General features: G+C 37.5%; 1 protein-coding gene across 1 annotated transcript; it reads right to left on the reverse strand.

Annotated features, from left to right (window-relative positions):
* Positions 1 to 36,353: 36,353 nt before the first annotated feature.
* LOC122810074 (interleukin-17C-like) lies at positions 36,354 to 48,127 on the reverse strand. Its single transcript, XM_044081565.1, has 2 exons — positions 47,794 to 48,127; positions 36,354 to 36,827 (listed from the first exon to the last, which is right to left on the reverse strand). Exons 1-2 carry the CDS (start codon positions 48,108 to 48,110, stop codon positions 36,572 to 36,574), a joined length of 573 nt encoding a protein of 190 aa, XP_043937500.1. The 5' UTR covers positions 48,111 to 48,127; the 3' UTR covers positions 36,354 to 36,571.
* Positions 48,128 to 72,089: the final 23,962 nt, after the last annotated feature.

A 72,089-nucleotide genomic window follows, 5' to 3' on the forward strand; every position in this document is an offset into this window, starting at 1 on the left:
TAGATTTAATAGTGGAAACTAGAAGCTTATCGGCTGAGCGAAGAGTTGTAAGGTTTTTGTAAGGGGTAGTCAGATTTGTGAGGATTGGGGTATTATTTGGGTGGAAAAGTATCTTTTGGGTTATAGTAAGTTGATGGCAGAGTAGTTGGTGCTGCAGTTCTAACCATCCCAATTGTTTGAGGTTGAGACAGTGGTGTGTTCTAAAAGGGTTGCCGGTAGCGAATCTGGCTATGTTATTATAGCTAGTGGCAAGTTTGTTAAGGTTGTTTTTAGAAAGGTTAGTATAAATGGCAGAAACATAAAACAGGGTAGAGATCAGATGAGTTTGGGCTATAGTGGTTCTGGCTGTAGGTGTAAGGAAGGGTTTGATTCTATACAGGGAACCTAGTTTTTTGTTGACAGATTTTATGGTAGTGTTGATGTGATCGTCATAGCTAAGGTTGTTGTCTATGGTTATGCCCAGGAGACGGGTTGTGGTATCAGGGGATATGGTGGTTCCATTACTAGAGGTTATAGTAAAATGAAATTGTGGTGATTTTAGAGTAGGAGTAAAGAGTAATCATTTTTTTTTTTGGCGTTCAGGAGGAGGCAGTGTTGCATGAACCAATTTTCAACAGTATGAAATACAGACTGGGTGAGGGTCTGGAGTGTGGCTGGGGATATAGCAGAGCAGATTAAAGTAGAATCATCAGCATATTGTATGCAAGTGGCTTGAGGAATTTTAGTATTTAGGTCATTAATAAACATTGAAAAGAGAAGTGGGCCTAGGATAGAGCCTTGAGGTACTCCAAGGATTACGGGGAGGGGAGTTGACAGCATATTGTCCCAAAGGACTGCTTGATGATGGTTGTCTAAATAGGATTTAAACCAGAGTAACGCCTGGGCATCCAGTGAATGGGCTTTTAATACCTCCATAAGCAGATTATGGTTGACCATATCAAAGGCTTTTGAAAGGTCGATAAACAAAGCTGAGGAAAGAGAGTTATTGTTATGATTTTTGTTTATACAGTCAGAAAAGGATAGCAGGGCTGTTGAGGTACTATGGAATGGTCTGAAACCATGTTGGTAGTTGGCAAGTAAATTGTTGTGGAGAAGGTGGTCAAGTAGTTGTTGGTGGATACATTTTTCCATTATTTTAGCTATAGGAGAGAGTAGGGCGATTGGTCTAAAGTTGGAAATGTCAGTTGATATCCCACCTTTATGTAAAGGAATGATGTGAGAGACCTTCCATATAAGAGGGATTTTACTTTCTGAAACAGTTCTATTAATAAGGATAGAAATAGGGTAGGCAATGACTTTAGCTGCAATTTGCAGGTATTCTGCTGGTATACAGTCAGCAGATAGGGTGCATGGCTTGAGTTTTTGAAGGAGGTTAAAAATGAGGGATGTAGGTACTGGTTGTATGCGAAAAGAAGGAATTGAATTTGTTGTGGTATTAGGTGGGAGGGAGCTAGTGGGTGGTAGAGTATTAGCTAGAGTTTGTATGGCTTCTATAAAGTAGTTGTTAAAGGAATCCACTATCAGTTTAGGGTTATTATGGGTGATTCCTGATGGGCTGGGGGACTTGGTGTGCCCTGGGTGAAGTAATTTGTTCATAGCTGACCAGAAATTTTGTGTTTTTTTGTTTGTGGGTTTGTTGGAGGTGAAGGTAATAGTTTATTTTGTCTAGTAGAATTTCTTTTTTGGTGGCATTTCTTAATTGTTGAAAGTAAAGGTGGTCAGAAGGGCTTTTAGAAGCCCTCCACTTGGCCCAGATTTTATTTCTCAGACGGATTTTTTTGTCTTGTTTGTTTTGTGAGCCATGGGGCAGTTTTGGTCTTTATTCAGGATGAGCGATAGGGGGCATGGAGGTCTAGAATTTGAAGGAATCTAGTATTAACTGCTTCATCAAGTTGAAGATGAAGCAGTGGTGACCAGTCACATGCCTTCAGTTCTGTTTGGAAGTTTTCAGGGTGAAAGTTTTTTTTTGAACGGGAGGTTTTGAAAATAGTAGGATTGGGCCTATGAAGTTTTTGTTTAATTATATAGGTAAGAACATGGTCACTGATGTCGTCTGGAAGGGTTCCTGGTTTATAAGTAGTAGGGTGACTGTTTATGAGAATCCAGTCTAGTAAGGTTTCCTTACCACTTTGTTTGTGGGTTCTAGTGGGGGATGGTTATCATTTGTGAGAAACCATAAAGATTTATGTGGTTAATGGGATTGGGGGACCTACAGGTAGTCCAGTCTATATTAAAGTCACCTAACACAATGGTTTCCTGGGGTAGGTGGATAGATAGGCCACTAAGTATATTTTCTAGAGTACTGATATTGTTACCTGGAGGAAGATAGGAACAGATTATATAGATGGATTTATGGTTATTGATTTGCAGTTTGGCTGAAAGGGTTTCTGCAGTGGAGTTTATGGGAAGTGTCACACTGAAGGTTGATACTTGGAGTTCTGATTTATAAAATATGGCTACCCCCCCCCACCTTTTTTGGTAATACGGTCTTTTCTTAGGATGTTATATCCTGGGAGGTAATCTCCTTATCTTTGGTTGAAGGTTTAAGCCAAGTTTAAGTAATACAGAGGATATCAAATTTGTGTACATCTAGGAGTGCATGAAGATGGGATATGTTATTGTTAATGCTACAGATGTTAAGGTGAGCTATCAGAAGGGAGTTAGATGGCCTTGTTGGGGTAGAGGTGGTGTGGTGTTTTTGGTTAAGTGAGTCACTGGGAAGTGTTGTATTGGGACCAGGTTTTGGATGGATATCACCATCTAAGAGGGGATGTTGTTGAGGTTTTTGTATTAGTTTTATGATTTTGAAGTAGTTGTAAGGGGATTCTTGTCATGGAAGTAAGTGATATGGGTAGATCTGTGGTACTTTGGAAGGGTATAGCTAGAAGTAGAGGATATGTTAATGTGTTTGAGGGAATTTATATGTGAGAATGTTTGGGTATGTTGGTAGTGGTGGTGCTGGTTTAGTAGAGAATAGTGTTCAAAGAAGGTTAGTGTGAATACAAAAATACTGGAAGGAAACCACTGGTACTTCAGACAATACATTACACTTCATTAAATACATGATAGTAATGAAATGCATTGATTGAACGAACACAAAGTCACCACCCTAATTGGTTACAAAAACAGTCTATTTAAAAACACCTTTTACAAACAATTAAAGAAATTATTAGTATCTAAACTACAAATATAAATATAAGTATACATTTATTATAATTCTATTTGTCTTCATAACACAGCCCTCATTCAAACCAGGCTGGTTATATGCGTTTTTAATTTTGCCAAGAAGTTCTATAACGTCAGTTTTAAAGTTTATCTGGGCCACCTCTTAGATTATTTTTGACTTGGTCTCTACAATATTTAAAAAAGAATGTCCGAAATGAATCAGTGTGCTGTTAAAAGCTATTTTTTATTTAAATTTCCTAATTTTCTATTTGTAGAGGAACTGTTGTGTTGGATTTAATTCTACAAACAAACTTCTTCGTTTGATTTTTGATTTTACTTCAAAAAAAAAGTAGGTCAATAGTTCACCCTTCACCCACCAAGCGGTATGGCTGCTAGGGCTGGTGTTTTAGGAATACGTGTTGAGAACAATAATAATATAAATATTTAAAAGACAATATATATTTTTTATACTTTATTTCTCTTTTATCTTTATCTTATATATTTTTAATATGGGTAATAGTTGGTGAAATATTTAATTTAAAATTTTTAATATTGTGTTTAAATTTATTAATATTTTTTTGATTGTCACATTATATTTGGATTGAATACTTAATAAGGACACTGTTGAATAGATTTATTTATTTCTTCAATCCATAAAAAAGATATGTATTGTAACTCTATGTTACTATGTTGCCATTATCCATCATCATCATTGCCAAATTATAAAAGGACAATTGGTCCGTGCGGCATATGGTCCGAGGTTGCTGATGGCAGCCAATGTCTCTCTTTTGTAAAATTTATCCAGAGGATATTTTTTACTAATTATTATTAACTAATTAATATATTGATTTAATATAAGCCGTTGGACAGTTACATATAAACCATTGTTTGTATGTTATTTAAATAAATTTGTTAGTCACTAGTAGTTGTTGGATCACCTAGTTTTTGTTGTGCTTCAATATTGACCTGGCCAGCTTGTAGACCAACAGTCTAGTTTAGAACTTATTTAATACTTCTTTTATAACTACCTATAATATAAACAGCAAATTTGTTTGGGTTAAAACAGGAGGAAAATGTTTTCACAAAGGTGAGTTGGAATCAAGGTAATACTAGGTAGGTAGTCCCAGTAGTGATATAATAGAGGAAGGGGAGTGTTAAAATTATGTTAATTAGATTAGAAGTTAAGTAAACCTGCAAATGCCAAGCCTGCAATTATTGCCTAACATTTATTGGTGATCTTGGAATTGAACAATTTGAGTTTTACAACTGTTTATGAAACTGAAATAAATTATAAGATGGTTGTTTAAGTTATGAATTTTTTTATGTCTTGAAAAAACAAAGCTTGCTTGCTGCTGAAAAGTGCCTTTATGCAATTAGGAACATTCAATAAACAAGCTTTAGCGAAATTAGAAAACAAATAATAAGACATTTTTAGCGAAGCACATTGATTCATTCCAAGTCAATAACAATCTAAATTCTTTAAGAATCTATAGTCAATAACAATAAGAAGAAGAGGCGCAGATTAAAAAAGGATATAAGTTAGAACTGGCTTTGAAGCGACTGGCTGTGTGTTAAGTAGTACTGAAAAACAAGTTTAAAGCGTTAAGTAATAATTAAATAAAGTAATTTTTTATATTGAGAAGTGTATTAATAATTTACTTTGTAATATATATAAATTATTTTATATTTAGTTACTAATAATTTTTTTATAATTTTATATTTATATTTGCGACATTAGTTTTTTATTTTTTTGTTTATTTTTTAAATTAAATGTTTTTATGTTTGTTTTAAATTTCTTAGACTGTGTCTGTTTTTCAATCAATGCATTTCATTTGTGGATTGGTTGGACTTTGTTGACTATCATTTATTTAAGAGAGAGTTGAAGTATTTAATATTGTCTGAAAAGTTATGATTTGTCTGAAGAAGTTCTTGATTTTTCATATGGTTTGTTCAGTTTTTTTTATAGTCTGTTTCAGTATTTTTGGTTTTTCTTCTTGGTTAGTTGGTTTTGTTTCAAGGTTAGTGTGAATGCTAGAGTTAGGGAAGCTAGAACAGTAGGTAGGAGTAGGAGGTATGTGTAAATAGAGTTATGTTTAGAGGCCATTGGGTTGAATAGGTAAGGGTGGTGTGAGGCAAAGGAAGGTATCTAGTATTGAGTAGGAGTACAGGTGACAAGTAACAGGTGAAAATAGAGGTAACAGAAGGAGGGAAAGAGAGTTGTAAGAGGTAGTGGGCTTAGAGATGAAATTTTAATAAGAGTTGTTATAGGGTTACAAATTTAAAAGTAAGTTAAGTGTAGTTGGTAAAACTAGAAAAATAGAGGTGACAGAAGGAGGGTGAAAGAGTTGTGGGAGGTAGAGTGGACTGAGGGCAAAGAGTTTAATTATTATAAAGGTTACAAATGTGAAAAGAAGTTAAGTTTAGTTGGTAAATGCAGAAGGTAATAGTAAGGTTAGGTATGGTGAGGGTGTAAAGGTTAGTAAGTTCTGTTTAGGAATTATTCTTATAGGAAATGGGGGTGTTAAGTGAAAGTAGGTTGTGATAGGAAGTTGAGGGGCAGGGGGTGTGGTTATGCAGGTATAAAGCTAACAGCGCTGGGGTGGGTGGGATTTGGGGGTAGGGTAGGGGAGCGGAGTAAGCCCGCAGGGCGAACGGAGCGGGTTAGAGCAGGTAGAGGAAGATTTTGCAGAGACTATCAGAGAGTAGCAAGTTCCAGGTACAGAGAAGGTGGCCAGAGGTAAGCATAGTTTGGTACAGTAGGTTGGAGTTAAGAAAGGATAGTGGAGCAGGCGGAAAAAAAGGAGAGGTATAATGGAGCTAGAGGGTGTGATAAGAAGGGGATAAGAGCAGCAGAACAATGCACAAAGATTCTCAGCTGGACAAGAGGACACTCTGAGAGAAGATCCAGAGAAGAAGAAACTAGGGAAAGTGGGGGAATGATTATAGCCTAAAGGTAGCTTGGAGCACCACCTAGTGGGCAGAGACTAGAATACAACAAGGTAACTGTGATAGAAATAGCAGGTAGGGGTGAAACACATTACATATTAATTGGCTTGTAGTGGTGTGGACATTGAATTCCTGTAGCTTGTGTACAGTGATCACTGAAGGTGTTTTTGTACTCTAAATCAGCCACACAGTGAACATTCAGAGTTCAGATAACAATTGTTTTATTTCTTTTGTTAGCTTAGTTAGTCAGGGAGAGCAGGCAAGCATGTCAGCAGAGGAGTATAGCAAGCTGACAAGTAGCCAGTTGGCTGAGATGTACTAGGCTAAAGGACTGGTGCATGGAAACCTGACTAAAGCAGACATGATTGCAGCTTTGGTCCCAGCTGCATCAGAAAATAGCAACCAGGAGAATGATCAGACTGGTCGTGGAGATGTAGAACACTCAGAGAATGGACAGCTCAATGTTTCTACAAAGGACTTGAAAATCTATCTGGAGCTAAAGAGACTTGAGTTGGAGGCTAGGCTTTGGAAATAGAAGCTGAGGAGAAAGAGAGGCAGAGGCAACATGGAAAGGAGATGTTGACTCTTTGCAAGAGTCATGGCGGTAACGGGGAAGGGAGTAACTGGACCCCAGAAGCACAAAAGGTCAGTAAATTTCTTCCACAGTTTACAGAGGGGGATACTTTTGATAGTTTCATTCATATGTTTGCGAGGGTATGTAAACAGTATGAGGTTGACCAAAGGCTCTGGGTACAGTTCCTGACTCCCTTACTCCATGGTCAAGCTGTAACAGTGCTGTCTAAACTTAATTGTTCAGTTATACTGCTAAGAATTGTTTGCTAGATTTTTTTAAGCTAACACCTGAAGCATATAGGAAAAGATTTTGTGAGCACAAACACAAGGCAGATGAAAGTATATGTGAATATGTTGCTGAACTAAGCACTTATTTCCATACGTGGGTGAGTGGATGTCAGGTCACCACTTTTGAAAGGCTTGCAGACCTTTTGATGAGGGAACAAGCCCTTAGCACTTTGCCTGAGGACATGGGGATCTGGTTAGCTGATAGACAACGTGCTTACTTCAAATGAGTTGCGGAAGAAGGGAGACCTAAACTTAGCAAGCAGGACATCACTGCACAGGAATGAGACTCCAAGTGCTGCTCATGGGTCTACAGAAACCCATGGTACCCATGGTGGGCAGCCCAGACTGCCCCAACAGAATCTAACAGTAGCAGGGGAAGCCACTAGTCCAGGTACATGTCCAGGATCTAGGGTTAAATGTTTTGAATGCAACCAGTGGGGCCATGTAGCATATAGATGTCCACAGAGGCAAGGTGGGGAACAAAAGGTGAGGGAACCAATAAGTGGGAAAGACAAAATGCCAACAGTAGGTTGCCTTGAGACAACAAGCATACCAAACTACCACCAGAGGTTATATCCTATTGTAGTGAATGACAAAGAGGCCATTGCTAAGAGGGACACCCTCTGACATAACCAGTGTGAAGCCTGCAATGGTTAAAGAGGAGCACTACTTGCCTGGGCAGTCTACTCCAGTCTGAACTTTACGAGGGACCCCATTCCAAATACATTTGGCTAGGGTTCACCTTGACTGGGAGGGTGGGAAAGAAAGCCAGCAAGTAGGTGTGTTTGAGGATATCCCTGCAGATGTCTTGATAGGGAATGATTTTGATAATGCAGTACCATGTGCTCATGCAGTTACATGCAGTCATGCTTGGAGACAAGCATGTGGGTCTGGTAGCCTGGGGGAGATCCAGACAGACTGCACACTTGCAGCCAGGACTGGTGAGGTGGTTACTTCAGGGAGGGAGCTACCCTGTAGCACTGAGACTGAAGGTGAGCCACAACTGCTTGTTGGCACTCATGTTCCCTTGGACAGACTGACTGCAAGGGCAGAGGTGAGTAGTAGTATCCAGGCTGACAGTGAGGCACCGCTGTCAGAGGATACCAGACTTCCTGTGGAGGGAGAGCTGGGAAGGGTTACAAAGAGAGAGTTGAGACAGGCTCAGTTCTCAGACCCTACATTACAAGGCCTGAGGCAGGTAGCTAGTGAGGCACCTGATTCTTAAGGGAAGGGGGAATCTGTATACTGGGACAAAGGTTTACTGTATAGAGAGTGGACCCCTGAGGGATGGCTAGAAGGTGAGAGGATGCAGCAGTTGGTAGTGCCCAGAGCCTGCCATCATGCACTCTTAGCCATAGCCCATAATATTCCCTTTGCAGGTCATATGGGCATAAAATGTACAAAGAGGCGTATTATGCAGAACTTTTATTGGCCTGGGATTTCCAAAGCTGTAGCAAGGTAATGCAGGACCTGGGATCAGTGCCAAAAGGTAAGCAAGGCAGGAGACAAGGTGAGAGCTCCTTTGATGCCTTTGCCTGTGATTGAGAAGCCATTTCTATGGATATTGTGGGGCCTCTGTGTACCCCAAGTTCCACAGGGAAAAAGTATATACTACTGGTAGTAGATTATGCTACAAGATACCCTGAAGCAGTAGCTTTGGCCTCCATTGAGGTGAAAAAGGTAGCAAATCCATTGTTAGAGATTTTCAGCAGGGTAGGTTTCCCCAAATAAACACTGACTGAAAGAGGTACCAATTTCATGTCAGACCTGCTGGCTTGTCTGTGGATGTACTGTGGGATGAAGCACCTAAAGACCACCCCGTACAATTCCCAGACTAATACTCTTGTTGAGAGGTTAAACTCTCCACTCAAGTCCATGCTATGGGCATTTGCAGACCAGTTTAAGAGAGATTGGAACAAATATTTGCCCCATATGGTGTTTGCTTATAGAGAGGTTCCCCAGGAATCCATGGGTTTTTTACCCTTTTAGTTGCTGTATGAGCCTAGGGTGAGAGGACCTCTAGATTTAATTTGAGATGAGTGGGATGGGGAGTGTGAATCTCATAAGGAGTCCATTGTGACATATGTCCTAAATCTCAGGACAAGGCTCAGGGAAATCATGGTCTTGGCTCAAGAGAACCTGGCAGAAGCCTTACAGCAGAACAAGGTCTGGTATGACAGGAATTCTCGAGCTAGAGAGTATACTGTAGGGCAGCAGGTAATGGTTCTCTTTCCTGTCAGACATAACAAGCTGCAAGCAGCTTGGGAGGGACCCTACGAGGTGATAAGGAAGGTCAATGATGTTAACTATGTGGTAGAAATGCTAGGCAGGAGTCAGGGGCACATATTGTACCATGTTAACATGATGAAACCTTACCATGATAGGGAGGCCCTTGTGCTGAGTATTTGAAATGGATTGCAGGAAGAGTCTGAGGGAAATCTGGTGACTGATCTCCTCAGTGAGGCTCAGACTGCCATCTCAGTGGAAGGGGTAGCAATGTCCCAGCAGCTATCTCCTACCCAGGTTCAAGAAATCCGAGCAGTGTTACAGGAGTTTGGGGACATGTTCACTGGGAAACCAGAGTGCACTCACCTGGTGCAGCACCAGGTGGATACAGGACCCCAAAGGACTATTAGGCAAGTCCCTTATAGGGTGGCCAGAGAGAATCAAACAGACTCTGAGGGAGGAGATACAGGAAATGTTGGAAATAGGGGTAATTCAGGAGTTCAACAGTCCCTGGGCCTCCCCAGTGGTGCTGGTACCAAAGAAGGATGGCAGCACCATGTTCTGTGTGGACTACAGGAAATTAAATAGTCACAAAGAGTCATATGCTTACCACATGCCTAGGATGGATGAAGCCCTAGATCAGCTGAATGGGGTTAAGTATCTTATCACCACTGATCTTACCAAGGGTTACTGGCAGGTTCCCTTGACTCCCAGTGCTAGAGACAAGTCAGCCATTGTGACTCCTTTCGGGTTTTATGAGTTCACAAAGATTCCCTTTGGGATGAAAAATACCCCAGTGACTTTCCAGAGGCTGATAGATCATATCCTAGCAGGAGCAGGAGGCTTTGCTCTTGCTTACCTAGATGATATTGCCATCTACAGCCATTCCTGGCAAGACCACCTTCAGCATGTCAGGTAGGTGCTGGGCAAACTACAGAGGGCATGGTTAATCATTAAGCCCAGCAAATGTCAGGTGGGTATGGCAGAGGTCTTCTACCTGGGACATAGAGTGGGGAGTAGTAAGACCAGGCCAGAACATGCCAAAGTGGAAGCCATTCAGGCATGGCCTGCACCTGTTACCAAAAAGCAGGTGAGGGCATTCTTAGGCACAGCTGAGTACTACAGAATGTTTGTCCCCAGTTATAGTAACGTAGCTGCTCCCCTCACAGACCTGACAAGGAAAAACAAGCCAGATAAGGTACTGTGGACCACAGCATGTGAGCAGGCATTCCAGAAGCTTAAAGAAGCTTTGGGAGGGCCCCCTGTGTTAGCCAGTCCAGATTACAGCAAATAATTTGTTGTGCAGGTGGATGCTTCGAACCATGGGGTGGGGGCTGCACTTAGCCATATTTCTTCAGTGGGAGAAGAGCACCCAGTGGTTTATCACAGTCATAGACTCCAACCAGGGAGGAATGCTATTCAGCTGTAGAAAAGGAATGTCTAGCTATAGTGTGGGCACTGCAGAAACTTCAGCCTTATCTGTATGGAAGGAAATTCACTGTAGTTACAGATCACAATCCCCTAACATGGTTACATTGAGCCAGCCACAAAATGCCAAGTTACTAAGGTGGAGCCTAGGGTTGCAAGCATATGATATGTCAGTGGAGCACCGGAGTGGGATTAGCAATGCCAACGGAGATGGGCTCTCAAGACAGGGAATGGGGTAAGGTATACTCAAATAGGCCTAACCCTCTCAAGCAGCATTTCTCAAGGGTCACTTGAAAAACTAGCTTGAGTTCTTTGGAGGGGGGGGGGTATGTGAAGGCTGCCAGCATAGCTAGATTGAATTTTCTAAATAATTCTATGTCATTGTAAATATTAATATGATTCACAGGCTTGTTTTCACAAATGTAAGAAAACTAAATTTAAGAAAACTGTGTTATATGCTGAACTTAAAAAATGTAACCACAGTGCACCCTGCTGGAAGAAAGCAAATTGAGCAAAGAATTTTATAACTGTGTTTGATCTCAAGCTCGGAGACAGGATGTTTGGGCTAAGAGTTTCTTTCTATTTTTCTTAAGACAGAGATAATTGGTTTCATATGTAAACGTGTCTTTTATTGCTGTGACTTCCTGGCAGCTGTAGAAATGTTAAATTTTAAGTTCTGTGAGCATGGAAAACCACAGCAGGGGTGACAAGAAATGTAAATTATGAGTTTCTGTTAGCCTGGGAATGAAAGGAGAAGTGATAAAAATGATGTAATCTTAGATGAGTGAGCAGTACTCTGTATTATCAATTTAAGACGTTGTCAGAGAGAAAGACAGAACATTTTGCATCTTGTCTTGGATCTAGTAAGAACATCCACTCACTAGCACTTGCTTGCTCTGTATGTAAGTAGTATTGAGAACAGTGATTTCTCTTAGAGATAGATAGAATATAGCCAGATTAGTCTAGCTGATTTCTATATTTATGTCAGACTATCCTACAGTATTGTTTTAAAGCATTTTCCTGTGATTTTTGAACTCTAAGTCATTGTGTTGACGTAATAAGTATTGTCTGGTGTTTTTATTATTTATTATTAAATATTTTTAAACCTTTCAACTGTGGCTATTTTGTGTAGAGAGAAATTAAGCTCTAGAGTGCTTGCATGTGTTTCGTGATACTGTACTAAGCCACTCCAACAGACTTGCTGTTCATCACACTTACTAATTGGATAATAATATTCTTTCAGCTTTTCCCAGTTAGGAGTCTCCACAGTGGATCACCTGTCCGCTCATGATTGGCAATGAAGTTTTATGGTGTCAAGTTGCCAGCCCAAACTTCCACAGACAGCACACACGCATGCACTCATGCCTAGAGCCAATTTAGAGTGTCCAAACCACCTACAGCATGTCTTTGGGATATGGGAGGAAACCAGAGCACCCAGAGGAAACCCACATGACCACAGGGAGGACATGCAAACTCTGCACAGAAGGCACCCCTGCTAAGGATCGATCTGGAGAACCTCTTGCTGTGAGGAGGCAACTCTAACCGCTGCGCCACCATGGTTGCCCTTAATTGGCTAATAATATTGCACAGTAAAATTGGACACTCTTTGGTAAGGGCCTTTATTAGTAGCTAATAAATAGTGGTTGGTGGCAGTGATTTCTATCTTATAGTCTGGAGATAAGGGGGCATAGCTAGAGAACCTTTGCCAGCCTTCCCCTGGAGTGTCTGTGTGTTTGTATATAGCTCATATCTCAAAGTGTGTGTGTGTTAGCTACTTGGGCAGGGACACAAAGTACTAGTTGGACAGAGAGGGTGCTGGAAGTTTTGGCTTGACCACTAGGCTGAGATCTGTACCCTATAGCTGTGCCAGTGGGGAGTCTTATTTGGGATCTGGAGAGAAAGGGAGAAACCAGCCCCAGACTGACTGGGATCTCTGTGTGCTCTTAAGGGAAATTGTACTTTACTGTGTGTCTACTTGTTATCCTCCCAATGTGGATGCCTCTCACTGGTGTTAGTGGTGAGGATACAGGCTCCTTGATTACTGGGCCAGTGCACGGGCATCACAACTGACATGAAGAAATCCACCAGTATTTGGAAATGGTAGAGGACAGGAATAATGCTGTGATCCCTATATATATCATGGCTGCACACATGACATCCATGTCAGCCAACATGGACTCAAGTAGTAAGAACTTACCAGACACATTGTGGACACAGCTGGATGTGGACTAGGGAGGGTCCACATGCATGGTGGATGAATAGGGCATACAATACATGTATTTCAAGAAAGGGTTGCATGCATTCTTGTGGATTTCCCCACAAATAAGGCAGTCATGTTAGAATTCCATAACATGTCATAGATCCACTCAGGCAAGGTCTAGGTCACAAATGCCAATGTCAAGAAATTCCACTGCATCCAGTAGATCCAGTCATTGGAACAACTGCTGTCAAACTCACATGCCTGCATTTGCTCACAGTCTCCGGGACCAGCACCCACAATATCCTACCACACTCCTACCAAATGAGAGTTACTCACACAAAAGTCACTTTGCAGACAGGTGAAGTGCTGCATTTATTCCCTGTACTTGAAAAATAGTAAACAGACTAAAAAAAGCAGCAATGACAGATTTCACTGCTGAAGAACAATTACCTTTATCTCAAAAGGTAAATTCAAACTCAGTAAAAAGCACTCACACTATAGCTCAAAACATCTATTGTACACTCCTATCAGTCTCTCATTATAACTAGAACTTGTACCACTGACAACTAAACACTGTACAAATTATGACAAGCTAACATATTCTGAAAACTTTTGTTTATGATATAAGGAAAAATGTATGATGTATGGTGTAAGTTAATCATGCACCACTCAGCATAGCCCAGAAGTCTCACTGTATGGATCAAACATTTTTTTTTGTGTGTAACTACCTACTATTTTATAGTGAATGTCATGGCCCATAGTTAAGGACAGGACATAGCCTCTTCATGTGTCTGCCAGAGGGGTTGCCATGCTACAGACATTAGATGGCCATTGTTGCTATTTTCACTACTGGGACAAATGATAGAGGGACCTGCATAGTCACTATAGGTGACTGACTATGTCATTTGTGCACCAGACAGACACATGATCATATTGTGCAGAATTTAGAAAGTGGTAAAAATTCTGCATACAATAGCAAGTTCATACTGAAGGGCTCCCCAACTTTTCTAGGAAACAGAAACCAGTTTTGAAAAGGCCAAACCCTTAGTGACTATCCATGTCTGTGACAGGGAGATGTTAAGGTGCTCCTCACAGCTCCCTGGGGGGTTACAGACTGGTGTCATTAGCCAAGGTTTGAGTGGGTGACCTGCATCACCTGGAAAATACAACATGGAGGGGACACATAACAAGGCGGGGGGGGGAGTGATTACACAACACTACTTATGTCACTCTATAGATACAGAAATAACTATGGTTTGCAATATTGTAGTACTTTGCACTTGCCATCTAGGTGACCATGAGGAATCCCCATATGCAGGAAAAACTGGACAGTGAAGTTGTGCAAAAAACATGAAAATTGTGGACACTGCTAGGATGGGCTCTCATGGTGATGCATTTCTCATATATCACATACTATATGTTAACTGATGGAATGGTAGACTTTCCTGTTCTACTGCTGTCCCTTTGGTCCAGATGGGGCCTTTATACCAGCATGTGTGCACTCTATCACACCAAGCACTTCAGAAATATGTGCCACTTCACAGGAGGCACTTATGGGATTGGCTTGGTCCTTTGGTGAAACTAAAACCTAGACATATTGTTCCACGTGTGAAGAGTATGTTGAGGAAGTGCTGAAGTATCTTCAAGGCAGAAAAGCCTGTGAGATACCCAAGTGTCTCCTGTTTGTCTCTGGAAGATCCCACTGGCAAGTATAAGTGAAGGTTATACATACTTTGGTATCTGCAGGTTTAGGAAGGAGATGCATCCCCACACTTCCTGTATAAGAGCCATGCAAACTTACCAATGCCCATATTATATCCTTGCCCAATAATTTCTTCCCGGCAAAGTTGAGGTGAGTAATCCTTTGCCTAGATCTTCTTGTAGGCTGGTGAACACTTTGTGAACCAGGTTTTGGTAGGACCAAAATGCTGACCTCACAGTGGAACATAGACTCACAGTGAAAGCAAGTGTCTTCATGGAAAGCAAAGTGGATAGAAAAGGTGCATATTCACTTACTATAACTCATCTGTGCATGGCACACTCAGGCATCAAAAAGTGATTATGAATTGTATAGAGGTCAGGAAGTGCACCTTTTCTGCATCAGATAGTTGAAGATCTTACACACTTTCCTCATTTGCATCTTATTGCCTCATTTGCATACATTTTTTCTCAAAGAGGTACTAATAGCTGCACCCAAGTGCAGTTACTGCCTCTGAATCACACCTAAGCTGCACTTGTTCACAGCCTAAGCACATACCTGCTGCACGTGATTGTAACAACCATAATACCACCCATAGTCTCATACAAACCATTGTTTGCTGAAATAACAAGGAAGATGAGGGAGGCATATTCTTGACTGCATTGTCATTTAACAGAAGTAGGAGGCTGATGGTGATGCCCCACCCCCAGTCCACATTTCTAGTGCAGTCCTCCTTCAAACATAGTGAATGTTTTTCTCTGTGGTTCCTCTTGTGTGCAGTTAACTGATTTGGTGGTTGTGTGCTACTTCATATTTCACCAAAGAGGTCTATACAGCTGAGTCTTGTGTATAGACAGAGGTTGATACTTAGTCCATTAACTAGATTGATATCTTTGCTGTACTGGTGTTCTACAGAGGACAGTGTCAAAGAACATTTGTTTACTGCCACTGTACCTCTGTGAAAACAGTCATATTTTGTGGATGATCTACGCTAGTTGGGCTGCCAGCCTTTTTAAGGATGTTTCCTCTGAACTGACTAGTTGTGTGAAACTAAACCACAGCTTGCTATATGTATTCACAGGTTTAGCACCAGAAAGAATTGCATAATGTGCTGTACTATAAAAAAATAAATTCAAATAATAAAACTACTTTCATCACCTAATAAACAAATTAAGGCATTGTTGGACTGAGCATTTTGTTTTTCCCCTGTAATGATGCTTTGAGGCTTTCCTGTACCAGTGCTATATCTTGACGACCCCCCTTGGAAATACACTGGCAAAAAGAACCTCTTAGTACAGCTGAGATGTTATCACCTTACACTATTAATAACCTCTTATTAGTGCAAATATACTGTTATTTCCATCTTATACTATTAATAACCTCTTATTAGTGCGGTTGAGCTGTTCTTCCCATCTTAATAGAATTGTTAGTCTGCCTACTAGACAGTGGTAGCTCTGAGGATGTTTGCTTTACAGGACATCCTTGTATATTGTCCTACAGGTGTCTGGGCATCACAGTGCTGGCCATTTTTTATGCAGATGTTATTTTGCTTGTGCTCAAACAAGGCAAGGCTTGGTGTCTGCGCTAAATCTGAGTTGCATTAGACTAGATTAGGTATGCAGTACCTTTTCAATTATTCTTACTGCCTGTTAATCATGGGAAGCTCAAATTTCATTTGTGGCCGTGGGACTTTGTCTTGCATTTTAACTTAACAGTACAGGCAATGTTTTCTTCCAGTCTTTTGATAAATATCTTAAAAGAATAATAGCTATTCTGGGTTTTTTTTGGCAGTTGTGTCTTTAGTGTAATAAGTCTAACCTGATGTTTTCATCCCACTTGCTGTATTAGTTTTAACTATTTAGAACTTTTTTATCTTTATTTGTACTGTGTAACCTGTGCCCCTGAAACCTGTAAGTCCTCAGTATACTTTTAAGGTTCTATTGCTGTTACAGTTTAACTTTTACTGTAGGTACCATACCATCCTCAAAGTGCTACCCGGTAGCATTCTCGGTCCACTCGTGTTTACTATCTGACCAATAGGACGCACCTTCACACAAGAAGCTTCAAGCTGCTAAATAATGCTGATGACTCCACTATGTTAAAAAGTTCCCTCAACCTAGACACACTAATCACTGAATACTCTTACCCCATGGATACAAGACTCCAAAGTAATCTTCAAAGTAAAGAAAACTAAAATCATGAACTTTAGATATAAAGACAAACATATCCTCTCTTGTCTTCTTATCAAACTAAATAACTGAACTGAGATAGACCAATACAAATATCTAGGTGTCTTTTTTTATAGCACTACAACCATATGTTCTAAGATATTCAAAACCTTGGAACTCTTTACAAAATAAAACATTGCTTGACACCCTTCTCTAAAGTGTCCATCGCTGTCTCTCTAGTCTCATGCAAATTGATTTATGCAGTTGCATTAAGCAATCTTAACCACATTATTTAAACTACAGTCCACGTTCTACAAAATAGCTAAGTTTTCTGCTCAGTCAGTATTCAGTCCACAAATTTACAATAATCTAGAATGAATGAACTTGACTCTCAAACTTCACTTTATCCACTTGACATTTAGACAAATGATTATCCACAACTGGAAATGTCCTTTGCTTTCCTTCCTACAAATCAATTACAGCACAGAGAAACATAAGATATTCTGGCAAAAACCTGTTTGTGGTGAACAAACTCATTCTAAAAGAGGTGACAAAGTCCTTAGCCATTCTTGCCACAGTTGTGGAACTTCGTATGATGGCAGCTTACAGAAATAGTACATTTCTCATCTTTCAAATCTCAGTATAGAACTTTATCACATCACTGTCATGTCCTAAATGTGGACTCATTTAAATGACTCCATTGTACCATTCCACTCCAGTCTCAGTCAGTTAATGCCTACAAATCACTTTATTTCCCCTTCTCCTTTCTACCTTCTTACTATTCCTCTACATCTCCTCTGCTTTTACTTAGATTTTCTAAGCCTTCTCAGTTACTTCTCACTTCCACACACTCCTCCTTTTACCTACCATTAGCATCACACTGTATACTTTATCTATGTCACTGTCCCCCCTCCACGTCTTTGCTTATCCTTCTCACCTGCTACTCACTCCTCTTACACACACACACACACACACACACACACACACACACACACACACACACACACACACACACACGTGCACACACACACACACACACACACACACACACACACACACACACACACACACACGCGCGCACGCGCACACATGCGCGCACACACACTCCCACTGAGTATATTCTAAAACAATGGAGAATGATTACAATGAAATATTTATCAAAAATAATCAGCAAACTTACCTTTCTAGGAACCATTATATACACAAATCACTACACAGATCAAAAAAGAAAACTGTTTCCTTTTCTAATCTGTTAAAAAAAGCGTCAGTAACTTGCAGACTTAGTTTGTCTGTATAGTGGTACTGTTAAGGAACAGGTATTTAGTATCCTGATATGTGGGGCTGGGATTAGGGTCTGAGGTGATTAAGGTTATTGTTACCACACATAAGTAAGGCTCTGCTGGATGGTGAAGCTAATCCTTTCCCAATAAAAAAATGAACAAGCACAGGAATCTGACTAGTTCCAACCTCACCACCACCAGTTGTTGTTGTTGTCTTTAGGCTTTTCCCAGTTAGGGGTAACACAGCAAAACTCCAGTTCGCTAATGGTTGGCAGTAGATTTTCACGAACGCCGAGGTGCCAGCTCGACATTCAACCTTCAACAAAGGGACATCCACTTATGTATGTCTTTTGAACGCCCACCCAACCACAGGAAGGACATGCAGACTCCACACAGAAGGCACTCCCTGCACTCCAGCTGAGAATTGAATGGGAGAACCTCTTGCTGTGAGGCAACAACGCTACCGCTGCACCACCGCAGAAGTATAACCTCACCAGGAGTGTTGAGGAAAAAATAAAAAACAGAGAAACTAGTGGTCTCCAAAACTTCGTCTATGAGCTCAGTCACAATAATTTTGAAAAATCATGAAACCCAGGTAGTGTTCCAAAGCAACAAGCCTTTATTCGTCACAGACAAGCAATTCTCAGTAACAAAAAAATCAGAAATATTTTAACATTGTTAAACATACCAGCTTTTATATATTTAGAAGTAGGTATGGAAAATATATGTATTGTTTAATTTTAAACCAGCCTGTTCATGGCAAACAATATAAACAGGGCCGTAAAACTGCATTTTAGAGCAACAACCGCCCCCCCCCCCCACCACACACACACACAAACACACACACACTACTACTACCACTGATTAGATCAAACTAAATCCTAGTTAGAGAAAACACTACCTATCTATTTGAAACCCACATTCCAAGATCAGGTATTAAGAAAAGCATAACATATACATAAAAATATATACATAAAAAGACTTTTAACTAAAATCACTTTTGGTTAACTAATGCAATAAAGCCTTCATCAGATTAGTGACAAGAATTAAAATCAAGCAAAAACACGTAGCTATCTAAAGATAAACATAACCAAACTAGAACATTATAAATATAAAACTACATCTAATAATATCTAGTAAATATCCATCCATGTATATTAGTGTGCATAACAAAGTTATTAGCAGCACAGAAAAATGTCAGTGCTTTGCAAAAAAAACTGTCATGACAGTTTTCATGTTTGCTCACTCATGCACACACCTGCACACTTTTATACATTACTAGTTTACTTCATCCAGTGTTTTCTGTATTTTTGCATTTTTTCCTACTAGTTTTCACTGTATAAACATGTTTTTGGGACTGTAAACATGCGTTTGTTGGTCCCCTCTGTCTTGTTGATAAGGTCCATGATAATTCTTTCCACAGCCTTGCAGATGAAGCTGGTTAGACTTATGGTCTGTAGTTTTCAGGGTTAGTGGATGGTCCCCCTTTGTGCATTGGGATCACTGTTGCTGTTCTCCATTCTACAGGAACATATCCAGTTCTCAAGCTATGATGAAAGAGAAAGCCAAGTGGGTCCACTAGGTCTTGTTTTAGATTGTTTAGTAAACAACCTAGGATATTATCTGGTCCTGTTGAGGCAGTGTTTTTGGCCTTGGTGAGTGCAGAGATGACCTGTTTTTTAGAGATACTAGGCTGGTGTTGGGTATGCTTTGGGATTCGATAGGTTTGGATAGGGCGGAGTGAAGTTTGTGCTGAATCTGTTAGCTAGCAGGTTGGCAATATCTTCCAGTGTAGTATGAGTGATCCCATCTACAACTAGTTCAGCACATAGCTGGGCATTCCCTTTTAGACGTTTTACGTAGTTAAAGAATGCCTTATGATTATTTTTGGCTAGGATTGTGATTTTGGTTTCGTAATTTGCTTTAGAAGACTTTACAAGATTTCTGGTTTTCTTGTTTAGGCTTTGGAGAGAACTCTTCATTCTGCAGAGTGATATCCCTCTTGCTTTTGGACAACAGTTTCTTCCTCTTGTTATATAAAATCTAAACTTGAAACTTGTTACAACAAAATTGCTAGATTTGCAGCCAACTCCCCTTATTCCACCCAACACTGCACTGCACTGCATTTTCTTAACTGGCTTGAACTACCTCATCACCTAACCTACATACAACTAGCCACTGCTCACAAGATGGTATATAAACCCTCTATTTGTCCTGCCCTCTACTCAATATTCTCCAACTATATACCATAAAGATCACTCAGATCAGAAAGCCAACAGTTCTTAGAAATTCACAAACCGCATCTTCCAGCTGGCCAGCTCCTCTACTCTTATTCAGTAGGAAGAAACTGGAACTCTCTTCTAGTACATATTAGAACTATCCAAAGCCGTGCACTCTTTAAAACATCCCTACACAACTATCTTTCATCTCTATGGATTTGCAAATGTTCATCCTCTCTTACATCCTTCCTCAAATTACTCTTAACTACCCCTACTGCATTCTGCAGCCATTCCTATTTGTTTGAATGGCTGTATATATTTTTTCTCTTTCAAGTATGTATAAATTGTAACCTTAAGTTATCTTGCCTGTACAATTGTATTTATTAGTCCATGACTGTCTTGTATTTGCAGCTCTTCTTTTAAGCAGATACATTTTATTTTTATCTTTGCTACTATATGTAAATTGTAACCCTAAAATATATTGCCTGTACAATTGTATTAAATTGTTCAAGACTGCCTTATACTTGGAGCTTTTCTCTGGGCCTCCACTGAAAATGGGCTATCTTGGCCCAGTGGACTATCCTGGTAACCAAATATCAATCAATCAATCAATCAATCAATCAATCAATCAATCAATCAATCAGTCAATCAATCAATCAATCAATAAATCTGTTTATACTTGAAGTACACCACGGTGGCTTATTTTTATGGGAAGACCTGTTTTTGATCCAGTCAGGTACAGCACAGTTTATGCAGTCACTTAAGTGTTTGTACAGGACATTTGCGTATACCTCTGCATAGTGAACATTGATGTCTGTGACTGCAGGTGGTATGAAGTGTTTTATACTAGCTCTTAGTAGGCTGTAGTTAGTTTTGGTGAAGTTTTTTTATAATTTTTGTTCCTGTGAGGGTGTCAGTTCCAGTAGTTACTTCAAAAGAGACTGATTTGTGATCTGACCTAACCAAGGAGGATATCACGCATGGTGAAGTACAGTGGTCCTCCATGTTGGTGAGTACTATGTCCAGAACATTAGAGCCCCTAGTGGGGCTGCAGACTGTCTGTTCCAGAGTATTTGTGTTAACAAAGTCCAGAAACCTCTGGGCAAGCATGTTTTTGTTTGTATATGTCCCCAGTCTATGGAAGGATAGTTGAAACCTCCCATGAGTAAGGTGTAGGGTTGTATGGAGAGGTATTCCAGTTAATTGAGGTAGGCAGTGTGCTTATTTGGGTTCATAGTGGGAGATCTATATCTAGCAATGATGTGGTATGGTACTTTCCCAATAGTTAATTGGACACAGAGTAGTTTGAGAGAGTCCTGCTGTTTGACCAGCCTCGAAGTATATTTGGTTTTAATGAAGATGGACACACCTCCACCTTTGGTTTCTTCATGTTCATTTTGAGGTCTGAACATGAGGAAGGCATTGTAGCCTTGCACAGCACGATGCTGTCAGCTGCCTTGAACCATGTCTCAGTAACTGCACAGATGTCAGCATCCTCCAAGGTGAGGAGTGCTTCCAGGGAGTGCAGTTTCATGTTTAAACTCCTAGCATTAAGCAGCATGACCCTGAGTTTGTCTAGATTAGATTTTGTTACACTGGAAAAATTGTTGTTTTGACACTGCCTAAAAAAGGCACTATGGGGGAGGCAAGGGCCTTTGCCAGTGTCTGAAAGCCTGGGAGACAGGTGCAGACCATCTCTAGCAAGGCAGTGAGGTCTGTCTACTATATCGTACCAGGCTGAGAGGTACTGGATCCCCTTGGACTGACAACAGAAGCGGAGACAGTTGTTGAAGTTAATCATTTTCATTTATATTGTGGCATTATCATGGGTGAGGGTAGACTACTGCTTAGAGCTTAGGACATACATGTTTGGGGCACATCATCAGAGAGTTCCATCATGTCTCTCTTCATATAATCCAGAGAGGTACATCTCAAGTCATTCACTCCAACATGGACTATGACAGAGTCATAACTGTACTTGTTGAATGACTTAAGTGCATGCATGATTTGTCAGATGCTAGCACCTAACAGGCAGCTAAACATGACATTCTCCTTTTCCAGTCTGATGAGGGAGACATCTGTGTGTCTCACTATGGAGTCACCCATGATCAAGACATTTGATGTGTTTTGCATTAGGGGCTTATTTATTGAGACACGGGTGTGTGTTATGTGTAATGGTTTCTTTATGCTTGGTGGTGAGTGTGGTTGGTGTGCTTTTGAAAGATCTCTGTTCTTTTGATAGGCTTTTAGTGAGTACTTCCGCATATATGGGTTTGTGTCATGACCTTATGCTGTGTGAGAGGTGAGGTTTGCATGAGAGGTGAAGCGTGTGTGCTGGCAACCTGTTTGATGTCTAGTTTGTTTTTACATGAGAGAATTGACTCCAGTTCCACAGTGTATTTGCATCTCTCACATAGGGTGTTAGTTTGCTTTAGTAGTCAATGGTTGTTAGTATACATAAAGCAATTGCTACATTGTCTTAAGATGCCCATATCAATCAAGCTGGCAGGAGAAATGATGGAAAACGGCCCATCCATTGTGGAAGGATTTTTCTGAGTATGGTATTTGTGAAGAAAGTGGGGTAGCTGGACTTAGTCACAAACAACAAAAATGAAGCAGCAATTTAATTAAAAACATTTAAAGTGCAGCACTGGTTTAAAATATACCTATTTTTCAATTTTTCAGTGGATGCATTGGAATTCAGTGCAGATGCACTACAGACCTATGACTAAAGTTGCCAAACTTTGAACAGCTCCGATAAACTAAGCACAAGTCCACACAAACACAAAGCATGTATACAAGCAAATTCAAACAGTTTTAACACAAGAAAGCCCCAGATTGAGCCTTTCTCCAGCAATTCCCAACTCATAGGGGCCCTGAGCTACAGACTTCTGCCACAAGGGTGCAGGGAGGCTCTCTTAATGTAAGATGACTGGTTTAAGAGCATAGTAATACTAAACTGTCTAGATTCAACAGGTCTGAATCTAGCCAATGCTATGCATGGCAATGAAACAATTTCAAAGTACAGAGTAAAAAGAAGTCAGAAACAGCAAATGAAGCAGTAATTCAATTAAATACATTTAATCACTACAACTTTAGTACCACTAAACAATACACAAGCGCACTTATCCCCTTCCCTAGCCCTTACTATAACTGTAACACACAGGCCCACACATACAACCCCAATTCTGAAACTTTCGTTACAAATAAAAGTTCTGACATTAGTACCCAGTCTCACTTAGCTTATGTACAATGTTCAGCACCTTGAAAATTCCAGCCCTTGGTAATATTACACTCTATATATATATATATATATATATATATATATATATATATATACATATATATATATATATATATATATATATATATATATATATATATATATATATATATATATATATATATGTGTGTGTGTGTGTATGCATATATATATATATATATATATATATATATATATATATATATATATATATGTGTGTTCACTAGATAATCTCAAAATACTGAAATGTCAAATTTCAGTATTTCGAGACTGTATAGTCGAAATTCCACATACCCGTAAACCCGCAACCACAAAGACCAAAATCGTGACCATACACACACATACACTACCACACAAACACACATACACCTACCTAACTATACTACAACAGACAAATCAACACACACAAACACAACATAACATACAAACACACCTACACTACCTATAAGCAGGGGGGCAAGCTCCCCTGCACCCCCACCCCACCTACTTATATATACTAACTTTGAGGTCACAATAAACACACAAACACACAAAAAACACCACTGCACACAGTCACACACATTAAAATCCCACACAGACACCACTTACCTGAATCCCCAGCTAAATCCACAAACTGCACCGCACATCAAGAACGTGACACCATGACAGCAGATTCAATATTTCTGCTTTTGAGGGAGTGTAGTTTCATGTAACTGCACTTTCGACTATTCAGTCTCGAAATTCTGACATTTCAGTATTTCGAGATTGTCTATGTATGTGTACACATACATAGGTATATAAGTGTGTGTGTGTGTGTGTGTGTATGTGTGTGTGTGTGTGTGTGTATGTGTGTGTGTGTGTGAGTATACGTGTCAAGAAAGGAGATGCTGCCAGCACAGCTATCTGGAATTTTGTATATAACTATATGCCATTGGTGAATATGGAAATGATTTATGTAACATGCTTGTGTTACAACTGTATTAGAGCTGTATGTTTTGAGTATATCAAACTTTTTGTACAGACGTGTGTTAAAAAGTGTTTGAAAAATGCTTGTGTTTAAAATGGATCCACAGTGTGCCCTACTGGAAAAGAACAGAAATGTGCATGCACTATTGTAACTGTAAATATGTATATTTTAACAGTGGAAACTGGGATACAGGAGGCTAACCTCAGTTTAGTAAATTTCAGAAAATTAGCTGAAATTAAATTACTTTATGGCAGCAAGGAGACACAATGTCTGTGCTGAGAAGGTTTCTGTATTTTTTGGTAGTGTTTTATTGTTTTATGATTTCCAGCATCTGCCATAGATTGAGGTCTATGTATTTTCACAGGTAGATTCTAAATACTGCCAGATTCCAGCAGTGTGGGGGGTGTCACCTTGGGATAGAGTCAGATGACAAGAAATTATGCCATTCTGCAAGCTATCCCAGCGGTAATATTTGCGATAGTAATTTAAGGAACTTCTGAGAGAGACACAGCGTTCTGAATTTTGTTTTGGACCTGACAACATCAAGATCCACTCACCACATCTGCCTTGCTCTATAAGTAAGTTAACTAGGGTACAGTCATTCTCTTAGATATAGTCAGGAATATAGCAAAGCTTGGCTTAGATATTTTTCTTTATTTATTTGAGACTATCCTGCAATGTTGTTTTAAATGTTTCCTGTGATTTTGAACTCTGGCCTCACTGTAAATTTATACTTAGTATTGTCTTGCTCTTTCATCATTTATTATTAAATACATTTAAACCTTTCATTGTGGCTAATATGTGTAGAGATATTTAAGTTCTGAGAGTACTTGCATATGTATTTGGTGACACTGTGGGCCACTCCTAATAGCCTTCTCTTGGACAAACTACCATTTATATTGATATTAACATTACACAGTAAGATTGGACACCCTTTGTTAAGGTCCTTAAAGTAGCTAATAAGGAGGTGGCTGGTGGCAGTGATAACTACCTTATAGTCTGAGCAAAAGGTGGCATAGGTAGTAAACCTGTGCCAGCCTTTCTCAGGTGTGTGTGCAAATCAAAACTCAAAGAGTGTGTGCATCAACTACTTGGGCAGGGACACGAATCACTGGTTAGACAGAGAGGGCACTGGAGGTCTTGGCTTGGCCACTTAGTTGAGATCTCAACCTTATAAATGTGCCATTGGGGAGTCTTATTAGGGATCTGGAGAAAGAGGGAGAACCAGCCCCGGACTGACTGTGGTCTCTGTGTGCTCTTAAGGGAAATTGCACTTGATGCAGAAAGCTGCATCTGGAAATATTGTGTGTGTATCTTGTCATCCTTCCAGTGTACATTCCCCACTGTTGCCAGTGGTGAGGATTGAGACTCCATGATTACTGATGCAGTGGTGGGGCGTCACGATATATATACACATATATACATGTATGTGTATCTCTCTCTCTCTCTCTCTCATTATTATATATATATATATATATATATATATATATATATATATATATATATATATCAACATACACACAGACACACACACGTACACACATGTATATATATATATATATATATATATATATATATATATATATATCGACATATATATATATATATATATATATATATATATATATATATATATATATATATATATATATATATGGATCTAGGACGTTTGCTTGAGTGAGCAAACGACCAAAACCCAAACGGCTGGGCATACTTACACAAAAGTGCTTTTCACAGAAGAAGCACTTTCGCGCAAGTATACCTGTTGCCAAGGCTGTACTACGGTGCGGGTAAGGGAAACTTTGCTTTTCCCCACTGTAGTGCGGTCTTGGAGGAAGAATATTAAAGTGGGGGGCACAAAATGTAAATGTAGTGTTTTATTTTTTTTTTGTAACGTGCTTTAATGTAAGCACTTTTTTCGATAAAAGCACTTTCGGTTATTATGGATTTGAATGTTTGCTCACTCGAGCAAATGTCCTAGATCCATATATATATATATATATATATATATATATATATATATATATATATATATATATGGGTCTACTGCTTTTCATCGAATACCACATATTCGAAAAAGAGCAGTAGACCACTCAGTTACGTGAAAGTGCACTTATTCAAAAGTGCACTTTCGCAAACTCAGCTTCTACGATTGGATCGCACCAAAGTGGAGGACAGCAGGGAAATGTGCTATGTCCTCCACTGTGGTGCGGTAGTTATGGACCTTAGGGTTAGGGCACAGGTCATGGTAAGGGGATAGTCCTACTAGCTATTCCCCTTACCATGGCCCGTGCTGTAACCCTAAGGTCCATGACTACCGCACCACAGTGGAGGACAGGCTATCCTACACCGTGGTGCGGTAGTCAAGGACCTTAGGGTTAGGGCACAGGTCATGGTAAGGGGATAGCCCTACTCGCTATCCCCTTACCATGACCTGCTCCCTAACCCTAAGGTCCATAACTACTGCACTAAACATCAGTACGTAGCCCGTTCGCTGAAGCGGGTTTTGCGAAAGTGCACTTTCGATTAAGTGCACTTTCGCGTAACCCAGGGTCTACTGTGTGAGTTCGAAAAAGCATATTTTCGAACTTATACAGTAGACCCATGTATATATATATATATATATATATATATATATATATATATATATATATATATATACATATATGTGTGTGTGTGTGTGTGTGTGTGTGTATATATATATATATATATATATATATATATATATATATATATATATATATATATATATACATGCGTGGGTTCACTTCAAAATCTTGAAAGTTCAAAATCCTGAATCTCAAAATCCTGAACTCAAAATCTCGAAAGCTCAAATACTGAAAACTCATAATACTGAATCTCATAATACTGAAAAACATACAGGACACCAACACTGACTGTATTGCAGCAGAAATACATACAGAAACATATTACTCATCTACAATTATAAGCAGGGGGGCAAGCCCCCTTGCACCCTCCATGTAGGGGGCTATGCCCCCCACACCCCCTGCTACTTAAATATATCAACTTTGAGCTCGCACTTCACTGAAGAAAATGGCAAACATACCATTACATGCTTCATTACTGCCTGTTGTAACCTTAGTCATATTCCCATTTAATGTACTATACTACAACATAACTCATCTTAGTGTAGTGAAGTGCGATCTCGGAGTTGATATACTACTACTTATAGCTGGTTTAGACTGATATGGTATGTCTTTTCTTTGTTTCTGTATGTATGTCTGCTGCAATACAGTCAGCATTGGTGTCCTGTATGTTTTTCAGTATTATGAGATTCAGTATTATGAGTTTTCAGTATTTTGAGCTTTCGAGATTTTGAGTTCAGGATTTTGAGATTCAGGATTTTGAGCTTTCGAGATTTTGAAGTGAACCCATATGTGTGTGAGGTGTGCGTGTATGTTGTGTGTGTGTGTGTGTGTGTGTGTGTGTGTGTGTGTGTGTGTATCATAAATACACACGCACACACACACACACACACACACACACACACACACACACACACATTTTATATATATATATATATATATATATATATATATATATATATATATATATATATATATATATATGTGCATGTGATGTGTGTATGTGTGTGTGTGTGTATATATATATATATATATATATATATATATATATATATATATATATATATATATAGGTTCATAGATTCATAGGTTTATACTAGGCTATCTGCCCTAAGGCATTTATAAGCCTAGACCAAAGTTTTGTGGCTTACGCCATCCCTTATATAAAAAAATACTGTGCCCATTAGTTTGTTGTGCCTCTATCCAGCAGTGACACAGAGATGATTCTCGGGGTAAACCTACGATCTCCCATCCACAGGTCAAGATTTCTCTTGAACAGAGCCAGCGAGGTGCTCTGCCTCCCATGGACCGGGATTTTATTCCACAGCATAGGGAGTCTGAGTGATAAATCTATCCCTCCAGCATGTCCTGTTTATATCCGTGCTAAGGTTTAAGTCGCTTGCTCTAGTGGTTTTGGTTGATTTAGATTTTTTGAGGTGGGCATGTCCATTAATTCTGGGTTGGACATGGCCTTGTATGTCAGGCACATGTCACCTCTGAGCAGACGGTATGCGACTGAATAGAGCTGGAGTTTCTTCAATCTGGCAGCATATGACAGATTTTGGAGTCCCTTTATCCTTTTGGTGAGGAACTTTTGGGGTCTCTCCAATTGCTGCAGATGTCGGGTGAGATACATCCCGAATGGGGCATTGTACTCTATCATTGGTCTGATAAGTGAAGAGTACAGGGCAACAATGACCTCACTAGATCTGGATGTGAATCCCTTCATGATCAGGTGGGCAATGTAGAAGGTCTTTCTAACCACTTTAGCAACGTGAGTGTCAAAAGAAAGGCCACTGTCAACCTGGGTCCCCAGGTCCCTGATAACCTCTTTTGTGCTTAGTGGATTGCCACCTATATGGTAGCTTGGGGTTACCTTGTTTTTCCCGAAGGGTATGACTATACATTTTTTGGCGTTTAACTTCAGGCCATGGCTCTGGCACCAGCTATCTGTTTCCGTGAGTCCCTTTTGAAGGATATCCGTGTCCGATGCACTTTCCACTATGGCCCAGTTTGCAGTCGTCTGCAAACTTTGTCAGCCAAAGTCCTCCCATGTTGGCCTGTACTTCTGAGATGTAGATGCCGAACAATAGGGGGCCAAGGACCGAGCCCTGTGGGACACCACTTGTGACCGGCTTGGAGTCTGACATAGCACCAGCAACTCTAACCCTGTGGGTTCTGTCCTTAAGCCAGTTTGCAACCCATCTTGTGACATATGGGTTTACATTTAAGCTGGTAAGTTTTTCTACAATACCCGAGTGGGGTATTGTGTCAAAGCCTTTGCAAGGTCAAGGTAGGCTGTATGGACTGCCTTTCCCTCATCAATGGCCTTGGTGACTGTTTCGAAGAAGTCGACCAAGTTCAAAAGGCATGATCTGCCCTTGACGAAGCCAAACTGGGTCGGGTCCAATGTCTGCAAGTCCCCTATATCTTTGTTTATGAGCTCCATTATGATCCTCTCCATAGCTTTGCAGACTAGACTTGTTAAGCTTATGGGGCGGTAATTACCAGGGTCTGTAGAGGCACCGCCTTTGTGGAGTGGGACCACAGTTGCTATATATATATATATATATATATATAAATATATATATATATATCTATATATATATATATATATATATCTATATATATATATATATATATATATATCTATATATATATATATATAGATATATATATATGTATATCTGTGGGTTCCCTTCAGAATCACAAACTACTGAAATCCCAAATTTCAGTAGCCCGGGACCAGAAAGGCGAAAGTGCAGAATACTGAAACACCAGAAGTGCGAAATTCAAAATCCCGACATTAGGAGATTTTGAATTAATGGTTCTGGTGTTGCGGTGTGTGAGTGGGTGCTTGGAGATGTAGGTAAGTGTGTGTGTTTTATGGGTTTTGGGTAGCGGCTTTAGTGTGTGTCTGTGTGTTTTGTTAGTGTTATGTGTGTGTGTGCGAGGGGAGTATAGCTTGTGTGGTGGTGTTTTTGTGTGTTTGTCTGTGTAGTGCAACCTTGGAGTTAGTATATTTAAGTAGGGGGGTGTGGGAGGTGCAGCCCCCCACATGGGGGTGCAGGGTGGCTTACCCCCCTGCTTGTATGTAGGTAGGTGTATGTGTAGGGCTGTGTATGTTTGTGTTTGTGTCTGTGGTATGCTTAGTGTAGAAGTCACGATTTTAAATAGTTCGAGATTCTGAAGTGAATCCATATATATATATATATATATATATATATATATATATATATATATATATGTATAGCCATGTCTAGTTATATATATATATATATATATATATATATATATATATATATATATATATATATATATATATATATATATATATATACATGATATACGTGTGTGTGTGTGTGTGTGTGTGTGTGTGTGTGTGTGTGTGTGTGTGTGTGTGTGTGTGTGTGTGTGTGTGTGTGTGTGTGTGTGTATGTAGGTATATATACATGTAAGTGTATGTGTTATAAACCCATGGTATCTAACTTATTTGCTCATAATCTAACAGCACCTGTTTATTACTGTAGTCCAACATTCATTATGTAGCACATCACTTAAAGGAGTATGGATAGTCTTGTGTGTTTCTGTAGACATTAACCTGTAGCTTTAAAGTCCTTATCATTTCCTTTCTTTAGCTAGTTAGGACCCTCTTGTTGAATATAGAAATCCTGCTCAGATTGTTGAGATCATTTGGAAAGAAGTTTCAAACTACTGGGACCACTTTGTATAATTTTGTTTTTTGTACAGGTTAATGTATAGTTTGGTTTTCTCAGTTTGCACTATGTGCATTTTAATGCTTGATGAATATATTCACGTGGTTGGTGTGAGCAAAATAATAAAATATGACATATAAAATCACATGTAGAGTGGAAAAGAAAACCTGTTAATATATTAGTCAAATTACAATCCAACATCTTTATCCAAAATATCTTGCAACACAACCTTAGCTGCTTAATCCTCCTTTGTTTGTTTTCATATAAATGAAAAGGCTCTTCAAATGGTTCATAAATATTTCCTAATAAAATTCAGAACTCATTAAAACTATATTGCCCTTATTAGATGATTTAACTATTATATTCTTATTATATTGTAAGCACTTCAATTCTTGTAATTGTGACTTGTCTTATTTAAATTATAACAAACTTCATTCCTATTTAATGAATTAAAATAATCAAATTATAATGCAAAATATCATATAATTTTTGTATATTGGCATACTTTATCAATGGTGTGTAAGTACTTTTAACTTTAGGAACAAAAGTATCCACATTTCTACTTTCACAATCACAGATACTTTCACATGTAATAAAAGAAACATAATTATCAGTGCTTAAACTATCATCACTATCATTATGAAAAACATTATTCAATGCTTCATTTTGAGCAAAATATTTTTGTAAATATAACCTGTGTACCAAAGCATATAACTCCTCTAAACTGTGTACCAAAGCATATAACTCCTCTAAAGTTATTCATTTATGTGTAATTGTGGAGATAAATTTCAAACCCTTAGAAAAAAGAGTCACTAAAGTCTTAGGTAAAGACAAGTCAGATAAATTAACATAGTTTTTCATCAGCAAAAGTCCCATTAGTACCAGGGCATTGTCCAATATCCACACTGTCATTAAAAGTTGCTTTTTTAAAAGTACTGCTGATGATCGGCAGCAATATTATATCAGAACATAAGTCATGTCCATCGTTTTCTCTTGTGTTCTGCATAACTGTTTCTTCCCTCCGATAAATAATTCCATTTTCCCCTCTGAAAATTTCTCTGTTATGTTTTTCCCTCTCCATCATTTGTGCTCGCCGTATTCCTTTTGTCACGTTTCATAACCTCTACACCAGAGGTATTGTATTCTGAAGCAGTAGAAATGCTTTCTCTGCTCATTGAATATGACCAATTATTTTTCTGTTGAATGTTACAAATGAGTGATTCTCATTCTAATTGTCTGATGAAGCTCTATTAAAAATGCACAAGGTGAAAGAGCTAACTTTTTTGTTTTATTTTATTTATTTATTCATTTATTTACTATTTTAAATTGTGTGACCTAATTTGTACCCCAATGCTACATGCGTTTTTTGTTTTATATTGTCAAGTCTTCATAGTCTAAAAGGATGGAACCCTAACTGTGACTTAGATACCCTGAGTTTGATTAGCAACTTGGGTGCTGGAGGGTCTGCAATTGTTGGCACTTCCAATTTGGGAAGAAGGATGAGTTTCCCCTTGCTACCCAGCACTCTCTAGGTGGTAGGGGTAGAGCTTAATCTGATAGCAGGTAGTCACTGAATTCAGCATACTGGAAGAGCTGAAACCTAATTAATGCTACATGCAGTTGAGGTGATACATGGATGTTAAGTGGCCCTGCCCATTTAGGGCATAATAAAATTCCTGGCATACAAGGATCGCTTAGCTGGAAAGCATGCAAAGAGACAAAAATAAAACGTGCTGGTTTGCCTTTTAAGCTCATTGTAGAATATATAAATGCAGGATGCTAATGGCCTGCCTTGTATGCCTAATTGTTGCAGTTGCTTTCCATTCCTAACTGTTTTTCAGTCTTCCCATGCTTTTTAAATGTCTCCATTGACTTAGCTTGTAATTGGCATGTAATCTGCTGTCCCCCTTTTTGTAAATGGGGATCACACCTGGCTTTGCCAATCAGGATGCTACTCCTGTCTTGTTCAGCATAACGTACTAGCAATATCCCATGTGTTCAGCATTTCTGGCTGAATCTTATTCAGTCAACAGCTTTTCCATCATGCAGTTGTTTAAAAATTGCAGTGACTTCATCAGTGTACATCATTCACATCCTATCAGTTGTTTCTGCCACTAACCAGTCAAATGAAGGAACATGCAGTAGGTTCATGAGTTCCTTAAAGTATTCCCTTTATATCCAGCACTGTTTTCATTTGAGGTCAAGAGTTTCTGAACCCTTGCTGACAACAACCCTGGGAATGTCCTTTCTCCCCCTCCCACCAAGAATTAATTGACATTTTGCCATAAATTCTATTTGAGGCCATCAAAAAATCACATTTCCATAATCTCACCAAACTCCTCCCTTTCATAGACCTTCAATTTGGCAACAGACACAGCTGCTGCCTTTTTGACTTGTCTGTCCTATTTGGTCAAATCTGAGACCACCCTCTGCCAGCATTTAAAAAGTATCCACTAGTAGATCTTAGAATTACTGCCATGGTAAAAGTTAATTACATTCCTAACATAGCTTTATTTCCTGTGAATCTGAACAGAATCCAGTTGGATACCTTATCTCCAACTTTCTCTGCTCTTCCTAAGAAAGTCTTTATGATAAAGCCAAACTCTTCACACAAAGTATCTGATAAGTGCTAAAAGATTTCCTAACTTACATGTGAGTTTCTGACATCTACCAAGCAACTGCACCAGCTGTCTCACCCATACATTTCAACTGTCCCTAATCTTACAGTCAAGTCAATAATATACATTAGAGTTTCATGCTTTTTATATTTCAGAAAATAGATGTTGACATAAAACCTGATGACTTTTTTAATGAACTGCAGTAATATCTAAAAATAATGTCCCTGGTTTTGGACCTTTATCCCCAAGCACCCCCCCCCCCCCATAATTGTTTCTTTTTTTTTTTTTTTGCTTTATTCAAACATTTTGAGCAAATGAGTGGAGCCCCAGCTTATAGGTCTCAAATGTTTCAGATTTTCAGGAATCTTTAGGATTTTACCACAAGACTTTACCTTTTATAAAATGTGTGATTTGTGGCAACTAGCTGAGGAATTAACTCACTAAACAGCTTCCCAAATTGCATTTAGAGACTTTCATATTAAAAAAAATGCATGCTAATACAAATCTAGTTATTCTAGTAGCATTTGAAAAGATAATTCATTACTGCAGCTTGGAGACGCATTGAGGAAATGTTACATATTGACTCAAACTACACCTACATGACACAGTCAGAGGCTTGTGAGTACCAACCACCTATCCAGGGTGCAGGGAGAGATCACCTGTAATTGATGTCTGTTTTGAAACCCCTTGCTGTGTAAAGAAGGAAGACTTATGATACACAGATGGTACTTTCCTGACCTCTGCATCAGCTCTGCACACCTTTCCAGCAGTGAGATGATATTCTACATCCCAAGATTCATTTTCAGTTTCAGAATCCAAACCATCCTAATCTGTCCTGTTTCTATCAGTCAGTCAGCTGGCATCACGTCTGTATTTTGTATCAACTACTTGCAGTTTGATAAGTAATAGTAAACAAAACAATAGAGAAAAAACTGCTATGGACAACACTTATTTACTGTGTTTATTAAAACAAAAAATTTACATTTCAGTAAAAAGCTAGTAACACATTTCATATTGTATAGAATATAAATAAATTCAATGCATAAATATTTAATACATATGTAGCATAAATATTTTCACAGTCATTAAATAACAATAATATGCTCATAAATAACTTTGTCTGTACATCATTTTTTAAAACGTCATTGACATAACTGTTCAGATATATATTTCATATCTGAAAACAATATTGATATAATTTCATTGGCTTGCTGCAGTCTAGTAAAATAGTTTACAGTGGTAGCCTTAGCGTTTAGCTGTTGTATTCTCCTTTTATTACTTAGAAATGAAAAACTACCATTTGTAGCCAGTAACAAAATTAAATGTATGCTCTTTAGTGTAATAGGAGATGAAAATAGCAATAAAAAATAACAACTAAATGTGATTTGCAGGTAGTGTAAACAATATTGTATAGTGTAACATTTCTTTTAAACTTTTAAAATAGAATGTAATGCAGACATACTATACAGTATTAATATAACACAGCATAGCAGTACAGAATCCTATATATATATATATATATATATATATATATATATATATATATATATATATGTGTGTGTATCTATCTATCTATCTATATATATATATATATATATATATATATATATATATATATACATATATATAAAGCAAGAGAGCTGCTTTCATTGAGCAATCCTCTTTTTATTGCCAAATAACATTAGGTGCGATACTAAGATTTGAGCGAGGTATTTAAATTCCTTTAGCAATAAATGGGAAGATAATAAAACACTGGTGGTGAGACAACTGTATTATCTTTTCCCACTTCAGTATCCCTGAATGAACTATTTTTACTGAGATGTACTGAACCTGACCATGGTTAGCTGGAAAGTTTACTACCGGAGTTTCCAGGAATGGATCTAAAATCTTGCAATACACAGGGTTTGGAGTGACAAAATGTATTTGCAAATTTAAAAATACATCTCTCTCCTCTTGACAATATTAGAATACCTTATAAACGAGGCAAACAAGTAAAATTAGTTACAGAATGAAACTTTTTTACTTCATTGCTGCTTGTCTCTGAGCTTTTCAGTTCCTCATTAGCAGTATATGGCTTAGGAAAAGCATATAATTGTAATGTTTGCATTTGTCTGGTTATAATTAGCATACACCAAAAAATTGGAAATATGCATCAGTGATTATGATAAATGCCTCTGATTAATTATGATGAATTATATTTTAATAAAAAAAATCAGAAATGTCAGGGATTGAGAGCCTAATTTCTACACAACATGGTAATTTTGCTGCTGTTTAGGGGTGACTTCATTGATAGGTGTTATGCTATTCTGAGGTCAGAGATTGTAAAAATAATGCCTGTTTCACATGTACATGAAGGAAAGCCATTTATCTGAGTGAGTACAACACAGAGGGACAAATTAGACAATCAGCAGGCCGTGCAACAGTTAACAATCATGGCTCTTGTAGGTTCTATATCATGTCACTTTTAACAGGCCAAAAATGTTTGTTTAATAGCTTATATCCTTCACTGCCATTCAAAGTGCTGAATGACCATAACAAAAATCAGGGTGTTAAAGGTGAAATTGTAGAGGGACTGTGTCTCTGTGTGTGGGGCATAGGTATGTGTAACATTGTTGTTTAGGTCCTTTGTGGGGTGTTCTATCACCCCAGTTTGTTGGTATGAACTTGACTACATAGTAGTCAGACATAATATCTTGCATATTTCCTCAGGATTCAGAACTGTTGACACACTGGTAAAGAGTTGTCAGTTTACACTAACTTTGTAGTGTATTACATTCCCTACTCTAGGTATGATAACATGGTGCTCTTGCTCTGAATATCCATATCTAGTTTCACTGCATCACAGCAGTTTCCTTTAATCCTCAACAAAAATGATCATATATCAGGAATTACTCATCTCATACAAAGTAAGTTAATAAATATGAAATTGAATCAGTCTCTAGATATTAGAGGAATGAATTAGCTCTAACAACCCTGAGTTAGCTTACAGTAGTCACTGAAGTATGTGAGATTCTGAGCAAGCCCTGTAATCTGCTGCCCCAATAATTAGACTCAAAAGTGTCATACTTGATAGGTTACCAAACTGATTATAAAATAATCTGTTAAAGACTTTTGTTACAGAGGCAAAACCCTCTGTATATGACATGTTTTAAAACAAACATTACTTGAAGGCTGTGTGGAAGACCACACTACTAAATTGTTTCAGATAATAAATATTTTACTCCATAGGAGCTAAGAATTTAAAAAATATTTTGCTTTTGGCAGCACACAAGTGCACCCTACTGGAACCTTGATGTAATCAACTTCAAATGTGTAGGACAACTTGTTTTTGGAACAGGGTTTTTTGCGGAGAACCATCATGGTTTGTTCCAGTACTACAGAATTCAGGTTGGGACTCTCCATGCCTGTTCTGGTATCAATACATCCTGTGCAAAGGCATTCTGCAAAAGCCAGTTTTTCAGGGTATCGGGTCTCATCTTCATCAATTCTGTACAGGAGGAGACAAAAAAATAAAAAACACATGAGCATAAGCATGAGCATAAGCATGAGCATAAGTCTATTTCAATAAGTTTTCAACTGCTCCTAATTCCTCATAAAAGTAAAAAAAATATATAATAAATATAATTAGTCAAATGGTATGATGTATAAGTGACATGCATTTTGTAACCTCCCCAGGCTTATCTTTAGGATTTAAATAGCATGCCTTTCACTCTGTGTATGTTATTTCTTATAACACATAGCCTGTCATATTTGTTCTCTGTTTATTTAAGGCATGCTTTAAAAATGAGCCAAGTCATAATGCAACAGTCATGCCTTCCTCTCTTCACACATACACATGTGCATACACACTCACACACGCGCACACACACACACACACACACACACACACACACACACACACACACACACACACACACACACACACACACACACACACACACACACACACACACACACACACACACACACACACACACACACACACACACACACACACACACACACACACACACACACAAAACCATAGCAGTTTTATTATCTTAGAGCGGCTGCTTGGCTGTGCATTAAAATTTTTAAAACTCTGTAAGTGTTGTCTGGTTTTGAATCTCATTTTGTTCAGCAACCCTTTTTAGAACAATTTCATGACCATAAGAAAACATTTCAGGATGTATATTAATGAACTCTGATGTGCATTTCATATTCGTAAAGGCATAGATTTTAGTATTCTTCCTTTGGTGTCCATTAATATCTACAATGCTTTTGTCTTGTCGCATCTTGCTATATTTTTCTGCTTATATAAGACAGACTTGGTGAGCTGGTACAGTACAGGACAAGTAACCAAAGAGGTAGGAATTTATCCACAGTAGCCATATAAGTAGCAGAATACATGAAAGTCATAAATGTTGGTGGCCCGATGACCCTTCCTTACTGAGGTATAAGATAGTTCACTGAAAACTCTGAAACACAGTTGTGAATAAAATACATTTTTTAAAACTCCTTTTTCTTACAATTTGCAAACAAATTATTCTCATGAAGTCAAAGCACCTATAACTGTTAAATAGAGGTATTTACCATATACACTCCTGCAGTTATTAAAACAGTCTCTAGCATCATTGGACATTGATGTTCAAGACAAATGTTCTTGGCAGTGACTTCCTTATGATTCACAGAAGTGACTATAAGCAAATTCAGCTGGCCTTGGCTTATACTGTTCCAAGTTATTATATATCTTAAGTATGTAACTTGAAACACTGATGATGAATTATGAGTATTTTAACAGCATTTTATATTGCATTTTTATTTATATAGAGTGATATGGTTTTTGATACACACATAAGCATACATGCATATATATGTGTGTGTGTGTGTGTGTGTGTGTGTGTATATATATATATATATATATATATATATATATATATATATATATATATATATATATATATACACACATCAGTATATACACGTATGTGTTTATATGTGGGTTGTTTTGAGTGAAATGCTCAAATGCTTACATCTGTTTGGTTGACATGCTTTGGTTGACAGATGTGGAAGATCGAGAATCCCTGGTTTGGGGAATATGCCCTTTGCTGGGGAGTGTACAATCTTGGAGTTACTATACATATACTATATAATTAGAACAAAGAACTAATTGAGACAAACAAGGAAAAAAAAAACAAACTTGAATCACAAAACTTTGTTGCGGTACAATTAAGATGTCCAGGACTAAACAACCAAAATTATTTTAATATGTTGAGCGCTGTTGTTCACAGTAACCGAACTTCATCAGAACAGTGAACTTACTTAATGAATCAATTTAAAAACCTTATTCATAAAGTCACATGACTGACAATCAAAATTCCATATCTCAGTAAAAACACTGTCATGCCTTAATTACAATAATTATATAAGAAATGCATATAGGTACACACACGCACACACACACACACACACACACACACACACACACACACACACATATATATATATATATATATATATATATATATATATATATATATATATATATATATATATATATATATATATATCAAACTGACAATTTAATATATACTATATTTTCACACCTCATAATGTTTTAATTTTAAAATACAATAGATAGAACACAATTCATTTAAACCTGGAAAACTTGTGCCATTTAAGAATAACTGCCAGCAAAGCTCATGACTTCTACATATTCATCAATAAATCCACCCTGAGGATCCAATGCCACTTGTTCTAATACAAAAAAAAAAATTCATGCCCAGCATTTAAATCAGTATGTTTAAAAAATGCATTAGTATTTAGTATTTTTCTTTTCCCTAATATCATAATTATGTTCATACATACTTTCCTTTAATTTTCTGTTGGTTTTCCCAACATAAAATGCTGGACATAATTTACATCAAGTTAAATGCACCACTCACCTAGAATCACAGGAAAAAGCAACCTCTAGCATAAATAGCTTTATCCATTATCAAAACAAAGTTTGCCTTTAAAATATAAGGACACTGATGGCAATGACTGCATCTGTACATGCTGGCTTTTTTAATTAGCAGAGGGTGTGGGGGTGCATGTGGACTTGCCCTTCTTTCAAAAGCACTTTTTTTTTAACTTTGCATGCTCCAAGGTTAATCCTCAGAGTAGGCACAGTAGCCTGTAATTGTTTTGTTGTCGACATTTAAGCTGTTGATATTTCATCCATTTGATTTGGAAGACTACATCCACACAATATATAATATATAATATATTTTATATATACGTATGTGTATGGATATATAGGCTTGCTTCAGAAACACTAGTGATTGACACTCATTTGTACCATTTCTAGTATGACTAGCTGGCTCGTCAACGGAAAAAGAAATTGTTGCTATACCAGGAAGTTTCTTCAGAGCGTGTGTGTGTGTGTGTGTGTGTGTGTGTGTGTGTGTGTGTGTGTGTGTGTGTGTGTGTGTGTGTGTGTGTGTGTGTGTGTGTGTGTGTGTGTGTGTGTGTGTGTGTGTGTGTGTGTGTGTGTGTGTATTTTTATATATATATGTATTTATGATTATATAATGACTGGTCATCATGTTACTTGGTCACTACATAAAGCAGCAACCAAAATATGTTTACCAATCATTACATTGCTAATTCAACACAGTGGCACATACTACATCAAAAAGGAAACAAATGTTGTCATTTATCGAGGATATAAAACAGGAACCACAGGTCAAATGCTCAGGATGGCAACAATACACCAGTGAGGATGAACTTCCAGAGGGAGGAAGCCCACCCAACAATGGGTTACCAGAGGCAATGGCGGTGATGAAGGAGAATCATATGCCTTCTGAGGGTAGTATAGTGCATCATTTTAAAGGTTTTAGTATTTTTACATTCAATCAGTTAAAAATTACTGCTTTGTTTGGTAATTTGTTTTGCAAGGGGTTTACCTTTATTCCTGCAATGAAATTGGACATGGTGGATGGTATTCTTGAACTGAAACTGTTTGTATATTAGCCCTTTTTTCAACAATGATGGTCATAGGGGAGAATTTAAATAGAGATTATATAGATCAAGTACATTTTACACTACCTTTGAATCTGGTTTTAGCATCCTTCGAAGCAGCTTGTGAGACCGAGATGAGAGCTTTGAATGGTTATTTTAATCTATCGAAATATGAAATGAAACTAGGCAAGGAACTTTCTTATGACCGGTCAATTAGGATTATGAAACTGGACAAAGGTGGGGGAGCAATGGTAATGGACTGCCATCTATATTCACAAAAATGTTACAATTCCTGCATGATGGAGTATTTTTCCTTAATATCAGTATGAATGAGATCAATTGGGAAGATCTGGTTACTAATTCTGACATGGACCCCACCACTTTCAAGTATCTTAGAGTGACGAAGCAAATAATTGCAAACATATTTGACATACCAAAAGTGTACAAATCAGTTACTGACCCACCTCTCCATCCTATAGTATCAGCACTGGGGTCAAAACCGAACCTCTAGCAAAATTTGTAAGCAATGTCTTGAAATCTTTTTTTTTTTTTATGACAAAAAATACGTTTTGAAGGACACTTGGCATTTCTTGGATATGTTGCTAGGTCACTTTCAATGATAAAGTAACATTTTTGACTGTGGATGTCAAACACCTATTTTTGGTCATCCCCCACAATGAAGGGTTACAATGGCTACAGGAAGTTTTAATTAGTGTCTCAAAATTAACCACACAGGCTTTGTTGAAGCTATGGACTTGGTATTTAGTAATAATGTTTTATATTTTGAAGCAGAATATTTCAAGTAGATAAGGAGTGTAGCCATAGGAGTATCAGCAGCCTCTGTACTTCCCAAAATCATTTTGTGGTGGTGGTGGGAGAGGAATTTTGTATTCCCCTCCACATACAGTACCAGTATTAAGAGCTACATATGTTTTTTGGACGATGTGGTTATTATTTGGTCTGGTAACACCACATGTTGATGATGAATTTTTAGAGTATTTAAATCATTTACATCATTTCTAACATTTAAAGGTCAGCACAACAGGGAAACCATTAATTTTCTAGATATAACAATTTCAAAGAACATTGAAAAAGAGATGTTTTATGTCCACTATTTCAGAAAATCAACATTATCTAACAGCTTATTACATTTTAACAGCAATCATCCCATTTGATAGGAGAAAGATGTTGTTAAAACGCAATTTATAATGTTATCCCGGGTTGGTATCGTCTGATAACATATATGAGCATGAGGTTAAGACTTTAATCAGTATGTTTCGTGACAGGGATTACCCACTGAGTTTTATGGAGGTATTGGTTGCCAACATTGTCAAAGAAAGAAAAGGTCACTATAAACCAGTATTAAAGTATGGGTTGGATGTCGCCAGATCATACACCCAGGACAGTGCCCCCAGCATAAGTCTTCCTAGTAGTGACACACAGCAGTTTGCTAGGTCCTATGTTTGCAGTTACAATAGGTGAAAAACATCCTGTCATGTAACTGGGCCATGTATATTAGAACACAAGAGTGGGATGGGAAACTGGGGCAGATATCAATGATGTTTACAAGAAGGATGTTAACTAAAAGAACATCTTTGAAAAGGTGCCTCATAGAAAATGGTAGAAGCACGTCTGCAAAAGTCGTGTTTAAATGTGGAGCATGCAGCCAGTGTAGACACGCCATCTACCCTAATGGGAAATTCACTTGCAATACCCCAGGTGTGGTTTATCTGACTCAGTGCTGTACCTGCATAGCATTTTATATTGGGAAGACAGTCAAAGCACTTAGACAAAGGATTTACCAACATGATTACATGATTAGAAGAAGAGATATCAATGATGCCCTAGCTAAACATATCAATGGTTGTGCAAATTAAAAAAAAAATTGTGTTTCAGATATTTGAAAAACTTGCCCCATTTGAGAGAGGTGGTGATTGGGAAACGTACCTTGAAAGATGGGGAATTGCACTGGCAGATTTAATTATATGCAACATATCACCCTGGTATCAATGATAGTTTCCATCACCAGTTCATTAATGTATAAAAGGTTTAAAGTTTGACATATTTATTTCTATAATGTCTTAAATATCTACGTTAGATTTATATGTGTTGCTTTTTTTTTTTTGTAAACTGTCTTACACAGTTTGAGCCACTAGATGGCATCATTAGTTTTAGTATATAAATATTTTTAAAATGGAGACCACATGTATCTGAGGAAGTCCAGTAAATTTTTAAGGACAAAAGTGCTTATACAATAAATTACATGTTGTAAGTGTATTGGCATCTGCAATTTTTGGTATTTGAGTGCAAATTTCCTTTTCCGATCAACTGCCCACAACCTGTCCACATTCAGCATAAATTTATTTGAATAGTGGTAGTGTTATGGGTTTAGGAATAGGGTTAGGGTTAACATGTGTTACAAGGTGAGCAGGTGGGATATATATATCCAAACATAGCAGTGGTAAGGGAGTGGATGGTATAGACCCTTCCCAAAATCAGGAGGTGTAGGCTTGCTCCCTTAAAAAAGCACTTTTTTTTTTCACTTTCATATGCTATTTACATTTGGCCATTTGTGATTGCACTTTTGTGAGGCGATCACAAAGCATTTGTACACTTGTCACATAGCCATATTTTTACTTGCAATCCATTTCTGCTCCACCACCCTGCAGCACTGCCATGGACTCTGCTGCCCCCAGACATTACTAGTTGATACAGATATTCTGTCTAATGCCACATATTCCCCTCCTAAGGGTACTATGCCCTTCAAGCAGTCAGTTATTTCAGTTATACACACATTTCAAAATAGAACTTTAATCTGAACTAGAATGTCTATATACCCAAAATTTGCTCACCTAAAGGAGAAACCCAAAGATTTTATTTATTTATTTAACATTTGTTAACCGGGAAAGTCTGACTTGGAACAAAGCCAATTTTCAGAGGAGGCCCGGGGAGAAATTCTCCAGACACATGTCTTTGTAACGTGGGAAGAAACCAGAGCACCCAGAGGAAACCCACACGAATGCAGGGAGGACATGCAGACTCCATACAGAAGGCACCCCAGCTGAAAATCGAACCGGAGAACCTCTTGCTGTGAGGTGACAATGCTACTGCTGCACCACTGTGCCATCCAAGATTTTAGTTAAGAACCTTTAGAAGTTTTATTTCAAAACATCTACTGTAAATGTCTAGAACATTTTTCCTTTTATTTTTTTGTGAATGACAAAACATAGTCCTTCCTTCAATGGCCTGCTCTCTTGTGTTGTATATCTGGTCTCAGTTTTGGGATTTCAACACCACAGACAAGAATCTAACCATTGTGCTAATCTGGGAACTGCTATTCACAGTATATTTTGCTACATTTCCTTCTAACAGATTGCTGAAAGTAAGATAAACAGGAAAGGATTGACTTTCAGTGTATTTCAAGTCAAGTAACAAGGTGCTGCAAATCCCCACTTTGTTTAATAAAAAAACAATGAAAAAGAAAGTAGCAACATTAATACAGAAGTAATGCGGAATAAACAAACCCTCCAGCATTAAAATCAACATCTGATGAATGATTTTTTAATGCATGGAGTAAAAACGTAAAGTATAGCATATGTTCATTTTTTCATCTAGACAGGTATTTTTAAATGACCAAGCAGAAATTCTATTTTTATCATATTTCCCTCCCTTGGTCAGAAGTAAAGTGAATGAGATTACAACTCGTTGAATATACTTCCCTGCATTGTAACTCATTGATTGCTCTTTATCACTTATCACTGCTGGAATCATTTCTATCAGTGGACTATCAGTGATTTCAAATTTTTAGGGCTTTCCCATTTTCTCCAAAGTTGGGTATCCATGGAATAAACAGTATAGGTAAGTATGGGAATGTAAGCACTTTGGGGTGCAGAGGGGCTTCCCCTGCAAAAAAAATACTTTTTGTTTTGCATTCAGTTGAATTTTTGAATGGTTTAACTTCCAACGGAATGTAACTCAACATGACACAGTGGAGCCATTTTATTGCATAGTTATAAAAAAATGTTTCTAATAATTTTTGTTCTCTTTTGGCACAGTAACAAACGTATCTAAAGAAAAACAGGGAAATTAAAACATTTGTAAAGTTAGGACTATTTTTGCTAAAATTTGAAAATGTTCTTTAGATTTATTTCCAAATTAGGAAATTTTTGTTTTAATAATACTCACTCAATACAGAAGCAGTCTTTTACTGCTACATACACAGACATGTAGCTGTTTAATCTGTAAAACTAAGCAGCTCCACAAGGAAATGGGCTGACACTTGTAATCTCTTTATCATATGCTACTGTGATGGGTGGGCCTATATGGTTCCAATTTAATGGGAAGCCCTTGTTAAGCATAGTTTGCACTCTAGCTCTCAACCTCTAGCCTCTAGAATCAGGGCTAAATTCAAAAATAATCAGGGTCAGAGGTTCCAAATTTGGGATGCTTTTTAGGTAATTGTTACTCTTAACTTTGAAAGTTAACAGAATAAAATATGCAAATTAATAAGCACTCAAGCTTTTTCATCTATATAATTTAAGCTACAAAGATCATTGAATTATGGGGTCTGTATTTTAAAAGACAAACTGTGACTTTAACTGGCAAAAAATTAAAAAAAAATGAAAGGCATGGAGCTTTACCATATGAGCACCTCTGTTTCATTATTATTCTTGCAAATAATAGTCCAGACTATAAACACTAAGCACGTGTAGTTTGCAGTTAAATGCTACTGTTAACCAATTAAAGTTTGTCATTTTGTTTGTTTTTTATAAGCATTTGTGTGAAAGGTCAATATACCGTAATTACACTCACAGACTGAATATTATGCAATGTTCTTTGAAAATGGTGAACACCATTTATAAAGTTATCGACTACAGGTGCTCATGTGCCAGTAGCTTGTGGTATACCTGCTCACTGCCTGTTACTCATAAAAAAGTGCTCTAACTCACACTAGCCTGATCTCTTGTTTCTAAAAAGCCCTCCCACCACCCAATCCTATAAACTACATAGCCCTCCCAAAATCTAAACACTAAACCTAAAACTCCCACTCTGTTTCCAAACCAGTTCCTTGATCCCTTAGCTTAAGCCTCCACTCCCCTTCCCTAACCCTAAATTCCCGCAGTCGCTCCCTAACCCTAAAACTCTAACCCCTGTCCCTAAACCTAAATTGTCCATTCATTCCTTAAGTCTAAAACTCTTTTCCTGCTCGTTAAACTTAAAACACACATACCCCTCTCTAAACCTAAATTCCCCAATTGCCCCAACCCTAAATTCTCCCTCCCACTCCCTTCCCAGATGAACTTATATTTTAGTTCATATGTGAGCAGCAATCCCTCCCCATGGCTGCTTTCCCAAAACCATATTCAAGTTGGGACATGAGCAGCAGCCTACCTGAGCTGCACAGAGTTAGGCCTTGGGTTTAAGATAATGGTTTCAAGTACTTGGTACTCAAGCACCTGTACAAACCCACTGTAAAAGGCTACTCCATATATGAAAACAGCATGCTCCCATGGTTCCCAAAAATGGGATCGGATATAAAACTTTAGGAATAACTTTTCTGAGGTATGAAGTTATTTTTTGAGTAAATATACCAAAAATGATGATTTGTAAAATGTTTGCCATCTATTCACCAGTAAAATAGAAATGTAAAAAAATAATGTCCAACAAGGCTTTTCTTTACTGTGCAATTGCCATACTCCACTCTGTGAGACAAGATGTATAAATGAGTGCAGAAAATCACTAAAGGTGTGACATAGTACAATATGACACAGCCTGGTATATTTTCATTTGACAATGAAATATATTCTCTAGAATTTTAAGTTTGTTACATGCATTTCTTTAATAGCAATACCACTCAGTCATACCAGCATCATTTTTTATGTTTTATGAAGTTATTAAGAAAAATTGAAAGACAAGAATAAGTTGTCATTTGGCTTCATATCATTTGTAGCAGTCTGGAAAAAACTAGATACTCCTGAAGATAGACACCTGCACTTGTAGGCATACAAGCACATTGATAACTGTATTGCTTCATATATGTATGTGATAGCCATAGCTATATACATCTGTGTCTATCTGTATGCACATATACATACATGAGTAATCTCTAGGCAAATGTTTCTGACTTTATTTCTCTCAACATGAACAGCATAGTAGTACAGTGATTAGTAATTCTGCCTCACTGTGCTTGGTTCTCAGATGGGGTGTATTCTGTGCAGAGGCTAAACGTCCTTTCTGTGTCTATATAATATTTTGCCAAGTGTTTCCCTTTCCTTTTGCAAATCAAGAACATGCTATGTGTGAATTAGCATTCCTCTTCAAACTGCCTCTGATATACGTCCTGCATAAGAGTGGGTGCATGCAGCCTATAACTGGCTGGAGGTCCATTCAGGATTATTTCCACTGTCTTCCATCCAATGACAGCTAGGATAGACAGTGTCTCTCCCTTGACCTTGAACTGGATTAGTGGGTAACTGGTGAATGAGTTTATTAATGTGTACCTGCAGTCAGTTTTCACTGGTAGTAAGAACAGTGTTAAAAAAGCACACACACACACACACACACACACACACACACACACACACACACACACACACACACACACACACACACACACACACACACGTCTTTTTCTCACACAGCTAACTAGCACCTATTGTGGAAGTCAGCATGAGCATTTTATAGCATATATTATATATATGTGTGTGTGTGTGTGTGTGTGTGTGTGTGTGTGTGTGTGTGTGTGCGTGTGTGTGTGTGTGTGTGTGTGTGTATGTGTGTGTGTGTGCGCACACGTGTCTAACACATGGAAGATTCTTAACTTGTTCCTCTGTCTCTGTTCTTTCCCTAACACTGTCTGACTTTTCTGCTAATATAGAATAACGTATTACATTGCACATGTTTAAATAATGACAAGACCAAGTAGGATTCTTTTCACTAATAAATGTATGGCAAAGTTTGCTCACACTTCAGTTTGTTATACCTGTACTGTATGTTATTGAGTGTACTTTGAAACAAAGTACACAAACCTCAAATAGCTAACAATCAACCCCGAAAGACTGAAAGCCAAGACAATGAAACAGCAAAACTCATGTTTTTTGTAGGGGGGCTAGCCCCCAAACCTTGCTAATTATATATACCAATCTCCAAATCACTGTACAGTACGAAAAGTACAATTTCCCTGATCCCCACTGTGCACAATCTTGCACAGACTTAACACTGGCAGAAGCAATCAAATGACGTTCAATCACTTCTGCTGGTGTTAAACACATTCGAGATTACAAACATTCAGTTATATGGAGTGCTCTCATATTATACATTTTATATTTCATAACAGTACATTGACCTTTAATTTACACTAGCAGACTTGAATAAAGGAATTTGCTGAAATGCTGATACTTTTGTTCCCATACCTTTTTCACATTCCTTAATCAGTTATGTATTGGTTTATACTTATTTGTTTTGTTCCTTACCTGTATGTCCATGGAGAGATGGATCGAGTGCCCACATTCCCCATTCCAGTGGAGTGGGGGTGATGATGGTTAAGAGACGGACAGCTATGCTTTTGGTGATGTCTTGCCCCTCTGTGTCTTTCCTCCTCCATCTCTTCAAGCTGCTCCACCATAAATACAGAAGGATAATGACTCCAGCTCACCCTCCTTCCAACCAGCTGTCTCAGCAAGCTGTCTGTGACCTGTAGCTCATCAGGGTCAAAGCACTTTCCTAATCTGGCTTCCAGGTGAGGTTTGTGATGCTTTCGGCTGGTCTCACTCCTTTGGACTATTGTCATTAGAAAGACGAGGATCATTAAGTCCTGCAATAAATAAAAGCAGTATGGCATTAAAGCTTAAACACAGTATAACTCATTCTCTCCTAGATATTAAAACCCTTTTACTGCAATACCCCAAAGCCACTAAAAAAGTCTTTTATAGTATTTGATATTTTGTAATCCTATTAATTACAAAACCTTTTGTTGGATGCATCAAAACACATTGTCATTACACCTATGGGTCAGTAGGAAACACGTTGTCATGACACCTCTGGGTCAAAAGGAAACACATTTTCATCACACCTATGGGTCATGAGTTATTTGTGGGCTGGAATACTACATGACTGTTAATCTCATACGTTAAAAAATACTGTACTGCTAATGTTTGTTAATCTTTTTTTTGTGAGTTGTAGCTGAGGCATCTGGTGTTCAACTGGAGCTAAACAAATTACATTTTCTTGCAACTGTGATATTTTTTTTCTATTTTTTTTAATGACATGGTGGCAGGTAATTTCCTTTACCGTTAAAAACAATTCATATGGTGGTACCCGCACTTTCTGGAAACTAGCCTGCAGACTGGGTACTGCTATGCAATGAATCACTTCATAGCTCCTCTTTCAATGTGTTTGAAAAATTACTATGTATTTAATATATATATATATATATATATATATATATGTGCGCATACACATATATTTATACAGATATCTGTATGTGTATGTGTATGTATATATATATATATATATATATATATATATATATATATATATATATATATGGATCTACTTTGAAATTGTCAAAATTTGAAAACTTTTGAAATTCAGTCTGCCGAGACCAGAATATCGAAGTTTTGAAATTTTGAAACGTTATTAAAATAAAAAAATAAATAAAATTGTAATACTTTTGCAGGGGGAAAGCCAACTACACCCCTCACACCCCCCCGCTAAATAAATATATCAACTCCGAGATCACATTACAGTGAGGAAAAGAGTAAATTTCCCATTCTTTGCTGAACAGCGATCTCCATTAAGAACGTTTGAAGTTTCAAAACTTTGATATTCTGGTCTCGGCAGACTGAATTTTGAAGTTTTGAAACTTCGAGCTTCTAAACGGAATCCTTGTATGTGTGTATATATACAATTACATTTCTTTTCATCAATCATGATTGTTCACTGACAGAATGTTTGTCTAAAAAGTTCATTGGCAATGTCAAATATCTAACAAAAAAAAGTTGAACTAAATTGATCATAAATGTAAACGAATGGCTTATATTTGCAATTACATAAAAAAATTCTTTTACAGGGTGAATGCACACCCAACACCCCTGAAAATTAAACATACTAACTCCATGCTTGCACAACCATGGAGAAAGAGGATAAGTGTGGAAATTATATTATAGTCGAGTTGTTGTAGTTATATAATCTGATCACTGCAACCACCAAGGAAATTTACCAAAAATCACAAAAAAGCATGCCATGACCCAATCTACTGCACCTAATACATGCTAGTTCCTAGAAATCTGTAGTCTCAGTGCAAGCCTTTTCTGCCACTGTTTCAGCTTCAGTGCCAAAATAACATTTGAACAGAGATAGTCTGCTTTCTAGAGATAACATGAAGACACATTTGCCCAAATTAATTGTATCTACACCAGAATATTTTCAATTTGTCTGGTGTTGTGTGAACATAATTATATTTTTTCTACGAAGGATATTAAAATAAATAATATTATCACTACTACACTGAATACTTGACCGTCTTAAGAGCTGTGCAACTCCTTTATATTATAAGGAAATACATTTCAGCTGCCTGTATAAAGTTTGATTGATTTATATCCATCTCTGCTCTTTAATGAAAAACATGCAATTTAAACTGCTAGCCTGCTAGATAAAATTAGATTCCCAGCAATGTAGACACCAAATTTTGTGAATGGAAATGTATCTTTTACTGCTTTCTACAGTTAAATATATAAAAGCTTTCTACTTGATTTGCTGATAAGAAACCATAATATTGTTTTAGCTTACCCTGAACTCCATGAAGAGAGAGTCTGAGCTGTACCTAGAAATGCTTGAAGCTGTGTGCTACAGACCACTTCTTACCAGTGCTGAAGAAACAATTCCTGGCATGCTTCTGTCAGTACATTATATTTCTTCTCGTAGTCACACCCACAAAAAATTCCATGTACAAAATCATTGCATTTTTTCATCAAACAACTTCCTGCTCACCTTTTGTTTTCCTCAATTGTGACGTGCAAAGTAATTTACATATCAGTTTGTACTTTTACACTCTGGGAATTTTCAAATCTACTGTGAATTTTAGCCAGCCATAAGATCGCACCTGCAAAAAAAATATTATTGTCAAAATTAACTATAGCTTAAAAAACTTGCATATTGCATTTTAAGAGACTTGATACATCTAGCTATGATTCCTTAACTGCATATATCTATAAACCTATAATAATTTAACCACTTAAACATTTGATATTCTTGGACAACCGTCTTTTATATCGTTCATAAAAATGTGTTTTTCCTGGTGAGCACAGTCGTCTCTATGCTGATTATACTAGTTTCTAAGAGGTGAAATATTTATTTCCTTGTATGTTTAAAGCAAGACCCAGGAGGCAGTTTCACTCCAATGACCTCTGAAATATGGGAACCTCTCAAAGGTTTTGCTGTTGTTCAGTTTTATTTGCTTTCTCTCTGATTCATTTTAAGAGATTTTTTGTTAATTCCTTGCAAAGAAATAAAAACGTTATGAGCAGTCCAAGAGCTTGTTCAACCATAATCAATTGATCAAAAAATTAATAATAAACATGCAGCAGTGGATAGCGTGTCATTGTAGCACAGTGGTTAATTCTGTTGTCTCTTAGGTCTAAGGTTCAGTTCTTGCCTCTGGTTACTATTGAGTATTCTTTCTATGACCACAGGGTTTTTTTTTGATACTGTGCTTTCATCTTAAATGCTTGCTGTTTAGGTGGATTGAAATCTAATGAAATCAACTGTCTCTTTATTTGTATTGTGAATTCTAGAACTTTCCTCCTGGTCTCACCTCTGTGTGACCTTTTGGTTCAGAGGGACTAAGGCAATTAAAATTTATAATAGTATTTTTTAAAATGAAGAAAGTGATGTGTGAATGTGACATTGGAAATGGGATACTTTTCTGTTATATCCCCTGGAAATAACGAAAAACTACACGTTTTTATGGAGTTGTAAGGCTTTTTTTATTAAAGAGCCTGCGCACCCATGCTTCTTCTTCTTCTTCTGCACTCTGCAACACAGAACCAACAAGTTACCAACAAGTAGAAAGAACAGTAGAACCAACAGTACATGCTGAATCCCCCCACAGCCCACAAGTACAACAACACCGGATACTACATACCTCTACATTCCTCTCCCTTAGACTTAAGACATACTGTCTTTAATATACAAAAAAATAAGGAACAATAATACCAATAATCACTTAATTACTTATAACAGGCTAGTTATTAACTTATTACCTGGTTACCATACAATCTACTATTTTATAGGCATTTAATGTTACATGCACTTTGTGTTAATTGATATAGTCCTTAGTAACTAGGGTTTAACCAGCACACGCTTAGAACGGCACCAGTGGTACCACCTTAGGTGACTGTCACTGTTACCACTCCTTTCAGGTATTGGTGTGTCCTTCCCTGTATCCCTCCTCCTCAGAAACGGCTCCTCCTCAATTGGCGATCCTCCTGCCATCCCTGCCCTGGAGCCCCGGTTAACGTAGCCCTGGTTCGTGGCTAGCATCCCATTTCATCCTCTTCTGTTCCATGGCATCCTTCTTCTGTTCACTCTCCTCACCAATCTCCATTCCATTCAACCTCACCTGGTCATGCTCTTGACAATGAACCCTGGAATCTCTTGGGTCACTTAGTGAATATCTGAACTGAAATATTCACTGTCACTCCACTTCTTTCTTCCAGAAAACTTCTCAGCACTCCATTCTCCCTCCATTCTTTGCCTCCACTGGGTCCCCTCTTGCCTCCACTGACATTTGGATACCTTAGCTCCTCTCAACGATTCTCAATCTACGTCCTTGCAACATCTCGGGTGTGTGACAAACCTGTAGATTTTTGGTTTGTGACTTAGAAATGACTAATGCCCTTGATTGCTTTGTAACTTTTTTATGACCCCTCTTCATTTCTTCTTTCCCTCTTTCATGCATCATTTTCTTTCAGCACGAAGCAGCTTAATCGTTTCAAAGATTTTTATAAATGAAAATGTAACCTAACTTTTAATAGCATAATAGGTCGAACTGCAGTACATCATACACAAGCAGTCAAACATCCAAGTAAGTTGCCTCAGCAACTGCAGTAAATAAAAGAAAATAATTAAATAAATGTGAAAGGAGTAACAATGCAACAATACATAAATGTGGAAGGAGTAATAATAAATAAAAGCTGTAGCAAAGTAGAGCAACAAAGTCCCCACCACGGAAGTACAAAAACAACAAAGTCCCCGTTCCACCCTTGAAATCATTTTATCAACTGATCCATGGTATGGCAAAATGGGGAAAAAACAGCTGCAGCATTCAAACCATGGACAACAATTTCTAAAGTCCATTACTCATACCACTAAAGCAGGAAACAGCTGGCTAACAGGAGCTGCAAAAGTGTTTCTTACCCTATTGTAGTATATACTCTCTCATAATCCCTTGCTGTCCTTTAATATTTTGATATCAATGTTCTTGCTGTTGGTTTCTTTAATGGTTGCTCAGTTGGATGCTTGACTGTTTGTGTATGATGAACTGCAGTTCAACCTATTATAAGTTAACTGAAAGTTAGGAAGCCTAATTTAAAATATTCATTTTAGGTGAGATGTTCATCGGGCAGAGTCTTAACAATTTAGTAGAAGTGAATTGCACCAGTGTAGCAGTGTTTTCTTAAACTTGTATTATACTACAGAAAATCACACACTGAGACTGCCTCCTTATCCCCAGATTACTTTGTTAGGTTATATGTAAAAGCAGACTGACCATTGTGACAAATATTACAGAAAGCACCCTGTACACTAAAGGTCAAATTAAAGGTTTTACATTAGTTGTTACATGTTTAATTTGGGTCTATATTAGATCATCGAAACAGCAGAATTTCGAATGATCTAATATCAAACCCAATATCGTGAACGCTGAAAACAGCGAAGCTGCACAAAACCGAATTCTTTCCTATGGAAAGAATTTGGTTGGCCATTGTTGTGTCTTCGCTGTTTTCAGCGATGCGGTGGAAAGTTACGGGTTGGGTTAAGGTAAGTGTGTTATTGTGTGGACGTTCAGGTTAGGGTGCGGGTTGGGTGAGTTAGGGGTAGGGCGCAGGTCAGGTAAGTGTGTGATTGTGACAGAATTTGAGGTTAGGGGCAGGTTAAGTGAGTTAGGGTTAGGGCACGGGTGAGGTGAGTGTGCGATAGTGAGAATTTGGGGTTAGGGGCAGGTTAAGTGAGTTAGGGTTAGGTCATGGGTGAGGTGAGTGTGCGATAGTGAGAATTTGGGGTTAGGGGCGGGTTAAGTGAGTTAGGGTTAGGGCGCAGGTGAGGTGAGTGTGCGATAGTGATGGACCTTAGGGTTAGGGTCTGGATTAAGGTAAGTGGATAGATAGTAGTGTATGTGCAGTGTAGTGTAGGGTTAGATGTAACTTTTAAATGTATGTGTGAGGATTGCTGATTTTTAGTGTGCCTGTGGTGTGTGTGTGTTACTCGGAACAGCAAATTTTTTCCCTCGGAAAAAAATTTCTGTTTTGAGGTTTCGATATTGTTAGGGTTCGGGTTTTGCAGTTCATCGTTACGGCATTCGATAATGTGCCGTTTCGATGATCTGATATAGACCCATTTAATTTCATTTTTATATATTGTGGAGTCACTAGGGCCCAAAAGAACACTGCCTCACTACAGACAAAATACCAGACAGATAATCATTTGAAATATTGTGAGTCTTGTAATATGGAGACCAAATGGCCACATGTACTAAGTCCAAGATTCCCATTTTGCTGAATATTCTCCAGGGTACAGCAATCACGCAGTTGGTTTAAATAAGTCTGGGATGTGTGGGGGTGCAAATGGGCTTCGCCCCTCCAAAAAAAGAACAATTTTAAAGGAGAAGAGCAATATCTGATATTTATTATTCCCCTTAATTTTCAGTCTTTTTTATTTAGTGTGTTGGGACTTGGCATCAGCAAACCATCTTGCAACAAAATAAAGATGCATCACTGTAAAGGCCTAACTGATCCAAACATGCTGCCCCAAGGCCTCTGTAAGAAATGTGATGCAGAACCAAACATGCTGCCCCAAGGCCTCTGTAAGAAATGTGATGCAGAACCAAACATGCTGCCCCAAGGCCTCTGTAAGAAATGTGATGCAGAACCAAACATGCTGCCCCAAGGCCTCTGTAAGAAATATGATGCAGAAATGTTGGTGCTGCTAAACAGCTCCACAGTGGATGTTTAATAGTTATTCTAATCATATATTTTGCATTTTTTTAATGTTTACTAAACAAAAAACCCCAGAGTGGAGGAGCCATTTGCATTCCTATTTGGGTGTATCCAATGGTCAAACCATTACATATATGTTTATAAACACAGCCTTCTTATTCTGTTTGGAAACATAACACAAACAGATCCCTTCTCCCCAGAAGTCACTGTACCCCCTTATCTCAATACCTGAACTAAGATGAAAGAAAAACCTTAACCTTAAGCAAAGTACCACCTTTTTTATTCATCTCCTGGGTTTTGAATCTGACAAACTCACATCCCTTTCCTCGGATAGGTGATTTGCATACTTCCTTTTCTGTCACAGAGTATATTCATTTGATCCCTACTTTATTTATTTATTTGTCTATAAAGTTCATACCATTCATATTGACAAATATTTATCTTTACCATACAATTATATTCAATAATTGTAAGTTTCCGCTTCTGTCACTGATCTCCTTCCCTCTTTAGCCTGTTTCAGTTAATAACTAGCTGGTTGTGACAACAGTTGTTACTAACATATTGTGCTTTTTTCTGCTTTCACACTGGATGTTTTTACACCATCCATTGAAAGAAAACTACATCTGTGGCTTGGTTTGGACCAGTCTTCCCCATTCTTCTAAAGCCTCTCTGCATATTATTAGCCCACTGGCACTCCAACAGCATACACTTCATCCTGTCTCTCCCCCATATCTTCAACATGTCCTGTTTCTTCCCCTCTCTGTCATCAGTTTAACAGGCATTAACCACAGGTGTTCAATGCCCAGTTAATCCCATAGTTTCATACGTTCATAGATTAGTACTAGCCTAACTGTCCTTGTGAGCCATTTTAAACATAGCCATTTACACCTTGTGAGAATCAAACCCTGCACATTGTATCTGTAAGATAAACACCTTAACCATTATGCCAACTACCTGCTCAAATATATTATAATATCTTCTCATATTCTTCCACCTCTACCAAATCTTCACTATGTAGAGATTTCTTTCCTATCTGATAATATCTGTAGTAGATTTATGGCTGCTTTACTCTTTTGTTACAGAATATCAATGTATCTCATCCCTCACCCTTTCAAATCTGGCCCCCTTACCCCAAGGTACTGTCCTTATTTTCCTTCCTTACTGCCTTCTTCATAATTTTTTCCTGGTTTCTTTCATATAGTCATAAGTAATTCCATTACACTCACTCCAGTACTTTCCTGGAATCTCTTAAACTCTAAAAAGACCTAATTCAGACACCACCCTGCCACTATTAAGTGAAACTCATTCTGTAACTCCCATTTCTATTATCTATCAAAAGCAATAACTCCAGTTAGCCCCCCCCCCCCCCACACACACACACACATGCAATTCTATCCAAAACTGACTTTGACCTGGATATCTCAACTTTTGTCTCTTCTCTTCAGAAAACTTCCTTAGATTTGCTTTCCAAACTCTTCTCATTCAGAACCATTTTTACATCTGTTATCCGAGGTATTCAGCTTCCTGTACTTACACCCTTTTCCATTACGATTCCTCCTCTGAACTTAGCTAGATTCATAGCAAAGGTGTAGCTTGTCAAGAGCAGCAGTTTCCATCCCTACAGTCTCACCCACTCCATAACCGTGGTCTTACTGTCCTCTGCCCCGTTCTACTGCTAAATCAGTTTTGCATCTGTTTACAGCTTATTCATCTACGGTACAAGGGGTTAACTGGAAAATATGCAAAGCTACTTGGGTTATTAATACCTTCACCTCACTCCCTTTTTCTAGCACACTAGGTACTTTCCCTTCTCCTTTGTTCAGCATTCACTGAACCTTATCTTCACACCTATCAGGCTTCTTAGAATGGTGTCTTCAGCCAACTTCTTAGTGGTCTTATCCTAAGTAGACAGGACCTTTCCCATCTTTAATTCTCATCTGACCCTGTTCCTTCTTTTAGCACTCAGACTTATCAAATTTGGCTTTTTCTTGTTATACTCCAGTCCAGACTCCTTCCCATATTCCTCACATATGCTTAACTTGGTCTCAAGGGATCGGTTTGGGTTCTCCAACAATAAAAATATAATTTGTAAACAACTTGACCCAGGCCTTAGTCCCACCTTCTTCTATTTAACTCTTTTGCACCTAGCCTGAGTAGAATTTCTCACCTCCTCACATCTGCAGAGCTCCTGAGAATACAGTTTTCCAACCCACCTGTAAAAAAAAGTTTATATTTCAAAAACTATAAAAGTTAAAAAATGCAAAAGTTATTCAGCACACATTCTTATTCATAATGGAAATATCATGTCAGCTAGACCCAATGGTAAATTTTTACTGAACAAGTAATTAGATATGTAAAATTCATTATCATTATGCAAACTAGTATTAATACCTGTGTTTGGTAGTATATAGCACAAAACTATAGTGTGAATTTTGTATTATAAAACTCCCTTTCCCCTCTTCAGCAATTTGGGGTAACATTAGTTCATAGTTGAATACTAGGCTATCGGTTTGCAGACTTTTACAAGCATAGCCAATAACAACAGGTCAGAATCAAACCCTGCACCTTCTATCTGTGAAGTAAAGACTAACCATTATGCAAATCCCATTATTGCCAAAATTTTCATCATAATTTTGATAATATTAATCGGAAAACGGGTCTTTATTTCCCTGCATAATTCTGATCCTCTCCCTAAAAAAAACACTAACCTAACTTCTCTCACTGACAGTACCTAATATATTTTTTTTTAACCCATGTGATAGAGCTGCATATTGTAAGCAATTAGAAATAAGTGAAGTTTGCAGGCAGCTCACTTTTTAATTCTGTAAGAACTGTAGGAATGTCACACAGGCTGGTGTCTATGCAAGCTCAGGGTCAATACAGAATAAAATATAACTTGGCACCCAATCAGTATTTCCAAATGAATAAAAATACTGCAAGTGTTAAGACAGAAACTGAGCAAGTGGAAAAAAGGGATGGAAAAAATAGATTAGTGAATATGCTGATAGAGCTTAGAGTGCTCCTAACAAGCCAGCCAGTCCACGGCAGTGTTTTTGAAGTGGTACAACTCAAGAGCATTTGACTAAGGAGTTAATCATGTCTTGCTTATATCTAGGCACCACCACAGTTTATAGGTTCCTATGTTGACAATAAACTCTTCTTTGATTACCACATCTTTGCCATGGTTGGAAAATCCTTTTGTCTTGCACAACTTATCCTTTGTGGTATTTCTTTATAGTCCCGCTTTATCCCTCCCTTTTGAAGCACATCATTGAATACACCTTCTTTAGCATGTACCTCAAGCACCTAAACAAGCTCGAGTGTCCTCAGCATATCAACAAAAAGTTTTAAAATCTTAGCATTCTTAGCTTCTCAGAGAGACTAAAAGCACAATCCTTCTACTTCATGTTGTATAGGACTGCTAAATGATGATCTCTGTTTACCCTTCCTTGATATGAAAGAGCCTGGACTCTTTGAACTCCTACACATGACTAGAACCTGTGATAAAACAAACACCAACTCTACAGACCTAAACCTATACTGTTACATTAATAATATCAGCTGGTGTGACAAAAACCTAATCTAAGGTATCCCCCATTTCTGGTATAGACTTCCCTTACATATCAAGAAGCGTACTTCCTTGGCAACATTTAAAACCAGTACGGATAGGTGATCACAAATGTTTTTCCTGGGATATATAGGGATAGTATACTTAATGGGAGATACTTAATCTCCCACTACTAATGGATGATTTGGCTCAATTTCTTATGGTCTCCCTGGTAATAGGCTTAGTAGGAAACTATGGACCTTCCATGTATACATAATGTGGGCCATATGTAAGCTTGACTTCTACTAAATAAATTCTTAGTTACATTTCTTTATATTTAATATTATATGTGAGTCAGCTTCAAAAATACATCTAATATTAATGTTAAAACATGGGGAAAAAGAGCCATAAGAAAACCTATTGTCTGATATGAGACTCGAATCCTGTCATTATGTAAATATACGTGTGACAAAGGAGATACTGCCAGGTCAGCTATCAGGAATGTTGTAAATAATTATATGTCACTTGTGAATATCAACATGATTCCTATAAGATGCTTGTGTTACAAATGTATTAAAACTGTATGTCATGTGCATATCAAACTGCTGGTACAAAAGTGTGTGTTGAAAAGGTTTTTGCAAAGTGATTGAAATGTATCCACAGTGAACCCTACTGGAAAAGAATATAAATGTACATTCACTACTGTAACTGTTTAGATGTATGTATTTTTAACAGTGGAAACTGGAATACAGGAGGTTAACCTAAGTCTAGTAAATTTTAGAAAAATAGCTGAAATTAAATTACTTTATGGGAGCAAGGAGACACAATATCTGTGCTGAGAAGTTTTCTGTATTGTCTTGGAAGTGTTTTATTGTTTTATGACTTCCAGCATTTGCCAGAGATCTGAGGAAAAGCCCTTGTCTATGTATTTTTACAGGCAGATACTAAATGCAATCAGCTGCCATCAGTAGTTGATTTGGGCCTGGGGACTAGAAGTCAGGTGACAAGAAATTATGCCATTCTGCAAGCTAGCCCAGCAGTAAAATTTGAGATATTAATTTGAGAGCTCTCTGAGAGAGACACAGCATTCTGTATTTGGTCTTGGATCTGGCAACAACTACAAGATCTATTCACCACATCTGCCTTCCTCTAATAGTAAGCTATTAGGGTATAGTAATTCTTTTAGATGCAGTCAGGAATATAGCAAAGCTTAATTTAGTTGTTGTTCTTTATTTATTTGAGGCTGGCTCCAATGTTGTTTTAAATATTTCCTGTGATTTTTGAACTCTGATATCACTGTAAATGTATATTTAGCATTTTCTTGTTTTTTTATTATTTATTATTAAATATATTTAAACCTTTCATTGTAGCTGATCTGTTTGGAGATATTTAAGTTTTGAGAGCACTGGCATATTTATTTGGTGACACTGTGTAGGCTACTCTTAATAGCCTTGCTCTTGGTCGAACTACCATTTGTATTAATAGCAACATTACACAGTAAGTTTGGACACCTTTTGTTAACGGCCTTAAAGTAGCTGATAAGGAGCTGGCTGCTGGCAGTGATAACTACCTTATAGTCTGGACAAAAGCTTGTAAACCTGTGCCAGCCTTTCCCAGGTGTGTATGTGTGTGTGTGTGTGTGTGTGTGTGTGTGTGTGTGTGTGTGTGTGTGTGTGTGTGTGTGTGTGTGTGTGTGTGTGTGTGTGTGTATGTGTCTATAAACCAAACCTCAAGGAGTGTATGTATCAGCTACTTGGGCAGGGACATGAAACACTGGTTGGAAAGAGAGGGTGCTGGAGGTCTTGGCTTGGCCACTCAGCTGAGATCTCAACTCTATAGCTGTGCCAGTGGGGAGTCTTATAGAGGGTCTGGAGAAAGAGGGAGCAACCAGCCCTGGACTAAGTGAGGTTTCTGTGTGCTCTTAAGGGAAATTGCACTGGAAGCAGACAGCTGCATCTGGTAATACTGTGTGTGTACCTTGCTATCCTCCCAATGTATGTCCCCCACCATTGCCAGTGGTGAGGACTGAGGTCGCTTGATTACTGGTCCAATGGTGGGGCGTCATAATACTCATGAAGGTTAATCACAGAAAAGTACTCTAAGGTTTGCCTCAAGCACAGTTTCCAAGGTCATATTGTCCACAACCTTACCTGATCTTGGCTATTTCCCTTGTTTCTTTACATTTATGACATTGTAAGTCTGTTCTGCAAGTTTGAACTCCTGTCTGACTGTTTTCCTTCAGTACCTTCATGGGGACATAATTCCAAGCAGCAATAATCCTGTATATCACGTAATCATTGCATCAGGTTTGTAGAATAACTGCTGTAAGCATCTTTTTAGGCTGAAAAATGCTTCTATCCCAGTGCCTTGTCAACACCTGTTATATAACCAAAATATTTCCCTTACATGTCCATACTTCTCTTCTACTGTGTGCTGTTTAACCCTCTAACTTTTTATTAATATGTTCTTTGATAAAACTTTCTACCACTTTATATTATCTTTGAATGCTTATATTGGCAGTGTCGTTTTTCTTAATAGTGGACTAGAACTTACATTTGGTTTTAAATGGTGGTTTACTCAGTGGGAGTATTATGACCATCTACCTACTGATCATTGTGCTTATGCACACAAGTAAATGTCTTAACCTTTTCTTTTGGTTCTTCACACTGACAACTTTCAGTTTAAATTTTTAAAATTCCTATTTTGAATGAGTTGACAAGGATTAACCTGTTGATATGAGGATCTAAAACACAAGAGCCAAGCTTGTGTTTTTCCATTTTCTTATCCGTATGTTTTCACAAGGTTTACTATCAAAACCTGGTAAGGTACCTGGTCGAGTCATCACATCATCGAACTGGAATAGCAAAAATTAAAATTTTTTCAGCCCCCATCTTGAACCATGGTAATGTTGAGAGTTCGATATTCACTGTTTTGACAATGTGCCTGTTGACCTGCATGTGCCGTCCAGACGTTGATATTCAGGCTTTGGTATGGTAAGGTTCGATGTTTAGCCTCTTGGAAAACCTGGTTTTGAAGGTCTATCACTTGATCGGGTGCATTTTCAGGTTTTGATAGTAAACTTTTTCACAATGCAATCTTTATAGGAGTCTAAGAAATGATCTCTGAAGCAGCTGTATCATTTTCCATTTTTCATTGTTCTACCTTTGCTCACAATTTTTAATGTTTTGCTTTCTTTCTGTCTTAGCGTCAGTACAGTTATAAACTAAAATAGCCAATTAAGACAGCTGAATTATGAACTGGCTATCAAAATAGAGATAGCTGTTTTTAGCATGTTTGTGTTTCACTCTAGATTCCATGGGTGTGCAGAGAAGTGCAAAACAACATACTGTGTATGCCTTTACAAATTTCACAGACTTGCAAGAATTGTTAAGGATTAATCTTTGTAAACTGCAGACTTAAACGACATTTCTGTTTATTTCTTTTAACAATAGTTTGAAGGAAAGCTCCACTATGAATCTGAAGAAATGAAGGCTTCATTTAATCATGTTCAGCTATTTTGTATAGTAGTAACACACCAGAATCATGCTAGCTGTTTCCTATTTTCTTATATATTTTAATTTCTTATACTATAAACTAGCTACAATACTGATGTAGTGTTATTTTACAGTCAGCCATCCTATTTCAACAGTTCATGTTCCAATAATTTGACAAAGAAGAGATATAATAAATAAATGTTTATATTCTACATATAGTTATACTGTAGGAGTGCTATGAGTCACTCGTTTTTTTTGACAGCTACTATGAGAAGTGTCAGTGTTTACTAACTGAATTTCTCAGATTTGTGCAAAGTCTAAGCTACTAAAAAGCCTTTCATGATCCTGTTACATTTTTTCAATCCAAAGTAGGAGAACAACAAGGCACTATTAAGTATTAAAAGTTTTATTCCTTAAAATATTCCAAAATCCCCCAGTTTTGTTCAAGTGTGAAGGTTGTCAGACAAGTGTAGCATCTGTAATTAATTTATTTTAACTGGCAGGTATCACTTCAAAAATCTAGAAAGGCAAATGAAAGCTAATTGTATTTTTAAAGCCTTAATCTTCTGCTTATAGTTCAGTAGAAAAAAAAATAGAGTACATACCGCAGTACTGGTGCTGCGGTAGCGTTATCGCCTCACAGTAAGATGCAGTCTGGTCGATTCTCAGCTAGAGCGTCTTCTGCGTAGAGACATGCATGAATGGGTGTACCTTCGTTGAAGGTTGTGCATCAGGGCTGGCAACTCAGCACGTAAAAATCAACTGCCAATCATTAGCGGACCGGAGTTCGGCTGTGGCGACCCCTAACTGGGAAAAGCCGAAAGACACAACAACAACTTAGTGTTGAAATGCCCATTCCTGTTCTACAGTTAAAGATTTTTTCCAACAAATAAATCTTTGGGAAAGAGTTTCACTTTATCAATTGTGTGTGCTTCACAAAACTTTACTAATCAGCAAGACACATTAGCAGGATATAAAACTGCAGGTGATGACTAACAGTGAAAGCTACATAAAGTAGTATACCTACCATATACCAATAAAGCTGAGGCAAACCTTTTACTGAAAACAAAATCTAAATAGGGATAGACTGTGGGACTTTATCTGTAGTTGGGAGATTAGAAAACTAAAATGTGATGAATGCTTTTTTGACACCAAACTACTACCTTCTGTCTAGGTAATATTATATGGAGAACAATAACTGTGGGGTAAGGTTAACTACACTCCATATGGCGATATACTTTAATATTTTATATAATTTTATTCAATGGCTGCTGCTAATACTATACATAATCTTCTCCTGGATACCTAATTTTTATATATGGATCAGTAACTCTCCTAAATACATTTTTTCTATTTTTTTCCACCTTTGCACTTTTGCTTAGCGATCTGTTGGTGGATTAGTTTCCCAAGAGGGAACATTATCATGTTTGGATATTTTTATATGAATCCCAGAGGAAGGAAGACACATGGATATATGCAGGAATGTAAACTGTATAAGAAAGGAAATTTATGGAGAAAAGGAGGACCAACTGTATTGTATCCAAGGGATTATCTGGATACTGTCAGATGATTGATTAAAAGAATAAAATTAACTAGATGATTATTTTAAAAGTTAAGTGATGTTTAGAAATTAGATCTTGAAGGTATTTTTACAGATCTCCAAGGACTAGGAAGGAAAACTACCAGTTACTACTACTACAGGAATCATGTAATATTTTGAAAAGAGGAACTGTATTGATGCTTTGGGACTTAAATTTATATAAATGTTCAAGTGATGCTAATGTTGGAGGAATATTGTTTCCTGTAGTTAGTTAAGCAAACAAGACACCAGAATGTATGCAATATCACATTAGCAAATATGAGTAGTACAGGTAAAGAGAATGTGGTGGTGGTGCTGCGGTAGCGTTGTCGCCTCACAGTAAGACATTGTCCTGTTCGATTCTCAGCTAGAGTGTTTTCTGTGTTGAGACATGCGTGAATGGGCGTACCTTCATTGAAGGTTGTGCGTCAGGGCCGGCAACTAGGCACGTAAAAATCTACTGCCAATCATTAGCGGTACGGAGTTCCACTGTGGCGACTCCTAACTGGGAAAAGCTGAAAGAAAGACAGGTAAAGAGAATGTTATTAATCAGTAGTGGTGAATAATATTATATGGATTACAAGAAACAGATATTACGGAAATAAGAGCAAAGCAAAGGAGATCATGGGGGAAGAATATGTAAACAATGTGTAACCATAGAAAAAGCTTATCTGTAATTTAATCACATATTGAAAGAATTTGAGCCTACACCCAAATATAGGAGATGAACAGGAACAGATTATGAATGTTAATAATGAGTTAAGAAACTTTCCAATGAAGGACATAACAATGACATATACAGAAGAAATACAGATGACTGAATGAAGCAAGGTTTAAGGAAATGAAGTTAGAATTATAATTTATTGCTTAAAATAAGAATGAAAAGAAGCTGGCCAGTGAGTGAAAGGAATGTTTTGATTTTATTAATAAAGCAAATCACACAATGATCATATAAAGAAGGATGAGATATGGATAAATGATCTAATGGACATGCACGACTATTGGGTGACATTTGTAAAAGACAGCTTCAACAGGTGACATCATATGACTTAGGAAAAAAGTTACAAGGTATTAACACAGTAAGGAATGATGATAGAAAAGGATAGGATAGCTCAAAGAACAGAAAACTGAATGAAGGAAGGCACAAAATTGGTCAGGTAGTAGGTAATTAGCGGAAGCAATATGTAAGCCCATTATTTAAGAATTGAAGCAGTTATAATATGGGTAACTACATACAAGTAAATATGATATCTATATTAGGACAAGCCCTAGAAAAATCTAATAAAAATAGGAGGGGAATGTAAAAGAGATAAAATAATAGAAGTATTCCACAATATATTTGACATTTGTGTTGTTTATCTTGATTTACAATTTGAGCATTTAAAAGGAGATATAATACTTTGCAATAGATAAAAAATGGCCCCATTTTAGCATTTAGTGAATGAACTTTGAATGGATCTTTCAAAGATTTGTTATAGAACATAACACAGATTAATTTTACTGGCTGTTACAAAAGATCGGTAATTAAGGGAGTGGATAAAGAACAGACTGAAGAAAGACACCTTTAAAAAATTTAAATTCCACTATTATGCACTAAACAGAACTACTCCAGAGGGGCCCATTTTTAGGTCCTGCTTTGTTCACTTTTTATGTTAGTAATATACAGTTAAGCAGATGCACAGGATGATGCCAGTTGTGCTGAAACCTCAGACACCAATTGATTTGTTGAATTTTGCCTGAAATATCCAGATTTACAGAAGAGTTGTGGCAGTTTGGGGTCAGATTAGCAAATGTCCAGGTTTTGGATTTATCCCCCCTACTTCCCAATTCTAGTCTGAATGTCACAGTCAGTGTGACCTCCTGCAGTGCAAGTGTTGATAAGTCAGATCAGGTTTGTTTGCAGGAGTTAGCATTCTTCTGATCAACATTTTACTATGCTGGTTGACATATCTTAAATGTCCAGATTTTTAGAGAACATCCAAATTTTTGCCTCATGTTTTTGGTCTGTTTATCATAAAATTTGTGGTTTTCTGGAAAATCACTGAGGAATGAAATAATTTAACAAAGACATACATTTGAGTTCCAGACTTCATATCCTTCAGAAAATGCATGCTAACACAAACCCTGTTGTTCTAACACATTTATAAGTTTATAAGAGCAATATTTAAAAATGTGCCCCTATTTTTGGGCCTTTGTCCTCCTATTATTTTAATCTTTGTCTAGAATAGAGTGCAAAGTAATAATTCAGAGTCTCTAATAAAAGAAAAAAATCTTGAATCTGTTTTTGTATTCTTTAGCTGCCTTTTCACTAGTTAAAACTGAGACGGAAGAACATGATATGAGTTATGTGCTGCAGAATTACAACAAGAACATGAAACAATTGTATTTTTTAAAGCATAAGCATTTTGTCAGTTACCTAATCTCATTATACCCAACATTTTTAGACAGCTCAAACAAGTTGACTTTCACCAAGGAAGATAAGGTCAAGCTTGTATATCACAACCAGGCAATTTGTTTGTAGAGGCTGACGCCAAACTGGGAGGAAGGTAGAACATTATAGAATAAAGGACAGGTGCAGAGAGGTCAAAAGAGGATAAGTGACTAAGACTGGAACAGGAAGCAGAGATTTAGCAAGCCAGTACGGATAGGCTTGCGTGTCTATAGGGTTAGTCTTTTCACTGGAAGACTGCCAAGGCAATCTTCCTGTCATAAGAGAATATCTGTATAAACAAGGAAGTAGAACAGCTGGAATCAGCGAAAGACAAAGGAAAAGGGCAATGAACAAACAAAGAAAATCAACAATAACCTGAGGTAAGGAAAACCATGATTTATGTTTAAAACTTAAATAAAATGATAAAGAACAACATGCCATGCAGGTGAAACTAGAGTGAGAGTTCCCCAGAAATGTGGTATTTAGTTTTTAAATGATAGACCAAGAAATGCGGATAATTCAAACAGTAGACAGAAGGGGGGTGGCAGGAAAGTAAGGGAAAGCTGAGCAAAATATGGCAGCTACTATGAGAAGTGTCAGTGTTTACTAACTGAATTTCTCAGATTTGTGCAAAGTCTAAGCTACTAAAAAGCCTTTCATGATCCTGTTACATTTTTTCAATCCAAAGTAGGAGAACAACAAGGCACTGTTAAGTATTAAAAGTTTTATTCTTTAAAATATTCCAAAATCCTCCAGTCTTGTTCAAGTGTGAAGGTTGTCAGACAAGTCTAGCATCTGTAATTAATTTATTTTAACTGGCAGGTATCACTTCAAAAATCTAGAAAGGCAAATGAAAGCTAATTGTATTTTTAAAGCCTTAATCTTCTGATTATAGTTCAGTAGAAAAAAAATAGAGTACATACCGCAGTACTGGTGCTGCGGTAGCGTTATCGCCTCACAGTAAGATGCAGTCTGGTCGATTCTCAGCTAGAGCGTCTTCTGCATAGAGACATGCATGAATGGGCGTACCTTCATTGAAGGTTGTGCATCAGGGCTGGCAACTCGGCACGTAAAAATCAACTGCCAATCATTAGCGGACCGGAGTTCGGCTGTGGCGACCCCTAACTGGGAAAAGCCAAAAGACACAACAACAACTTAGTGTTGAAATGCCCATTCCTGTTTTACAGTTAAAGATTTTTTCCAACAAATAAATCTTTGGAAAAGAGTTTCACTTTATCAATTGTGTGTGCTTCACAAAACTTTACTAATCAGCAAGACACATTAGCAGGATATAAAACTGCAGGTGATGACTAACAGTGAAAGTTACATAAAGTAGTATGCCTACCATATACCAATAAAGCTGAGGCAAACCTTTTACTGAAAACAAAATCTAAATAGGGATAGACTGTGGGACTTTATCTGTAGTTGGGAGATTAGAAAACTAAAACGTGATGAATGCTTTTTTGACACCAAACTACTACCTTCTGTCTAGGTAATATTATATGGAGAACAATAACTGTGGGGTAAGGTTAACTACACTCCATATGGCGATATACTTTAATATTTTATATAATTTTATTCAATGGCTGCTGCTAATACTATACATAATCTTCTCCTGGATACCTAATTTTTATATATGGATCAGTAACTCTCCTAAATACATTTTTTCTATTTTTTTCCACCTTTGCACTTTTGCTTAGCGATCTGTTGGTGGATTAGTTTCCCAAGAGGGAACATTATCATGTTTGGATATTTTTATATGAATCCCAGAGGAAGGAAGACACATGGATATATGCAGGAATGTAAACTGTATAAGAAAGGAAATTTATGGAGAAAAGGAGGACCAACTGTATTGTATCCAAGGGATTATCTGGATACTGTCAGATGATTGATTATTTTAAAAGTTAAGTGATGTTTAGAAATTAGATCTTGAAGGTATTTTTACAGATCTCCAAGGACTAGGAAGTAAAACTACCAGTTACTACTACTACAGGAATCATGTAATATTTTGAAAAGAGGAACTGTATTGATGCTTTGGGACTTAAATTTATATAAATGTTCAAGTGATGCTAATGTTGGAGGAATATTGTTTCCTGTAGTTAGTTAAGCAAACAAGACACCAGAATGTATGCAATATCACATTAGCAAATATGAGTAGTACAGGTAAAGAGAATGCGGTGGTGGTGCTGCGGTAGCGTTGTCGCCTCACAGTAAGACATTGTCTTGTTCGATTCTCAGCTAGAGTGTCTTCTGTGTTGAGACATGCGTAAATGGGCGTACCTTCGTTGAAGGTTGTGCGTCAGGGCCGGCAACTCGGCACGTAAAAATCTACTGCCAATCATTAGCGGTACGGAATTCCGCTGTGGCGACTCCTAACTGGGAAAAGCTGAAAGAAAGACAGGTAAAGAGAATGTTATTAATCAGTAGTGATGAATAATATTATATGGATTACAAGAAACAGATATTACAGAAATAAGAGCAAAGCAAAGGAGATCATGGTGGAAGAATATGTAAACAATGTGTAACCATAGAAAAAGCTTATCTGTAATTTAATCACATATTGAAAGAATTTGAGCCTACACCCAAATATAGGAGATGAACAGGAACAGATTATGAATGTTAATAATGAGTTAAGAAACTTTCCAATGAAGGACATAACAATGACATATACAGAAGAAATACAGATGACTGAATGAAGCAAGGTTTAAGGAAATGAAGTTAGAATTATAATTTATTGCTTAAAATAAGAATGAAAAGAAGCTGGCCAGTGAGTGAAAGGAATGTTTTGATTTTATTAATAAAGCAAATCACACAATGATCATATAAAGAAGGATGAGATATGGATAAATGATCTAATGGACATGCACGACTATTGGGTGACATTTGTAAAAGACAGCTTCAACAGGTGACATCATATGACTTAGGAGAAAAGTTACAAGGTATTAACACAGTAAGGAATGATGATAGAAAAGGATAGGATAGCTCAAAGAACAGAAAACTGAATGAAGGAAGGCACAAAATTGGTCAGGTAGTAGGTAATTAGCGGAAGCAATATGTAAGCCCATTATTTAAGAATTGAAGCAGGTATAATATGGGTAACTACATACAAGTAAATATGATATCTATATTAGGACAAGCCCTAGAAAAATCTACTAAAAATAGGAGGGGAAAGTAAAAGAGATAAAATAATAGAAGTATTCCACAATATATTTGACATTTGTGTTGTTTATCTTGATTTACAATTTGAGCATTTAAAAGGAGATATAATACTTTGCAATAGATAAAAAATGGCCCCATTTTAGCATTTAGTGAATGAACTTTGAATGGATCTTTCAAAGATTTGTTATAGAACATAACACAGATTAATTTTACTGGCTGTTACAAAAGATCGGTAATTAAGGGAGTGGATAAAGAACAGACTGAAGAGAGACACCTTTAAAAAATTTAAATTCCACTATTATGCACTAAACAGAATTACTCCAGAGGGGCCCATTTTTAGGTCCTGCTTTGTTCACTTTTTATGTTAGTAATATAGAGTTAAGCAGACGCACAGGATTATGCCAGTTGTGCTGAAACCTCAGACACCAATTGATTTGTTGAATTTTGCCTGAAATATCCAGATTTTCAGAAGAGTTGTGGCAGTTTGGGGTCAGATTAGCAAATGTCCAGGTTTTGGATTTATCCCCCCTACTTCCCAATTCTAGTCTGAATGTCACAGTCAGTGTGACCTCCTGCAGTGCAAGTGTTAATAAGTCAGATCAGGTTTGTTTGCAGGAGTTAGCATTCTTCTGATCAACATTTTACTATGCTGGTTGACATATCTTAAATGTCCAGATTTTTAGAGAACATCCAGATTTTTGCCTCATGTTTTTGGTCTGTTTATCATAAAATTTGTGGTTTTCTGGAAAATCACTGAGGATTGAAATAATTTAACAAAGACATACATGTGAGTTTCAGACTTCATATCCTTCAGAAAATGCATGCTAACACAAACCCTGTTGTTTTAACACATTTATAAGTTTATAAGAGCAATATTTAAAATGTGCCCCTATTTTTGGGCCTTTGTCCTCCTATTATTTTAATCTTTGTCTAGAATAGAGTGCAAAGTAATAACTCAGAGTCTCTAATAAAAGAAAAAAATCTTGAATCTGTTTTTGTATTCTTTAGTTGCCTTTTCACTAGTTAAAACTGAGACGGAAGAACATGATATGAGTTATGTGCTGCAGTATTACAACAAGAACATGAAACAATTGTATTTTTTAAAGCATAAGCATTTTGTCAGTTACCTAATCTCATTATACCCAGCATTTTTAGACAGCTCAAACAAGTTGACTTTCACCAAGGAAGATAAGGTTAAGCTTGTATATCACAACCAGGCAACTTGTTTGTAGAGGCTGACGCCAAACTGGGAGGGAGGTAGAACATTATAGAATAAAGGACAGGTGCAGAGAGGTCAAAAGAGGATAAGTGACTAAGACTGGAACAGGAAGCAGAGATTTAGCAAGCCAGTACGGATAGGCTTGTGTGTCTATAGGGTTAGTCTTTTCACTGGAAGACTGCCAAGACAATCTTCCTGTCATAAGAGAATATCTGTATAAACAAGGAAGTAGAACAGCTGGAATCAGCGAAAGACAAAGGAAAAGGGCAGGGAACATACAAAGAAAATCAACAATAACGAGGTAAGGAAAACCATGATTTATGTTTAAAACTTAAATAAAATGATAAAGAACAACATGCCATGCAGGTGAAACTAGAGTGAGAGTTCCCCAGAAATGTAGTATTTAGTTTTTAAATGATAGACCAAGAAATGAGGATAATTCAAACAGTAGACAGATGGGGGGTGGCAGGAAAGTAAGGGAAAGCTGAGCAAAATATGGCAGAGTATATGAAAAAAAAAAACGTTTACTGGCAAAAAGTAATCTAATACTGGGAACATATGGAGTTTGCAAGAAAAATTACAAGGGAATTGTGATAAACTGAAGAGAAAAGAGCTACTTTTTCATCCCCTTTTAACACAAGCTTTATTGATAAAATTAGTCCAACCTGAAATGTACCCTTGGAAATACCTACAACTCAATGAGCAGATGCAGCTTTCTGAATGGTAAATTCAGTATAAAATGTTGACCTTTGATAGCAAAAGGGAAAGCGAAAATATATGTAAAAGACTAACAGAACAGCTGCCATGGAACCCAGGAAAGCATGAATACATGAATGGGAAAAAGTCAAAATTCAAGAAAGCAGGCAGTATCTATGGATAAGTACATAGCAGATATAAGATAGATTAATTTGTAGGTTCTCTTCCGCATACAAGTAGAGGGGCATGCCTTTCATTTGTCTATAATTTTAATGATGGCCAAGACTTTTTTTTCACAAAATTCTGCCCTCTAGTTGTCTTAAATATGCAACTAGGTGATTGACTCTAGTGAGATTTTCCAGATGATAACAAGGTTGCAGTTATAAAGATTCTTACTGAGGGAGAGGAGGGCAAAAAAATTTGGTTGATTGAGTGCTATTCTTCTAAGATAAAATGCAGTCTGTTAAAAAATATGTAATTGGGCCTTTGCTTCCTGCCTGACATTATTGTTTTTAAAATATTAATTTATTTAGCTTAGGAATCTAGAAAAGCTAGCCATGAATAAGCTGACAGAGATATCTCGGGAATCAGGCTTTTAGATAATATTTCAAATGTGGTGAGGATTTTCAAGCTTGCTGGGGAAAAAGATAGGTACAGATGATCAAGTTACCTAGATGTATAATTCATTGCATATCTGTGCTGTTCAACTACAGTTTAACAGTGATTCAATACTGCTTTGGCTTGCAAGATAAATATGAGAGAAGGGAACATATCATTTTATAGGTAGTCACGCTTTGCATGGGAACATTTATAAGTAACATTGCAGACCACTGTAATCCCTCCCTTACCTTAAATGTAAAAAGAAAGTTTGAGTTGAATATATTTGAGAAGTAAGAGTTGTGACTGCATTCCTAGCATTGAGTGCATTCAAAGTGGGTGAATATACTGTCAAGGGTGTGTCTTATCTTTCCTTATGCCTATGATTTCCATGATTATGGATGTGAAGATGCAGCCTAGTTTTGAGGATATCCATGTTGGGGGTATTAGAGTTGCATCTTTGTTCTCTGTGGATGATGTAGTCATAATAAATGAGAAATGGCAAAGAAATCTTGACTGGCAAATAAACTACAAATAAACTTGCTAAATATTTCTACCTCTGTACAAAATTCCATTGCAAAATCTCACAACCCAAACACTTCTGGAAGTTAATAAAATCTGTAACATACTTAGAATAGAGCAAATCTAACCCAGTGATCACCACAATGGACACAATTGTTTTAGTAGTTGGAATAGAGGATTAAGAGTATGAGATGTTAATGTGCCTCCTGCAGTCATTGGTGCAGGGTTTGGTTCCTTCTACTTTGAATTGCCTTCTTTGTGACTCAAAATAAGTCAGTTGACCAGAAATTGTTCTCAGGCCATGCCTGAAA

The sequence above is a fragment of the Protopterus annectens genome, chromosome 8.part1, assembly GCF_019279795.1.
Source record: "Protopterus annectens isolate FY-2018-M chromosome 8.part1, PAN1.0, whole genome shotgun sequence".
In the NCBI taxonomy this organism is placed as follows: domain Eukaryota; kingdom Metazoa; phylum Chordata; order Ceratodontiformes; family Protopteridae; genus Protopterus; species Protopterus annectens.

What these genes read in the sequence shown, in the direction of transcription:
- LOC122810074 (XM_044081565.1), bottom strand. Translation starts at nt 48,110, where the DNA reads ATGACAATAGTCCAAAGGAGTGAGACCAGCCGAAAGCATCACAAACCT. An exon ending in ATCTCTCCATGGACATACAG is followed by an intron (nt 36,828 to 47,793) that starts GTAAGGAACAAA and finishes CCTCCTGTACAG; the next exon opens with AATTGATGAAGATGAGACCC.